The 65,846-nt window shown below is 39.5% G+C and overlaps 1 protein-coding gene across 2 annotated transcripts; it reads left to right on the top strand.

The window, feature by feature from the left end:
* Nucleotides 1-9,184: 9,184 nt before the first annotated feature.
* Nucleotides 9,185-62,570, top strand: CENPF (centromere protein F). 2 transcript variants are annotated; one of them, XM_054452045.2, is made up of 20 exons: nucleotides 9,185-9,403; nucleotides 12,040-12,242; nucleotides 13,155-13,351; nucleotides 16,774-16,895; nucleotides 17,330-17,421; nucleotides 18,818-19,109; nucleotides 20,243-20,445; nucleotides 27,002-27,127; nucleotides 28,496-28,624; nucleotides 30,427-30,549; nucleotides 35,826-35,961; nucleotides 37,882-41,282; nucleotides 42,504-45,347; nucleotides 46,627-46,779; nucleotides 49,666-49,842; nucleotides 50,815-50,976; nucleotides 53,226-53,388; nucleotides 54,915-55,391; nucleotides 56,836-57,014; nucleotides 61,584-62,570. In XM_054452045.2, the coding sequence occupies exons 2-20, from the start codon at nucleotides 12,081-12,083 to the stop codon at nucleotides 61,785-61,787; spliced, it is 9,342 nt and encodes a 3,113-aa protein (XP_054308020.1). In that variant the 5' UTR covers nucleotides 9,185-9,403; nucleotides 12,040-12,080; the 3' UTR covers nucleotides 61,788-62,570. The 2 variants fall into 2 exon arrangements, with proteins under 2 accessions (XP_054308020.1, XP_054308071.1); XM_054452096.2 differs by lacking the exon at nucleotides 9,185-9,403 and adding an exon at nucleotides 9,410-9,726.
* Nucleotides 62,571-65,846: the final 3,276 nt, after the last annotated feature.

The following is a 65,846-nucleotide window of genomic DNA, read 5'->3' as shown; positions in this document are numbered from 1 at the left end:
TCCCTGGACTCTATTTCTATTCCAGCTGTGCTGTCCATTGCAGCAATTACTTTCACCTTGCCATTGACAAGGTTATTAAGCACTGGCCCTGGCCTAGGCCATTCTAGATTTCTATTGATGCCATTCTATAGCAGCATCTTCTACTGTCAACCCTGGCCTATAGAGCTCAGCCACCACTGGACAGCTTAAAGATGTTGGTGTCCCCCTTTCTAGACATTCTTTGTTGTCTTAGTGGAGATAATATCCTTTGGTCCCTTCTAGAAATAGTAATCAGGTGGTGATCTTAGGTCGTAAATCCAGTCTAACTTTCCCACCTCCTAAAGATTGCTTTTTTTTTTTTAATGGAATTTTGCTCTTGTTGCACAGGCTAGAGTGCAGTGGTGGGATCTCGGCTCACTGCAACATCCGCCTCCCAGGTTCAAGTGATTCTTCTGCCTCAGCCTCCTAAGTAGCTGGGATTACAGGCATGTGCCATCATGCCTGGCTAATTTTGTATTTTTAGTAGAGATGGAGTTTCACCATGTTGGTCAGGCTGGTCTCAAACTCCTGACCTCAGGTGATCCGCCTGCCTTGGCTTCCAAAAGTGCTGGGATTACAGGAATAAGCCATCATGCCCGGCCCCTAAAGACTGCTATTCCTACCCTTAGTACTGGTAAGTATGGTTTTAGCATGTCAACCCTACTTGCTAAAGGTCATCATCACGTTCAGACTTCAAGAAGCCATCCAGAATGGCACATTCAGAATTTAACATTCTTGCCATAGCCTGTCCAACCTTATATTCTGTACTTCCTCTCTTCCCAGCCTCCTCAAGATCTACTTTCAAGTATGTCCTGATTCCTGCTTGTACTTATTACCTAGGTCCTGCAACTCTTTCGGTGAGGAAACTATTCCCTCCCAGAGTAGGAAGAGGTGTGGAGACAACTGAGGGAGGTGGAAGTGGGGGCAGTAGAGAAGTTAGGAAAGTGATCATGCAAGGATATGCCTTAGGTGGACCCATTGACATATCCTCACCTCAGATCTCACGATTCTATCCCATCCATATCAAGGCCCATAGCAAGGAAAACTCTGCCATGAGACCACCCAGAAGGCTGTTGAGTAATAAAGGCAAGAATTGACAGTAGTCAGGACAAGGTACTGGGCAGTGAGAATGGAGAGCATGGGACAGACACGGAATATTCGTGGGAGATATAATTGATAGGAGTAGGCGGTGATTCTAAAGTTTCAAACTTAGTTAACTAAGTGAATGGGGATATTATTTACGGAGATGGGGAAGTAGTAAAAAGAGCAGGTGTCGAGGAATTTCTTTTTTTTTTTTTTTGAAGACAGTCTTACTCTGTCGCCCAGGCTGGAGTGCAGTGGTGTGATCCCAGCTTACTGCATGAGCCACTGTTCCTAGCAAAAAGTTTAATTTCCAATTAAGACCCCCCACAGAGAAAATTCTAGGCTCAAGCACTAAAGAATAAATGATACCAATTCTATACAAACTCTTTCAGAAAAGGCATGAGGAGGAAACACTTCTCAACTAATTTTATGAGATCAGATTATACACGAGGCTGGGTGTGGTGGCTCATGCCTGTAATCCCAGTACTTTGGGAGGTCAAGGCAGGTGGACCATTTGAGGTCAGGAGTTTGAGACCAGCCTGGCCAAAATAGTGAAACCCTGTCTCTACTAAAAATACAAAAATTAGCCAGGTGCACACCTGTAATCCTGGCTACTCGGGAGGCTGAGGCAGGAGAATCGCTTGATCCTGGGAGGCAGAGGTTGCAGTGAGCCAAGATGGTGCCACTGCACTCCAGCCTGGGTGACAGAGCCAGACTCCATCTCAAAAAAAAAAAAAAAAAATATATATATATATATCTGATACCTAAACCAGAGCAGTTTGTAATTATGCTTGATGACATAATTAGAAGGAAAAATATGAACCAATATCTTACCTGTACATAGTTACAAAAATCATCAGCAAATATTACCAAATCAAATCCGTCAATACATAAGAAGGATAATATACTATGACCAAGTCAGACATATGACAGAAATACAAGGTTATTTTAACGTTTGAAAATCAAACAATGAAATCTTCATATTAATCAAATAAAAAAGAACTTCTCTATGATTATCTAAATAGATGCAGAAAAGTCATTTGATAAAATCCAACATCTAATCATGATAAGAATTCAACAAACTGGAATAGAAGGAAACTTCCACAGTCTGATAAAGGGCATCTACAAAAACCTACAGCTATTAGTGCTGAAAGACCAAAAGCTTTTCTTTAATATCAGGAGGACAAAAAAGATGGGGACTCTCATGACATTTATTCAACATTGTGCTTGAGGTCCTACCCTGTGAAAATAGGGAAGAAAAATAAATAGGAAGCACACAGGTTGGAAAGAAAGAAGTAAAACTGTGTTGATTCACAGATAACATGTAGAAAATACTAATCAATCTACAAAAAAGCTACTAGAACTATAAAGAGATGTTACAGGTTCAGTTGTGCTCCCTCCATTCCCCTAATGTATATATTGAACTCCTAGTCCCTAGTATTTCAGAATGTGACTTTATTTGGGGATAGGGTCTTTACAGAGTTAAAATGAGGTCACTAGGTTGGGCCCTAATCCACTATTTCTGGAGTCCTTATAAAAAGGGGACATTATGAAATAGACATGCATACAGGGAGAATGCCATGTGAATGTGAAGATGGCCATCTGCAAGTCAGGGAGAGAGGCCTAGAGCAGATCTTTCCCTCATAGCCCTGATAGGGAACCAGTCCTCCCAAAACCTAGATTCTTCCCCTCCCCCCGCCCCGGAGATGAAGTCTCACTGTTAGCCAGGCTGGAGTGCGACGGCATGATCTCGGCTCACTGCAACCTCCACCTCCTGGGTTCAAGTGATTCTCATGCCTCAGCCTCCTGAGTAGCTGGGATTACAGGTGCCTGCCACCACACCTGGCTGATTTTTGTATTTTTAATATAGATGGGGTTTCACCATGTTGGCCAGGCTGGTCTCGAACTCCTGACCTCAGGTGATCTGCCTGCCTTGGCCTCCCAAAGTGCTGGGATTACAGGAGTGAGCCATTGTGCCCAGCCTCAGAACCTAGATTCTGCACTTTTAGTCTCCAGAACTGTGAGACAAGACATTTCTGTTGTTTATACAACAACCCTATCAATGAATACAAGAGAGTTTGGCAAGCTTAAAAGATACAAGGTCATTTTACAAAAATAGATTTCTATTTAAAAGCCACAAAATGCTGAAAAGTGAAATTAGAAAACCCACTTACAATGGCAAGCAAAAACATGAAATACTTAGGGATAAATATAACAAAATATATACGTACACTGAAAATTACAAAACAATGCTAAGAGAAGTGTTATTCAGAAGACTTAAATAATGGAAGAGATGTATGATGTCTGGGTCAGAAGGCACAATATTCTCAGGTTCTCCAAATTGATCCATAGATTCAAAGTAATCCCTGTCAAAATCCCAGGAGGCTTTTGGGAAAATTAATATTCTCATTTTATTCCGAATTTTTATGAAAAGTAAGGGCTCTAGAATAGACAATACAATTTTGAAAAAGATCATCATTGGAAAGACTTACATTACCCAATTTCTTGACTTATCATTAAGCTACAGTGATGAACACAGTGTGATACAGATGTAAAGATATGACATATAGATCAGTGGAACAGAATACAAAGGCAAAGTAGATCTATATTTATGTGGTCAATTAATTTTCAACAAAGATGCTAAGGTAATTCAGTGGGGAAAGGATAATTTTTGTAATAAATGGTGTCAGAACAACTAGATCTCTGTATGGGAAAATATATAAACTTTACCTCTTATTTCACACCATACACAACAATTTACTCAAATAGATCATAGACTTAAATGTAAAAGTTCAAGTTATAAAACTTCTGGGAGAAAATACGAGAGACAGTCTTTCCAAACTAGGTAAAAGTGAAGATTCGTTTCTTAGATAAGACACACAAAAAGCATGACGCATGACAGAGAAAAGTGAATCATTAGAGTCCATCAGAATTAAGTTTGTGTTTTATGAAAGACATCACTGAGAAATTGAAAAGACAAGCAATAGACTGGGAGAAAATTTTTATAAAACATATATGTGATATAGGCCTTGTATCCAGATATATGAGAAATCATAGAAGATAACAACTCAGTAAAAATATAGGAAAAGATTTTAAGACACTTTACAAAAGAAAATCTATAACCAGCCAATAAGCACATCAGAAGATGTTCAACATCATTAGTCATCAGACAAATAAAACTAAGTTCACTGTGAGATAACATTCACATCAATTAGATTGGCATAAATTGAAAAGACAGACACACCATGTGTTGGCGGGGATGTGGATCAGCTAGAACACTCATACATCATGGGAATGTAAGATATTGAAAAGGATTTTGGACATTTCTTAAAAAGTTAAATATCCACTTACTATTTGTTTTTTTTTTTGTTTTGTTTTGTTTTTGAGATGGAGTCTCATTCTTTTTTGCACAGGCTGGGGTGCAGTGGCACAATCTTGGCTCACTGCAACCTCCGCCTACCAGGTTCAAGCGATTCTCCTGCCTCAGACTACGGAGTAGCTGGGATTACAGGTGTGCCCTACCATGCAGGGCTAATATTTGTATTTTTAGTAGAGACGGGGTTTCACCATGTTGGCCAGGCTGGTCTTGAACTCCTGACCTCAAGTGATCTGCCCGCCTCGGCCTCCCAAAGTGTTGGGATTACATGTGTGAGCCACCACACCTGGCCCCCACTTACTTATTTGACTCAGCAATTTCACTTTATGTGTTTCCCAGGATAAATGAAACCTATGTCAATGCAAAGACTTGTACATAGAAGTCCATAGAAGCTTTATTCATAAAAGCTTCAAGCTGGAAACAACATGAATACAAATCAACAGGTAAACGGATAAACCAATTGTATATCCATGCAAAGAAATACTACTAAGAAATTAAAAAAACATAGTTATGTGCAACAACAAGGATGTGTCTCTAAAACATTATGCTGAATAAAAGAAACAGACATAAGGCCAGGCGTGGTGGCTCACGCCTGTAATTCCAGCACTTTGGGAGGCCGAGGCGGGTGGATCACGAGGTCAGGAGATGGAGACCATCCTGGCTAACACGGTGAAACCCCGTCTCTACTAAAAATACAAAAAAATTAGCCAGGCGTGGTGGCGGGCGCCTGTAGTCCCAGCTACTAGGGAGGCCGAGGCAGGAGAATGGCGTGAACCCAGGAGGCGGAGCTTGCAGGGAGCCTAGATCGCACCACTGCACTCCAGCCTGGGCACCAGAGCAAGACTCTGTCTCAAAAAAAAAGAAAAAAAGAAACAGACACAAAAGAGTACACACTGTAATTCCACTTCTATGAAACTCTAGGAAAATATGAATTTAATGTATTAGTGACAGAAAATAGATCAATGGTTGCTTGTGTCTGGGAGTTTTTGGGGTGCATAACTGGGAAGGGGTATAAAGATACTTGCAATGTCAAGAAATGTTTATATTCTTACTTTGGTGGTATTAATAGAGGTGAATATATTTGTCAAAATGTATTGCACTGTACACTTAAAATGAGTGTATTTTATTTTATGTAACATCTATCTTTTTAAAGTTTTTTTTTTTTTTTGAGACTAGTCTCGCTCTGTTGCCCAAGCTGGAGTGCAGTGGTGCTATCTTGGCTCACTGCAACCTCCGCCTCCCAGGTTCAAGCGATTCTCCTATCTCGCCCTCCCGAGCAGCTGGGACTACAGGCGCGTGCCACCACACCAGGCTGATTTTTTTTATTTTTAGTAGAGACGGGGTTTCACCATGTTAGCCAGGATGGTCTCGATCTCCTGACCTCGTGATCCGCCCGCCTCGGCCTCCCAAAGTGCTGGGATTACAGGCGTGAGCCACCGCGCCCGGCCCTAAAGTTTTTTGTTTTTTTTTTTTTTAAAAAGATACAGATTTTCGACCAGGTGCGGTGGCTCACATCTGTAATCTCAGCACTTTGAGAGGCCGAGGCCGGCAGATCATGAAGTCAAGAGATCGAGACGATCCTGGCCAACACGGTGAAACCCTGTCTCTACTAAAAATACAAAAATTAGCTGGGCGTGGTGGTGTGCGCCTGAAGTCCCGGCTACTCAGGAGGCTGAGGCAGGAGAATCGCTTGAACCCGGGAGGTGGAGGTTGCAGTGAGCCGAGATTTGCCACTGCACTCCAGCCTGGCGACAGAGCAAGACTCTGTCTCAAAAAAAAAAAAAAAAAAAAGGATACAGATTTTCAGGCCAGGCACAGTGGCTCACACCTGTAATCCCAGCACTTTGGGGGCTGAGGCAGGTGGATCACTTGAGGTGAGGAGTTCCAGACCAGCCTGACCAACATGGTGAAACCTCGTTTCTACCAAAAATACAAAAATTAGCTGGGCGTGGTGGTGCGTGCCTGTAATCTCAGCTACTGGGGTGGCTGAGGCAGGAGAATCGCTTGAACCGGGGAGACAGAGGTTGCAGTGAGCCGAGATTGCACACCAGCCTGGCTGACAGAGCCAGACTCCATCTCAAGAAAAAAAAAGAAAATTTCAGAATAGATAAAAAAAAAATCATGTAATTATAAAATATTTACAGTTCTAATAAGATGAAAAATAATATGAAATGAAAAGTAAACTGCTGCTTAAAATAATAGATTATGTTGTCTTCATGATGTAGCTCTCATTTATTGAAAGTACTCGCGGGGTTTTTTTGGAGAAAAATAATTGATGAAAAGTAGTATCGCAACTTATTTAATCAAATCTGAAAAGGAAATGGAATGTGAGGAGAGATACGATAATTCCTTCAGGGGATCATGAGATTGAGAAAATATTTTTTTAAAGAGAAATATTTGAGCAGTTTAAATGCTACTAGGAAGACTTAGGAAGGTAGAAGCAGTTAAAGATTCTTGTTTACAAGTGCATAACTGGGAGAGTGAAGTTCCTGAGAAGCAAGTTGCCTCAAAACACAGTACGATTGTTCAGTTTTAGGAGTAGTCAGAAAGACATTTCCCACGGTTGTAACAGGAAGAAAGGAGGTAAGAATGGGTGTAGATTTTAGCACATTTGTAGATTTGGGTCTCAGAAAGTTGAAGGTGTTCCTGTCAGAAATCTTACGTTTTCTGTGAACTAGAAAATAAAGTCATCTTCTGAGAGTAAGAATGGAGATGGTTGTTGCAGGAGATTAGAGAAATCCTGAAACTGGGAGAAAGGGCTATGGAGCAGCATTGAGGTCCAGTTAGACGTCCTACATTTGAAGTATTTGCACAGCGCTGGGATTTTTTTCCAGCCCCATTCTGCAGCAATAGTACACCAAGGGATGATATGGACATTTGCACACATACAAGTTTGGGAGACAGAACAAGAGGCAAGGGAGTTGAGGACACTGGGAAAAGAGTGATTTCAGTGATGAACCTGCAGTCTAATCTGTAGAAAAGATGGGAAGACTCAAAGACACTGGTCCACAGGCAGAATATCGAGGTAGTGGATGAACAGTCCAGAGAGAGTAGACTGGCTAACTGAGGGAAGGGACTTAAAAAGAGAAGAGCAGAGAGCCAAAAATGGACTCTTAGAGAGCATCTGTGTTTGGCTGGACGGGATCCTCCCCCTACAAAACAAAAAGCGAACCGGGGGAAAAATAAAGGGAGGGGACGGGAAGCATAAAATTAAAGTCAGAGAAATATCACAGGAGTTACTAGAATGGTATCCATCCTACTTCCCTTGTTCAAGAAGTGAATGTATTTCTTTATTGTTCATTGTAGAAAAACGAAGCACAAGGCTTGACTATACAGTGGCCACTCAATAGGTATCTGCTGAAGAATGAATGAATGAATAGTAAATGCAAATTTCTTATTAAAACCTTAAAAAATCCTCTATTATCTGTCTTTCTAGCTGTTTATTTTTCCTTAAGCAGCCTATACATAGTTGAATAATTACTCTGGGAAGCAATGGAATTGTAATTTGTGTTGAAGCCAGACACAATTTGGTTCAAATTCTAAAACTACCAGACACTAGACTGATCATGGCAATGTCTGACAAAAGTTTTCCTCCCCTACCTGCTCTCTCCCCTCCCTTTGGGGATTCGAAGGTAGAAGGTAGTAAGAACAAGGCCTTTCCCCAAATAGCAGTTTTATCTCCCAAGATGATCTGGATTTTAAATTACTATGTGCAAAGTTACTAGGGATGCAAAAATGAATTAAAACAGATTTTACCATAAAGGAATTTTTGAGTCTGATGGGGGAGTCAGACGTAGACATAAATACAAGACAAGACATGGCGAAAATCCTAAACATGAAGTTGGCAAGTTCTAGGAAAGGTCTAGGAAATAATTATCTGTAAGGAGTGGGTGGGATTAGGGAGGTTTTATTAAAAAAGTGACACTTGAATTGGGTACTGCAGGAACAGTCTAATGAAAGGTAAAGGCAGGGGGCTGGAAAGTTTGGTACCTATTGCGGAAGACAACAGCATTAGAGATCTATTCCTTTAACAATTAATTGTTTTGCTTCTGCCTTTAGAAGCTTATTTATAGTTTAATAGGGAAATAAAACGAGTATATAACATACATAGAAAACTAGTTGGCTTCACGAAAAGCATTACACCCCATTTTGAAGATTCTTCTGAATTTTAAATTCTGATGCAGTGCCCTCCCCCCACACCTTAATCCCGGAAAATAAGTGTTCAGAATCACCTCTTAGAAATATGATCCATAGAGGACAGCATTTAAGAGCGACATCCTGCATTGCCTAGATTCAATTTCAAATTACTATACTTAGCTTCTATAAGCCTGTTAACTTTTTAATAAAATGAGGATAATACTTTCCTCAAAGAATTGTTAAGAACGACACCGGATAAAGAATGCATGACAAACACAGCACCTAGTATCTATGTCCTAAATTTACGTTTAATAAATAAATAGATTGGTACGTGCAGCTTAAAAGAGGTTTCACCAGGCAGCACAGTTCCCCTGGCTGTAGGCGACAGACCACGCCTTCCTAATCGGCGGGCGCATTCCCTGACTTTTGGGGAAATAGCGGTCCAAAACCGCGTCTGGCATTAGCAAAAGCACGTGGTCTCCGTCTCCCCGCCACAACAAAAAAGAACAGTAACTCCGGCGCAGGCACCTCCAGTAGAGGGTTTGTTTTTAAAATCCATCCGAAAGGGCCAATCAGAGGCGGCAGTCTGAGTGCGCAGGCGCGGATTGGTCCGCAGCTACTTACAGTGACCAATAGGCGTGGAGGTAAGTTTGGTTGAGACCAGAAGCGGGCGAATTGGGCACCGGTGGCGGCTGCGGGCAGTTTGAAATAGACTCTGGGCTCCAGCCCGCGGAAGCCGCGCCAGAACTGTACTCTCGGAGAGGTTGTTTTCCCGTCCCCGATAGCAAGGTGAGCGTCCTGACTGGGTCCGGATCCTGGCCCTGGCGGCGGGCGGTAGGCGGCGGGCGGCGTGAGGGTGCCGCTGGCTTTTTGCCGGCGGGTACTGGGCGGGGAGGCCTCTGGGATCACTCTCCGGGCCCTGTAGGTGCCGGGGACCGCCCCCTCCCACCCGACGGAACTGGAGAATCGGCCCCGGGATATGGTTCGTAGGGGTGTCGGCGCCCCTCTGCTCGGGTTCAAACTGGTCTCGGATTAGTGTCCCAGACCCTACTCTGTCACGGACTCACACTTTAGGGGATCATTTTCTTCCTCCGTAAAAGAATTGGAGATGAGTAGGTATTTCCAAGCCGCCTTCCCAGTCCCGTAACCAACCTTATTGAAATTCGGGCCCTGGTCCTTTGTTTTATTGAGTAGATGTAAGCTTGGGTTTTGATCTGGTTGGCGACGTGGGGTGCCTATGGTTAGTTACGCGAGCATTTCTCTTTCCCCTCTTCTTCCTCCCGTCCACATTTTTTTTTTTTTTTAAATAGAGATAGGCCTCCCTATGTTGCCTAGGCTGGTCTGGAACCCCTGGGCTCAAGGGATCCTCCCGCCTTGGCCTCTGTAAGTGCCAGGATTACAAGCGTGAGCCACTACTCCCGGCCCTCCCTTCCACATTTATTTGGACGCGCTTGTGTGACCAGCTCTGCTGTGTAATGAGGACCCAGAAATAAAAGGCATAGGTCGTGTCCTTGAGGAGCCTGATCTAGAGGAGAAGGCAGGGTTATCATTCTCAGACCCAGCCTTGATACAGTGCACGGGGACTCTGGCTTTTTCGAGGAGGTTGGGAATTCTGACAACGGGAAAGCGGTGGTGGAGGTGGGGCAGGAGGAGGTCATACAAGAGCTTCCTTGGGGACTAAGGGACTGGGTAGTTTGGGCATGAAGAGTGCCCTCCACGTATTTAAGATAGAAAGATACAGCATTTTCTGGAAAGGACAATAGTCCTGCAAGTCCTCCACGCAGGAACCTTCATCCAGGGCTTTTCTTCACTCCCCACCTCGATTCCCTGTTCCTCAAAAGTAAACTTCTGAGGTTTATTTTTTTGTTGTTCTTTTGCCCCAATGGCCCAATACAGGTGGCTGATAGCTGATGCCTTAATGGGCCAAAATCTGCTCTAATCACAGTTAGCTTGGTCTACCTCTATATTGTTCTCTATCTTAGACTTTGGAATGGAAAAGCATTCAGCTTGCCAGTCTTCTTTTTGTTTATTCCCCTCATTTTCTAATCATCTTTCTGAATTGCTCCTTTTTATATTCTGTTGGCTATAGCATCTTTATGTAATGATTTCAGTGGCTGACTGAATTGTTTAGGGCAATTACAGTTGTGTGTCTCTGGGTACAGTTCTCTGACTCCTGACAAACTAGATTGGAATGGAGGATATTGAGACAGGGTCAGTTGTCCTTTGTTGGCTGAGAGGCATGTGACTCCTTTCAGTAGTTTTGGGATAAATGGGAGTGGAATACAAGATGCTGTGTTCCAAGAACTGAGAGCTAGAAAAAAAAAACAAAACTGGTAGCAAAACACAGCTTTCCAAGGCTTTGATATCCAACTTATATGTTGTCCAAGACCTTTGCTTCTCCCTCTTAATTTTTTTGATCTTAGTATTTTCATCAACTGCTTATTGTTTTGAAAAAAGTTTCATTGATAAAATCGTTTGGAAAAAAACCATTAAAATGGCCGTTAACTTTATTTAGTAAAAAAACAAATTCTCAAATTCTTGCCTAGGTAACTGGAAAATGAATGATTTTTCTTTTATTTATGTTCTGAAGGCTAAAATAAAGGACAGTTGCCGTACTTTTCTTCCAGCTGATTTCTATTTTCTAAGATGTGGCTGGGAAGGAGGTAGGCCACTTCACCCTTTGTACCATAGGCTGAAATATACAAGTGAAAAAGTGTTTTTAAAAAGTACGTAATAGCTAACATATATGGAAAGCTTACCAGGAGATACTGTTTCTAAGGCCTTAGGAAGTCACCATCATTATCCTTATTTTGGAAACAAGGCATAGAGCAGCTAGATAACTTGCCCAAGGTCATACATCTTGTAAGTGGCTAAGCTGGAATTGAATCCGCTTTGAATCACTAAGGTTGTACTGTATATGTCTTTCCTGGTCAGTGTCTGTCTGGAGCATGACTTTACCACCTTTTGCAATGATTCTAGTACTAATATGGCATTCACTCTTCATTCATGCATGCATTCATTATTAAAAAATGATAACTGCTTGGAAGGAGATGGGCTACCTGTGCTGTGAGTAACTATGATGGGAAACTATGGTCGGGTCAGGAATCTCAGAAAAGTTTCCCAGAGGAAGAGGAACAAAGTGTGAGTGGTAATTAACGATGTGAAGAGGGAAAGAGGAGCATTTGCAGAATATCTTGTCATGCATTTTCTTTGTTTATAGGACCTATTTCACCTGAAAACCTTATGGCAAAATATTATTTTTTTCTTAGCTTTTATTTTTGGTTCAGGGGTACACATGCAGGTTTGTTATCTTTTGAAATGTGGTCTTGAAACTTGATTCTTAGGGGTGGTTAGATAGATTCATTAATTTGAGACTTTGTTTCCTTTTACTATGGTAAGACCAACAGTCTGGTTATTCTTTTCAGTTTATTTACAAATGTTGGAGTAATAAAGAAGGCAGAACAAAATGAGCTGGGCTTTGGAAGAATGGAAAGAAGGCCTGCCTACAAGAGCTCTTCAGAAAATTCAAGAGCTTGAAGGACAGCTTGACAAACTGAAGAAGGAAAAGCAGCAAAGGCAGTTTCAGCTTGACAGTCTCGAGGCTGCACTGCAGAAGCAAAAACAGAAGGTACCCCTGAAGCTGTGGTATTTGTAGCTGTTCACTCATTATTGCCACAGAAATGCTGGTATTTAAAACTGTGCACTCATTTTTGGATTAATTATTTCATCTTCTTTACATTTAGAGAAAAATGATTTTGCTATCTTAAGGAGTAATTCCTTTCCCCTCCCCCACCCCCACCCCAGGCCCCAATCCCCTTCTTTTTTTTTTGAGTCATTTTTATTTTAATTGCTTTTAATTTTCTCCATTTCTCTCCTCATTTCTGCTTACCTGCTAATATTTAGGGCTACTGAGTTCCATTTCAGCTTCCGTGTGGGACCATGAATTGGGGATTGCTTTTGCACTGCATAGCAACAAGGCAAAAGGTGTCTGCTCCTAATCTGGGGACAGTATTAGAGCATTTTGCGGTTAAATGGATGTGGCTTTCTTAGACTGGGCTTTTAAACTTGGTATTCCTCAACCTTTTCAGGTCTAGTAAATGAAAACTAAACAGTACTTTTTAAAAATTACCTCTCTAATTAGCCAACTAAATAGTGATACAGTCATTGCTTCTAAAAGGATTTTGCTTGTGGGAGAATTTTCTGGTTTCTAACACTAACTGGTTTTAGCAGCCAAACTTGAAAATGAATTGTTAAGGGAGATTTATAGGATTTATTTCCTTTTTTTTAATTTTTGAAAGGAGAGTAAAGACTCCCTTTCTAGGATGGGTATGTCTGGCCAAAGATGATATACTACATGGCTTCAAAGAAGTTTCCTATCTATTGGCTTTGAAGTGTGATCATCTAAAATTTCTGTGTTCATATGGCTTATTGCAGCTGTATCTCAGGAATTTAGTAGTCAATGTTAGACTCAGGTTTACCAATAATACTTGGTAAATTCACGAAATAAGGGAGTTATTGTCTTCTGAACAATTCTCATTAGGTTGAAAATGAAAAAACTGAGGGTACAAACCTGAAAAGGGAGAATCAAAGATTGATGGAAATATGTGAAAGTCTGGAGAAAACTAAGCAGAAGATTTCTCACGAACTTCAAGTCAAGGAGTCACAAGTGAATTTCCAGGAAGGACAACTGAATTCAGGCAAAAAACAAATAGAAAAACTGGAACAGGAACTTAAAAGGTAATATTTTGGGATGGTATTTATAGGGATGATGTTTGTATGTATTAATCAGATGCATTTGTCTTTTCCTTTAACAATATAATTATTATACTTTGCAATTTTTTTTCCCGGTGGAATAAGTAATGATTCGGTCTCTGTACCGTAACTTGAAAGAGTGGAAGATTAAAAACAAACAAACAGTGATTTGGTTTTATCATTGCATAGCTCAGTACGATATAAATTTATCAAATATTTGCTCTATTACTCATGTTTTCATTCAGTATATGTTTATTAAGCTGTACCATGATTCAGACACTGTTGGTCACTGGGTAATACAATAATAAATAGTACTATCATACTATCAAATTATTTGATAGTATGATAATACTAGTTACATAGCATTATTTGATAGTATGATAGTACTTGTTAAAATAAAACTATCGACAGTTGTTACTGAAAAGATGAAAATTAATTGAAGCATACTGATGGCTCGTGTTTTCTCTGGGTGGAAAAGCTGCTGTAGAGAATGAGAGGGAGAATAGGGAATTATAAAAGGATGGAATAGCATGGAGGGCTCAGTTGAGATTGGAGACAGAATATAAGCAGGCCCAATCTGCAAGGTTGTGTGATAATTTAAAAAATGTTTCCTTTTGGCTGGGCGAGGTGGCTCATATCTGTAATCCCAGCACTTTAGGAGGCCGAGGCAAGTGGATTACCTGAGGTCAGGAGTTTGAGACCAGCATGGCCAACATGGTGAAACCCCCTCTCTACTAAAAATACAAAAATTAGCCAGGTGTAGTGGCGGGCGCCTCTAATCTCAGCTACTCAGGAGGTTGAGGCAGGAGAATCGCTTGAACCTGGGAGGTGGAAGTTGCAGTGAGCCAAGTTCGTGCCATATCCTCATAGCACATTTGGTTTTAAAATATTCTTATTATCTAATAGACTACAAAAACTATTGAATATGTTTTTAAAATGTTCACTGCTAACTTTCAAATGCATTGCAGAAACTTATTTTTTCCATTAGTTGCCACTGATTAGGTTTCTGGAAGGTCTCCAACAAGTGAGGTTGAACCATTTGGAATGTTTGTTAAAACTGTAGAGATTTGCAGTCTCATATAGTTCAACCTAGTAGAAAATGCTTTTAGCTTTGTAGTGCTTTTTTGGTGATGGTGTTTGTGTTTTTCTTCTTAGGGGGAAGGAGAAAAAATGGTTTATGAAAATAATAGCAGGGTATACTTTTGTTTAAGTAATAAATAACTTTGTTTAAAATGAAAGGATAGGGAAAAGAGAATAAGATACGAATTTAAAGTGGAAAAGAAACACTGGTTTTGCAAGATTCTTCAAAATTCATCTCGAATCAGCAGATTTGTGACACCTTTGCTAATCTGTAGACCTGCAATGTCCAATATGGTACTCACTGGCTACATGTGGCAATTATGACGTACTTGAAATGTGTCTGGTGCAGATTGAGATGAGCTGTAAGAATACGATGGATGCCAAATTCTGAAAATTTAGTATGAAAAAATGTAAAATATTTTATTAGTAACTTTACTATTAATTACAAGTTGAAATGAGGGTATCTTGAATATAGCAAGTTAAATTAAATATTAATTTTACTTATTTCTTGGTGCTTTTTAAATACTAATGGCACATTTCCATTGGACCTTGCTGTTTCCTACTGTAAGCTCAGATGTGGTGGTTTGATTTGCTGAGAAGTCATTTTTAGCTCATACATTCATTGCCTTTTCTCAGATTGAATTTGGAGCTAGATGGAGCTAAGGGCTGGCTGGCTGGCTGGCTGGCTGGCTGGCTTGCTTGCTTGCTTCCTTCCTTCCTTCCTTCCTTCCTTTCTTCCTTCCTTCCTTCCTTTCTCTGTCTGCCTTCCTTCCTTCCTTCCTTTCTTTCTTTCTTTTCTTTCCTTTTTCTTTTTCTTTTTTTCTTTTTGACAAAGTCTTGCTCTGTTGCCCAGGCTGGAGTGCAGTGCTGTGGTACAATTTCAGCTCACTGCGACTTCCGCCTCCTGGGTTCAAGCGATTCTCCTGCCTCAGACTCCCAAGTAGCTGGGACTACAGGTGCACACCACCATGCCTGGCTAATTTTTGTATTTTTAGTAGAGAGGGGTTTTCGCCAAGTTGGCCAGGCTGATCTCGAATTCCTGACCTCAGGTTATCTGCCCGCCTTGGTCTCCCAAAGTGCTGGGATTACAGGCATGAGCCACTGGGCCTGGCATTACTTTCTTTACTTCCTTTTTTAAGTAATATGTCATGGCAAAGAGACTGGTGCACACCATTAGCCATTCTAAAAGAGTGTTCATTTTATTTTTTATGTTAAACTAAAGTCAGAGGCATTTGAGAGTTGGAAGAATTGAGCCTTCTTTTAATGTGGGTTTTTTGGTTTTGAAAGGTGTTCAGAGCTTACTTGCATGATAGTTCTGAATACCTTTATACAGAGCATACATATATACAATATATAACTTATGTTTCCCATTTCTTCTAACTATTTCCAGCCATATCTTTTCTAGACGCATTATATTGATTTAATTTTTATATCTGTGTTTTAAAAATGTCATATATAATATGTGATCTGTGTTTTTGAAATAACTGACTATCCTAAGTAATGTCATCTGTTCTCATGATTTGAGCCCATGCTTCAATGACACCACTTTCTTCCCGTGTTTCTGAAGTTCTAGATTCTTTTATGTCCCTGTCTTTGGCTTAGAATATGAAATTTGCTTGGAATATATTCCAATCCTCCAACTCTTTTTTGCTGTCTGTATTAGTCTGTTCTCACACTGCTATAAAGAACTGCCTGAGACTGGGTAAATTATAAAGGAAAGAGGTTTAATTGACTCACAGTTCCACAGGGCTTTTCTTTTCCGCTGGGAAACTTACAATCATAGCGGAAGGGGAAGCAAACACACCCTTCTTCACATGGTGGCAGGAAGGAGAAGAATGAGAACCAAGCACAGGAGGAAGCCCCTTATAAAACCATCAGATCTTGTGAGAACTCGCTATCACGAGAATAGCATGGGAAAACTGCCCCCATGATTCAATCACCTCTCACCGGGTCCCCGCCGCCCCACCACACATGGGGATTATGGGAACTACAATTCAAGATGAGATTTCGGTGGAAACACAGCCAAACCATATCACTATCATAGTGTTTATTATAGATCTTCCTTATAGCCTTTATAAAGTTGTACTTATTGGTTTATATTTCTGTTTCTTTTACTAGACTGAGTTCCTTTGAAGACACAGGACTGTGTTTATGTCTGGCACATAAGTTAGACCTTATTAAATGCCTGTTGGATAAATGAAATGGTTAAGAATTCTTAGTGGATGGGTTTCTTTGTAAGTTTATTACTCTCTGGGAATGTAAGGCATTGGTATTCTGTAGCCTTTGCTCTAACTGATTTGTCTGCCTCTTGGGTCCTTTTCAAACAGGTGTAAATCTGAGCTTGAAAGAAGCCAACAAGCTGCACAGTCTGCAGATGTCTCTCTGAATCCATGCAATACACCACAAAAAATTTTTACAACTCCACTAACACCAAGTCAATATTATAGTGGTAATGCATTTTTTTCCTTGGTATAGACAGCTTTTTGTTTAGCTCGAGATTTTAATTCTGCAAAATAAATGAATGAATTCAACTTTGAATTAAACTTTTAATGTATATATTTAAAAACTGCAGCCACTTGTTACATACCCATTTACATATCTGTTGAATTATGTTGAGCTACTGGATTGAGCTTTTAAGCTTTTTACTTTATCCTTCTGTGGTATATTTTCAAAGAAATTCAATTTCAGAATATTTAAAGCACTTATGTTTTTATGTGTTTTGATATTTGAGTAATTTGATCAATAGTTTGATGTATTTCCCTAACCAAAATGTTGTTTCTACTAAGATACTCATTTCTAGACTATCAAAATCATTGTTGATCTGTGAATTCCTTCATGGAATCAATGATTGAAAGAAAACTGTATTTGATTGTCTGTTTCTAGGTTCCAAGTATGAAGATCTAAAAGAAAAATATAATAAAGAGGTTGAAGAACGAAAAAGATTAGAGGCAGAGGTTAAAGCCTTGCAGGCTAAAGTAAGTTAATTATGGGCCCTATAATAGAACAAGGTTAGAGAAAAATCTGTTTTACATAGAGTTGGTCTTTTTTTTTTTTTTGTGCTGAGAAAAGGTTTTGGGCTCAGTGGAGGTGATTATTTTTTAGTTTTAAAAATAGGGTGGAGTGAGTAAAATATAGTGGGGAGATTAGTTTATCCCTAAATATTAAATGTTCATGTAATGTCCACTTAATTATTTCCCTATTAAGACCTAGTGATCAGGGCTATTCTTGGAGACAGTGGGGCCCGAGAATTAGTCGTGATGCTCCCTGCCTGGCTTTATCATCTAGAGGCAATTGCTTCCTATATAGTCCTTTTGATCTATTGAATTTTACCTCTACCATTTTTGTTCACATGTTATTTGCTGAAAACAATTTCCAGTTTGGCACTTACTGGTGGCTTTCCACTAAACATAAGGACTTGACGAGATGGCACAATTCAGCAAGCCCTTTAAGGCTGAATTTATAAGTAGGTACCTTAAATACTGAGAATGCAGAAGTACCTCTGGCTTAGAGCTTTAACAGTTTTTATTCTTTTCATGACTTTAACCCTCATTTTGATGTCATTAGGATTCTAATATGTAGCAAAGGCATTGCTTATCAAGATGAATAAAAATTAAGTACTCATTCTCTAGTTTGTCCTAGAAATATCATGTGCTTTGTCATCCAGTTCAGTCATTTGTAGCAATTCTTCCCTTGACATTGATTCCTAGAGATATTTTATGGAAAAATTGAGTCTCTAGTAAACATTAACCCTCTTCCTATGGCAAAAAAAGTGCTTGCTGTATTAAAAATCTAATGCTGCATTCACCTCCATGTCTTGATATTTGTCAGAATGGAGGCAGAGAGAAGCATAGAAAGAACAATGCAAAGCGGTAGATCATCCACAAATGTATATTATATAACATTAAACACTCGATGTGACTTTTTTGGGATAGTGATATGGTGGAATGTGAGATTTTTGAAAGAGTTCTTTAGTCTGATGTTTAACTTTCATTCTCTTGGGCAAAGCTATAGGGGGAGGTAACCAAGGACAGGCAAAGAAAAGCCAGTTTTGGAATTCAGAATGAAAGTGAATACTCACATATGTTTAATGGGTTCTAAGAAGGATGCGGAATAAATACTAAGACTTAGCCTAGTTTGAATAGGTTGGGCATAAGATGGTAGTAGCTTATTCCTTCAATGCTAAGAAGTCGAGCATTAGAACATTCCATCACTGGGTATTAGACTTATGGTTTACTTGACTTGAATGTTCTTTCTTGGTATGCAGTGCAACTGTTAACTTCTTGGGATTATGGCTTTATATTCTATCTGAAAATAAATAGCCTTGAGTATATAAGATCTTTAAAGGGCTCTAAAGAGATTCTGTTTCTACAGAAAGCAAGCCAGACTCTTCCACAAACCACCATGAATCACCGCGACATTGCCCGGCATCAGGCTTCATCATCTGTGTTCTCATGGCAGCAAGAGAAGACCCCAAGTCATCTTTCATCTAATTCTCAAAAAACTCCAATTAGGAGAGATTTCTCTGCATCTTACTTTTCTGGGGAACAAGAGGTGACTCCAAGTCGATCAACTTTGCAAATAGGGAAAAGAGATGCTAATAGCAGTTTCTTTGACAATTCTAGCAGTCCTCATCTTTTGGATCAATTAAAAGCGCAGAATCAAGGTAACGTTGAGCTAAATTAAGTTTAAATTCACTTTGCTTGAGGTAATTTCACAGGTGATTCCAGATATTTTCAATCCCATAAAGTGCTTATGTGTTTTGTTAGGCACGTCGGTGTTCAGCATCCTAGACTGTTTTTGTGAAATATACTGTCTTTTCAATAATGATAAAAGGCATCATAGTGTTGGAATGTACTTTTATTTGTATTGAAACGCTGGTGCCTGGAAGCCTCTAAAGTAGGTTGAGAGGCTTTGACTTATCTTTCCAGAAGCAGGGCGAGTGGGTTGGTTACAGTTTATACTCCCCACGCTTCTCATCTGGCTCCTTTTGTGACCCACAGAACCAGGCTGTGGTCTGACCAGCTTTGGCCAGAGGTTGTGTGTGTGTCTGCAGAACAGCTTTGCTGTGCCCTGCCAGGTTGTCCATATGGGAGCAAACCTGTAACCTTGGCTGCTGTGCCACGCTGCAGCTGACAGCCAAGGGTACCAGGTGGTGTTTTGGAATCTACTCTGTAGAAGGTGATAATTTCCAGTGCTGTGATATATTGAAAATCACTGTCAGTGTTCACTGGTGACAGCTGTCACCTAGCCAATGCCATTGGAACCAATGTTGTGCGTATGTGGGAAAAAAGTGGAAAAAAAAATCATTGTTAATTTTGGCAGTATGGGAGGTTCATACTGTCTTGATGTTTACTGGAGGTAGAACTACCAGAGAATATAGGAGGGTGAACTTTTCACTGCTTAGCACTGATTTGCATTGATACGGGCACAAAACAAATATAGTTTGCTGTTGTGTAAAACCAAATGGTAGTTTTAACAAAGGGTGTCATATGTGATGTACTTTTCACAGTCTCAGTAAGAAGATGGCGTTCCTGATTTTAGAAAAGCATTCTCCCCACCAAGTGTCTTTGTTAAAATGTAAGAAAATCTGTTTCTCCTGCCTTCTATAGAGTATTTGAATGCAAATGACAATAGAAACTAACTATTGAAATTAAATCCAATTAAAGTAGCTTCTATGTTTAGTGTAAATGTTTGTTTCGTCAAAGATTTTAGAAAAGAATAAAACAAATGATAAGTTATGAACATTTTGGGAAAGATATATATGAATTGGAGTGTGATTTTTGTTTGTGGTTTAAGAGCTAAGAAACAAGATTAATGAGTTGGAACTACGCCTGCAAGGACAAGAAAAAGAAATGAAAGGCCAAGTGAATAAGTTTCAAGAACTCCAACTCCAACTGGAGAAAGCAAAAGTGGAGTTAATTGAAAAAGAGAAAGTTTTGAACAAATGTAGGGATGAACTAGTGAGAACAACAGCACAATACGACCAGGCATCAACCAAGGTACTTGACTTTTCGTGAATTACTGGAGAAATCTTCATCTTTTCATATAATTATTTAGAAAGAGTATTTTATACATAAGTTTATGAAATGTCATTAATGTTCTTTGTTAATATATATTAGGTACTCTTGATGCAATTGAACTAGAAAGCTGTTTTAAGTTGGGCAGATCCGGGATCAAGCCTGGTGCTGCACTTTCCCAGCTGAGTGACGTTGGGCTAGTCACTGATCTCTTTTATGTTGCAGGGGGTAATAGAGAATAAAGAAAATGTATATACAGCATCTAGCATGATGTGTGCCACGTTAGAATAGGCACTTAATGGCACTTTAAAGGAGTTTTAGGACATTTGATAGGATTTAATCTGCTCTTGGGATCATATATATAGTTGGTCCATTGTACCCGTGAGTTCTGCATTCATGGATTCAACCAACTATGGATCGTAAGTATTTAGGGGGAAAAAAAAAAGGCCAGGCACCCATGGTTTATACCCAAATCCCCGCACTTTGGGAGGTTGAGACGCGGATTACTTGAGGCTAGGAAATCAAGACCAGCTAGCCCACATGACAAAACCTTGTCTCTACTACAAATACAAAAATTAGCCAGATGTGGTGGTGCGCACCTGTAATCCCAGCTACTCGGGAGTCTGAGGCACAAGAATTGTTTGAACCTGGGAGGCAAAGGTTGCAGTGAGCAGAGATTGTGCCACTGCACTCCAGCCTGGGCGACAGGGTGAGATTCTTTCTCAAAGAATGGCTTTGTCCGTACTGATCATATACAGACCTTCTTTTCCTTGTCATTATTTCCTAAACAAATACATTATTACAAATATTTTACATAGCATATACATAGTATTAGGTATTATAAGTAATCTAGAGATGATTGAAAGTGTGTGGGAGGATGTGCATAGATTATATGCAAACACTATACCATTTTATATCAGGGACTTGAGCATCCTCAGATTTTGGTATCTGCAGGGAGTCCTGGAACCAGTCCTTCATGGATACTGAGGGATGACTGTACACCCACCATTGAATCTTAAGACTCCAACGGAGGCCAAGCTACTTAGCCTGTTATTTTGTTGTTGTTGTTGTTCTTGTTGTTGCTTTGGTCCCAGCCTACCTCTCTAGCCAGTCTTTTCTTCTCTTTTTTCTATTACTCATTCATTTACTGACTCATTTCACAAGCATGTATTGATATTTGTGCCTGCTATATATTAGGCACTGTTCCAGACCTGGGGCTGGAACAGTGATAAATAGACAAAGTCTCCAGACCTGGGGCTGGAACAGTGATAAATCAACAAAAATCTTTGCCTTGTGGAGCTTCATCTTAATAGAGGGAGGCAGAAAATAACAAAAATAAAGTAACATAGACAGTATGGTATGTGGTAATAAGTATTGTAGAGAAAAATGAATTATTTGACTTTTAATAAACTCTTTAGATATTTCTGAGGCTTTAGGTAAAAACCATTGTAGTAGACATACTTCTATTATTTGCTTTCTTGGGGCAGGTTCTTTCATTTGTTTACTTAAAACTTTTATTTTGAGATAATTGTAGATTCATATGCAGTTGTACAAAATAATAGCTTGTTAATGTGGTGGGTTGCACTGATTTTCACACATTTGAATGAGCCTTGCATATTTGGAATAAACCCTAATTTCTTACTGTGTATAATTTAAAAACTATATTTCTGAATTTTTTTTTGCTAATAACTTATTAAGGATTTTTTGTGTCTGTATTCATAAAGGATATTGGTTGGCTTTCTTTTTTTCCCCTGCCATCTTTGTTTGATATTTGTATCAGGGTATCCTAGTTCCAGAAATTAGAGAGTGTTCCTTCCTCTTCAGTTGTCTGAAAGAGATTGTGTAGGATTTTTTTTTCTTTCTTTATATATTCAGTAGAATTCTCTAGTGAAATCATTTGAATCTGGAGATTTCTTTTCTGGGAGTTTTAAAATTACAAATTCAGTTTTTAAAATAGTTATAGAACTATTAAAATTATCCATTTCATATTGGGGGAATTAGAATAGTTTGTATTTTCATCTAAGTTGTCAACTTTATGTATATAGAGTTATTCACTGTATTCTCTTATTTTGATATTTGTAGTGATATTCCTTGTTCATTTCTGATGTTGGTAATTTGTGCCTTCTCTCTATCTCTGTGTCAGTCTTGCTAGAGATTTGTCAGTTTCGTTGACCTTTACTGATCTTTCCAAATAATCAGCCCATTGGTTCATTGATTTTTTTTTTTTCTCTGTTTTCAGTTTCATTGATTGCTGCTTGCTTTAGGTTTATATTGCTTAAAAAATGTCATTAGAACCTGTTGGTTGATGATGTTGAGTTTGTTAATATACTTGCTGATTTTCTGTTTAGTTGTTAAATTCATTGTTGAGAGAAGATGTTGAAGTCCCCACCCATAACTGTGATTTGTCTGTTTCTCCTTTGATTTCTTCCAGTTTTTGCTTCACATATTTTGCAGCTCTGTTGGTGAATGCATATACATTTGGGATTGCTATGTCTTGATGGATTGACCCTTTATCACTATTTAGTGTCCCTGGTAATTTTCTTTATTCTGAAGTTTACTTTGTCTGTTATTAATATAGCCACTCCAGCTTTCCTTTGATTGTTAGCATGATGTATTTCTTCCTCTTTATTTTCAACCTATTTTGTTATATTGAAGTGACTTTCATGTAGACAACACATAATTGGGCCATGTTTTTCAATATACTCTTTCACTGTCTGTCTTTTTTTTTTTTTGAGACGGTGTCTGGCTCTGTCACCCAGGCTGGGGTGCAGAGGCGTGATCTCAGCTCACTGCAATCTCTGCCTCCCAGGTTCAAGTGATTCTCCTGCCTCAGCCTCCTGAGTAGGAGTAGCTGGGACTACAGGCACCCACCACCACGCCCGGCTAATTTTTGTATTTTTACTAGAGACGGAGTTTCACCGTGTTGGCCAGGCTGGTCTTGAACTCCTGACCTCAGGTGATCCACCAGCCTTGGCATCCCAAAGTGTTGGGATTACAGGCGTGAGCCACTGCACCCGTCCTCCACTGTCTATCTTTTAATGGGTATATTTAGGCCATTTATACTTAATGTGATTATTCATATATTATGACCCAAGTCTGCCATTTTATTTTTTGTTTTCCATTTCTTTCTGCTTTTTCATTTGTTTTCCTTTTTTTCCCCTGCCTTTGTGGGTTGCTTGAACATTTTTTAAAAATCCATTTTGATTTGTCTATATATTTTGCAGTGAATCTCTTTGTAGAGCTTATAGTGATTGTTCTAGATATTACATTATTTATACACATTTTATCACAGTCTGTTGGTATCTTCATTTCACTAGTTCTAGTGAATTTTACAGACTGTTTTCTCCCTTTTCGTCCTTTTACCCTCCCTCATTTATGATAGAATTGTCTTAAATGTTTTCTGTACATACATTTAGAACTACATTTTGCTTCAACTCTTTAACATATTTTAAAAAGCTGAGGAAGAGAAGGAAAGCCTATTATATTTGTGTGTGTGTGTGTGTGTGTGTATATATATATGTGTGTGTATATATATATAAAATCATTGCTAAGCTTGTTCTTCCTTCCCTGCTAGATTTCCTTCCAGTTTCCTTTATTTCCTTTCTGTTTAGAGAACTTCCTTTAGCCCTTCTTTTAGGGTAAGTCTGTTGGCCACAAATCCTTAGTTTTCCTTTATTTGAGAATGTCTTGATTTTCTTTTCATTCCTGAAGGATATTCTGTTGGGTATAGGATTCTGTGTTGACAGTCCTTTTTTCCCAGTGCCATAGTGTTTTTCTTCAGGTCCTGAGCTCCTTAGTCAGTCTGCCTTCTTCTCTCCACCTTTCAAACTTGTTTGTTTTACTGTAATGTCCGGGTTTTTTATTTGTTCTAGTTAGGAGGAATAGGGAAAAGTGTGATTATTCCATCTTCCTGGAAGTAAAAATCAGGTTCATTTTTATATATTCTCCTAGTGCAGTGCCTTATACAGAGAAATTCTGGAAAAAGATTGATTAGATATATAAAGGAACAATGGCGCTTCAGTGGAACTATGACCTCCTTTGATCCATATCTTTAATACCTTCCTACAGTCTCACTATGTAATAGTAATTTGGTCTTTTAAGTTAGGACTTGGATTTGAACCTGGCTCTGCCACATCTCAGTTTTATTGCTTTTTGAGTTATTTAATGAACTTCTGAGCCCCAGTTGTCTAATCAATAAAATTGTATTAATAATTCCTGTGTCATAGGGTTGTTGTAAAGATTGAGATAATTTTTGTAAAGGCTTTAGCATAGTACCTGGCACATGGTGAACTTATAATAATATTAGCTGTTATTATCATGGCTTATTTTCAAGTTCCTAGTTAATGAAGCCAATTTTCAGTTTCATTTCTGCCAAGCTAGGCCTTCCTGTGTGTAAGAATTACATTTCTCCTTTTACACTTTACTTCTTTGGTTTTGGAGTGACAAGTTCACCAAATTCTTGTTCTGTCTGACACATATAATGAAGTTTCTTTGCATAAAATCATGAATTAATATTTTTGACTAGGATAGTGCTGAGAATACAGCTCTGGCTTTCTATTAGAATCTTCCCTCCAGGTTCTTGTTTTTGTTTTGAGACAGGGTCTCACTCGGTCATCCAGGCTGGAGTGCAGTGGTGTGATCCTGGCTCACTGCAACCTCCACTTCTGGGCTCCTTCCACCTCAGCCTCCCTAGTAGCTGGGGCTATAGGCGCCTGCCACCACACCTGGCTAATTTTTGTATTTTTAGTAGAGACGGGCTTCACCATGTTGCCCAAGTTGGTATTGAACTCCTGGGCTCGAGCAGTTTGCCCCCTTCAGCCTCCCAAAATGCTGGGATTACAGGTGTGAGACATCGCACCCAACCCCCTCAGGCTCTTTTTTTTTTTTTTTTTTTGAGATGGAGTTTCGCTCATGTTGCCCAGGCTGGAGTGCAATGGTGGGATCTCGGCTCACTGCAACCTCTGCCTCCTGGGTTCAAGTGATTCTCCTGTCTCAGCCTCCTGGGTAGCTGGGATTACAGGCACATGCCACCACGCCCAGCTAATTTTTTTGTATTTTTAGTAGAAACAGGGTTTCACCATGTTGGCCAGGCTGGTCTCAAACACCTGACTTCAGGTTATCCGCCCGACTTGGCCTCCCAAAGTGCTGGGATTACAGGTGTGAGCCACTGCGCCCGGCCCCTCCAGGTTCTTAATACTTGTTTGTTCTGTGTTTTTGGGTTCCTTTTTTCCATTGAGCTAGAAATCCATTTAACTGAAAATTCAGTCTTACTCTTTTCTGTCTTGTCCCTAAGGATAGTATGTCCTTGTCAAATGTGTAACTGAAATAAAATTATGCTATGTTTATGCTGGTTCCAGATCTAACATTAGACTTATCTATTAAATAAAATGGAATTACTGTAACAAAAATCAATACCGTGTTCTTAAGTGAACATATGCTGTTTGTAGAGTGTCTTTTCCAAGTATTTACAAATTGTGAGATACAAGGCTTGAATTCATGGAGAAACAGAGTGTTGAGCTGGCAGCAGACCTGGAGTTCAGCACCCACAGTTCACAGATAAAAAGGTCCGGAGTGCCCAGGGTCATGTGCTACATATTTTCAAGGACTTGAGCTCTGGACACTGTTTTAGAGTATTATGGAGCATTCATGACACCTAGTGGTCAGATACTCTTATACGAATTCGGTATCACTGATAATAGAATGTTGTTTAAAAATTTTTAAATACAATGTAAGTACCTTCTAAAGACTCTTTTAACCTGCTGTGTTTAGTAGAAAAGGATTCTTGATTCCAGGACCCTTTTAGTGGACTGTATTGCAGTTTGAAGGAGTGCCAGTAGAGGGCGCCACGGGTTCATTTCATTTACTCTGTGGTACAAGGTTGTTTTTTTTTTTCCTGAGATTTGTTAAACTTTGAACCATCATTTGAGCAGTGACTTTTTGTTTTGTTTTGTTTTGAGACAGAATCTTGCTCTAATTGCCCAGGCTGGAGTGCAGTGGCACGATCTTGGCTCACTGCAACCCCCACCTCCTGGGTTTAAGCAATTCTCCTGCCTCAGTCTCCTGAGTAACTGGGATTACAGGCATGCGCCACCACACCCGGCTAATTTTTGTATTTTAGTAGAGACGGGGTTTCACTATGTTGCCTCGGCATTTGGAACATTGTGGAAAGAAGCATTTTAATATTTAAAATTTCCCACAAAATCCATTATGCTTGAAACAGACTATCATGTGAGGGTAATGGGCACTCTCTGATGATTTTACAGCTTTTAAATTACATAGGCTAACACCATTGCATTTTAACATCTCATTTCCATGCAACAAAATGTTAGATGAATCGTTAGACATGCTGATCTTTTTTTTCATGGCACAAATTAGGAAGTATTTATTTAAGTGGGCTAATGCTTTACATCCTTGCTAATAGTTCCTAAACATAAATTGTGTGCTAAAATAATTATAGCAGTTTTTCTAAAACACAAAATATTTGTTCATTTACGTGAGTAATATTTATTTTGTCTTGAACATTTTTATTCATTATTAGTATACTGCATTGGAACAAAAACTGAAAAAATTGACGGAAGATTTGAGTTGTCAGCGACAAAATGCAGAAAGTGCCAGATATTCTCTGGAACAGAAAATCAAGGAAAAAGAAAAGGAGTTTCAAGAGGTAAGGTAAATGGATTCATGAGGTGTTTGTCTGAAAGTCTTTTTATGGGCTTTTCATAGTTTGATCACTTGGAAAGGGGAGTTGTTATCACAATTTGGGAAATTCTTTTAGAGGGGAAATGCTTTGTGAGCTAAAGGTCACCTTATTTTCTTTCACATCTTCACTTTTGTGCTTCTTTTTAATCTTTCAGTTTTTGATTAGAGAAGGGAATTAGTATTCAGAATTCATCCATGTTTTCTGATTTGTTTGAGATTTGATATTCAGTAGGGAAGGATCACTTTCTTCTTTTGGACATTTTCTCTGATGTGAAGGAAATTGTATTATATTTTCCAGTAGGCTTAAAAAATTTTTTTTTCTTTTACTCTATTTCCTTTGTAACTCCAGTTTTTTTTTTTTTTTTTTTTTGTTTGAGACGGAGTCTCACAGTGTTACCCACGATGGAGTGCAATGGCACAATCTTGGCTCCCTGCAACCTCCGCCTCCCGAGTTCCAGCAATTCTCCTGCCTCAGCCTCCCGAGGAGCTGGGATTACAGGCATGCACCATCACACCTGGCTAATTTTTGTATTTTTAGAGACGGGGTTTCGCCATGTTGGCTAGGCTGGTCTTGAACTCTTGACCTCAGGTGATCCACCCACCTCGGCCTCCCAAAGTGCTGGGATTACAGGCGTGAGCCACCATGCCTGGCCAACTCCAGTTGTTTTTAAACCTCCGGGTTGGCAAATAAATTAGGAGGGTAGTTGATGTGGTGGGGAAAGTGGTTGGCAGAAGAGTGAGGGTGGAAGGTGCCCTTCCATAAGTATCTGCCAATTTGGTTCTTTCAGGTGATTTAGCCTGAAAAAGTACCATACGGATTAAGAGTCTATAGATTTTAAATAAGAATGCCTGGAAATGTTAGCTGGTATCTTTCTGTGGTTATTAAAGTTAATGGGTAGCATGTATTTCCTGTCCTTCTACATTTAAGCCCATTTAAAGTGGTATACAGTTTTTTGTGTTTTAAACTCCGTTTTTGAGTATGTTTGGCTTCTTAGTTGAGCTTTGACTGTTGTAGCTCAGTTCTTCTCTCTTGCCCCGATCCTTCAAAGTAGAGGTAATTAATTTAAGACTGAAGATGAGGTGGAAACAGGCTAGTTTCCACGTGGTCAACCGATAGAGTCCTTCCCCTTTCCCTCAGAGACCTGGATTTGATGCCTGGGCCCAGCATGGAGCACCGAGGCTGACTATGTTCATCGTTAAGCAGACAGTTGGCTCAGCTCCCTGCTGTCTCCTGTGCTCTTTGTGCAGTCGCCTGTTAGGATGCTCGTGCCTCACCCTGGAGTCTCCCTAGCGAACCATCATCAGGCTGATGCACCTGCCCTTTGTTTTTCAGGAGCTCTCCCGTCAACAGCGTTCTTTCCAAACACTGGACCAGGAGTGCATCCAGATGAAGGCCAGACTCACCCAGGAGTTACAGCAAGCCAAGAATATGCACAATGTCCTGCAGGCTGAACTGGATAAAGTAGGGGCCGTGTCTTTCTCTCTCTCCTCAATCATCCCCTCTTGTTCCTTGTACCTGTTACTTCTCTACCATAACTGACATATGATACTTTCAAAGAAAAAGCGCTCCGCCTTCACTTTCTCTATCAAAGTGGAGAATGTACAGAACCATTCTGGCTCTAGGTTTCCTCATCTAGAGAAACAGTGGGGGTGAGTTAGGATTTCAGATCTGAAAGTCTGTGGAGGTCTCTTATAATCTGTTGGTTCTTGGTTCCATGACCAGGTGGGAGCTGTCCCAAGTCATATAGGCCCCCAAGTAGTTAAAGCACTGAAAGTTATAATCACTTTACTTAAGACTCACTCCCAAAGTGGTCTCATCCAGTTTTGTGGCTTTACATATCATCTATGTGATGATGACTCTGCCCAGCCTGGATGTCTATTCTAGACTCAGATGTGTGGGTGTGTGCTTGACAGTCCACTCGCATGTCTAAAGGCACTTCATAGTAACATGCTAAGAATTGAACTCTAGGTATTTTTCTTTTTCAAAACTGCTCCTCCCTTAGTCTTCTTTACCCTGCTAACTTGCACTTCCATTCCCCACATTGCTGGGACCAAAACCTCCATGTCACTTCTATTCTTCTTTTTCTCTTACACTTGAAACTGCTGACTCTACTGATGGATACTTAGGTTATCAACATTTTCTTGTTCCCTGTGGCACTGTTTGTAATATCACGGGGCAGGTATCTTTGTGTATGTGTGCTGATGTTTCTGTAGGGCAGATTTCTGCATGTGAAATTGATAGCCTAAAGAACATATGCATCCCAATATTTGTGTGTTTTTTTGTTTGTTTGTTTTGTTTTTTGAGACGGAGTCTCCATCTGTCACCCAGGCTGGAGTGCAGTGGCACGATCTCAGCTCACTGCAACCTCATCCTCCTGGGTTTGAGTGATTCTCCTGCCTCAGCCTCCCGAGTGGCTGGGATTACAGGTGCCTGCCACCATGCCTGGCTGATTTTAGTATTTTTAGTAGAGACGAGGTTTCACCAGGTTGGCCAGGCTGGCCCCAAACTCCTAACCTCAGGTGATCTGCCCACCTTGACCTCCCAAAGTGCTGGGGTTACAGGCGTGAGCCGCCCTGCCTGGCCAGCATCCTAACATTTGACAGTTACTGCCAAATTGCCCTCCATAAAAGCTGTAGCAGTTACTCTCCTACCAGGTACAAGAGAAGGCCTGTTTCCTCTCATCCTCGCTAATTGGAGGTAGTCTCGGTTTTTAAAATTTTTGGCAATCAAGGAGTGAAAAATACTGTCATATCATTGTTTTAGTTCATACTTCCTTGATTACCATTGAAGCTATCTGTTCCAATAGCCATTTGTATTTTTTGTATAAAGTTTTCTGTTTCTACCCGTTGCCCTTTTGTTCAATCATAGAGCGCTGTATATGTTGTATGACAGATATACTGTCTTTTATTGTGTTATATATATTGAAAGTATGTTCTCTTAGCCTGTTTCTTATCTCAACTTTTTTTCCTTTTGGTTGTTTATTAATACCTAGCTGTTTTATTTTTTGTGGTTAAATCTTTTTCCTTTGTGGTCTCCTTGCCACACCCAGCCTCTTTCATCTCCTATATGCTGGTGCTGAGTGACGTTGCAAGGTCACATGATGGTATTTTAAGACATATTTAGCTGTGACGTATACTGTATCTCAGCCAAAATAGATGGCATCCATTTTTATATTCCATGACCATTTTATTGTTTAAGAATACATGATTAATGAAAAAGTAAAGAATATAAAAATGAAACTTGGTCTCTTTTTCTTTTTGTAGGTCACATCAGTAAAGCAACAGCTAGAAAAAAATTTGGAAGAGTTTAAGCAGAAGTTGTGCAGAGCTGAACAGGCGTTCCAGGCGAGTCAGATCAAGGAGAATGAGCTGAGGAGAAGCATGGAGGTAAGGGAGGAGGATGCCGAATTTTCTCCACTTGTGTACAGGACCAAGTGCAAGGAGAAAAGAATATTCCTATTCCGTTTGTCAGTTGCTTGTCATGACTATGTGCCTTTTTCTTTTCAATTCACCAGAAGTAAGTATTACAGAATGTTCTGTATATAACCCATGACAGAATATGATTGCTTATTTTTCTACTCTCTCTTCTGTATATAATTACTAAAATGCATCTAGCAATTATAGCATATCCAGCAATATGTGTCTACAACATGACTTGTATTAAGAATATGTACTCGTTCCTTAAAGATTGTTTTAGACCCCCGGGGAGGTGGAAAGATGGGAAAGGAAGGAAGGGATTTTTTAAATGGAAAGAAACAAAATTGGAAGTATCATCTAAATCCCTTTTCTAAGTGTTGGCATTTGTGTCTTTCAATATTAAAAACACCTGGAAAATCATAGATTTAAATAAACAAAAGTGGTGACAGATAAAGAGTTTCTAGATTAAAAATTCTTACAAAAACATCAAGCAAATTGTCAATTATATGACTGGCTTCAAAAGTGGACACTGACCTTAATGTTGAGCCTGTGCATGGCCTGGTTGATGGTGTCTTTGGAGACTTTGTTTCGTCCACAAAGTGGTGGATGAGGGTTCCTGAATGGCATGGATACCCTGATGGGATTTTATGCATACGTACTTCAATTTGGCTTCTCTCTGAATTCATTTAGTGGCCTGGATTTTATTTTAAAGGGCTTAATTAAGAACCATTCAGTAACAGTTCATAGACTGAAACAGTTCGAAGACGGCCATAAATCAACATTGTAATTTTAAGAAGAGGAACAACACAAGAATCGTAGAAATTTCTTCTCCATCAAACCCCACAGGAAAGAATGTTTTTCTGTTTATTCTTTAAATGTTCTATGATCACTTTTCAGTCTGTAAAGATTAACAAAACTTTCTCCATAAAGAACAGGTATTTGTTCAGGTGAGGAAAGTCTAAATGTATTTATCACCACCACTTTGCAGAGTGTATCATGACGGTAAAATCAGAACATCTGTCAGTAGCAGACAGGCGATTGTTAAATCAGCTAACCCCAAAGGGGCAATACTGCTGGAGATAGGGGGCTGCAGCTCCAGCCACCAAAGTGGAAGAAAACTTCAAATCAGATGATAGTTTCATCAGCAAACATTTTCAAATGGAAGTGTTTGTTTCAGCAAAACAAATGTTTGCCTTTTGGCCAGTGGGGACCAACCAACAGATGCTTCTGCTAACATTTCCACAGGCAGACTGGCATCGAACTCTTCCCTCTGTGAGCTTCCCTTTCAGCCAGGAACTCTCCCGCGACTCCACTGGCTGCCTGGTGGAAACATTTTGTAAAAGCAATCATCTGGTTAAGAGAGTCCAAACACTTTAAAAACTGCTTGCTTGGCCAAGTCACAGTAGTGGGCTGGACATTGTCTTGCAGGTGTTTCTGAAGACTCGTTCATCCCCACAAGGTCTGGTCTGGTCTGTGAGCTGTAGCGCTGTCCTCAGTTAACCCTAGCCTGTATTGAGGTGCGTGCATCATATTTCACTGGTATTTCATTGATGTCTGTGTCAAATGAGGGCATCTATGTGCAAGTGTCTAGCACAGGGCCTGGGGATGAAGTTAATATTTGTCTTAATTTATGGTTATGTTTACGTATGTGTCATCTTTTGAGGGTGATAGCAAGATTTCAAAGAGTTTGGCTGGCTCTTGTGTTTTGCATTGGGATTGGGACCAGATAACTGATGAACCCAGTTAGAGTGGTGGTGTAACTTACTGGGAAAATGGTAGTGGCTTTAGAGTGAGCGAGATCTGAAATTGCGTTGCTTTTCTGCGACCTACCGCGATGTGACCTTGAGACAATGGCTTACCCTTTCTCAGTCTGACTTTCCTCATCTGCATATAGGGACAAATCATTCTCCTCCCTTTTCAAGGCTGTATTCTTGGTTAAGTTAAATACTATATGTAAAGTGCTTAGCCCAGTGCCCAGCACATAAGTGCTCAGTCAGTTATTGCAGTCCACCACCTGCCCATTGCCTTGGTCTTCATCACTGCCATGACCTTTTGATGTTAGCATTGTTTGCTGTCACCTACAGGCACAGAAAGTGTGATCAGAGGACAGTGCACTTGAGATTTCTCATATTTATAATTTTGCCTGTTCTATTATTGTGTCACTCTGGGTATCTTTCTGTGTCTAATTATAAGTAAGCACTAACAAATTTAGGATGCTTATAGGTTTTGGATGCCGAAATAATGTGACAGTTGTACTGAAAGTTTCCTTGTCCATGTTTCGTAAACATGCTGCTCACAATGAGAAATTATCAGTACTGGAAATGTGATTTAATGGCCCAATCAAGGGTAAAGTTAGCATTTAGTATCAAAGTGAATGGAGGGTTTAGATAAGCTGCTCATCCACTATCCAGTGCCAGCCCCATAGCATTGGGGTTAGGCAATAAAATACCATCGTTTGACAGTCAAGATGAGGGAACACTTGCCTGGGGACCTTTCCAAGCATAGGGATCTGTATTACACTAGGTCCTCTAAGGAGCTGGCTCTGGCAAGCAAGAGAGATGAGGAGGAAAGGGAAAAACACATTCTTTGCATCCATCCCTTATCCAAGTATATAGGCTTCGCCCAGCAGGGGACGTATTAAGCTATATTCATGGATGGGATCATGAAATGCCACACAGTAGCTGAAATTTGTTTTGTCTGGCCCTAGGAAATGATGCCTCCCTTGCTGCTCCTAAAGCGAAGTTGATCTGGGTGGAATTGCTTGCTAAGCTCTAATGCTGGCTTGTGGTTATAGGGATTTTCGTTGTGTTTTCCAGCATAGTACCCAATTTTGCAAATCATGTGAGGATGCAAGAGATGCCTAGGAAAATATATCTTTGTATGCTTAACTCATTGTTGATAATGAGATACCCAATCAAGTCTTAAGTGGCTGTAGCCTCGTGGAAAACTAATTGCTGATGGATGGCAGTTTGCACATCCATTTTCAGATGTTCATTTTTTAAATTCTGGCCTTTTAAAATTCTTGGGTTGGTCATACCCATAGCATTATAAGCCTGCTGGGTCCCAGGATTGGCTGAACATTTCTTCGTTAGAAACAAATATTTACGGAGCTAGTGCCAGAATAGAGAAAGTCATGTTAATCTTTCCATTGAGCTTACTATTCATTTAAATGTCTCCAGTTATGGACAGACATGGATCGAGACCAACAAACACATAAACATAAAATTCCCCCTCTTTCCCTGGTGCCCTCTCTCTCTTCTTTTTTCCTTCCTTCCTATTGGGACGCACCTAGTTTTGCACAGTGTCTTTCCAGCTTTCTTGTCAAGCCTCCAGATGCAGGTGTCATTTGATTTGATTAAAAAATTTTTTTTTAGAGTAAGAAAATATTTTTTCATTTGCAAAATAAAAATGCTAAGTCGACCCAGGTAATTACATTCTAGTTCCTCTTCTATGTTGACTTTATTCAGCTGATCCTAGCATTGATTACAGAGATCTGGCTACTGTTAAATTTTGGGAAGAAATACTACTAATAATGCTACATTGCCCCTGTCAAAGTGCTTTAAGATGTTTGTCCTTTCACATCTGTGAGCTCATTTGAGGGGTGATTATTCTGAGTCTGAAGAACAAACCAGTCATTATAGGTTCCACAGTTTAATGATGCTAATTTAAATCAATAACATTGTTGCACCTTAATGATCGTGCTTTGCAAAATTTAACACTGACTAGTGTGAATGTTAGCCTGTCAATCTTGAGATCGGTTGGAGCTGCCCTTTAGTTCTGATTGATATCTTAATTCGATAGAGTGTCAGTTTAGCGGCAGGGAAGCAGGATCAGGACACGGTAGATGGGAGTATAATAACTACAACAGGTTCTGTCTTATTTTAATGATGAAATGAACGCAAATACATGAACAGAGCAGCTGCCAGCAAGTTTTCAAGTACTTTCTACTAGCCAGATTCTCCCTCTTCTTGAATTTGGCTTTGCTACGTCGGTACCCATCTGCTGGTAGTAACCAGAATGATAATTGAAGGCAGCCTTCCAACACAGTATTGCCACGGCCATCTGTTTTCTAACAGTGCAGTAGGGTTTTGGAGGATGGGTCTTAATTGTTTCTTTAAGATTCAGAATTTTTCCTCTACTTCACAAAGGGGTAATTTTAGTAGGTTTGAAATGCAGTTTAGAAAAAAGTTAGCTTTATATGACTTTTCCCTGCGTAAGGATGTGAGGTGCTTGGTTCTCTCAGTTTGTAATGATGTATACCAATTCCCTGTGGTCCAAAGGGTGTCGTACAGTATAGGTTGAGATACTTGTTTGTTATGTGAGTCTTACGTGGTTAATAAGCAATAAAGTTTTTCTTTGGCACGTAAATACTGCTTGCTTTTAAGATTCAGAACATATAGGCCTCCCTAGGTAGTAGAATGGAACTACACATGTACCTATGTTACTTTATTGCATGCTGTTGCGTGGATATATCTTCAATCAGATGCCCAAAGAACCTGTTTTCACTGTGAAAGCTCAGAAGCTAGAATTAATTCTTCCTGTGTGTTCCAGCCCTCTGATTTCCCATAGCACACTCAATGTCTCTTTAGTATTTAGCACATCCTATTGTGTATTAAATGATTAGTATCACATCTTCCCCCACTGGAGGATGTCTGCCCCAAGGGCAGAGACTCTGTCTTATTTATATTTGCATTTTTTGTAATTCACATTCCAGCATCTTGAATATTGTTGGTTTTCTTGATAAGCATTTATTGAAGGTAATTTTTCCCACAAAATCATTCCTGTAACAGCAAACCTTAAGATGGTTTTGCAATGAAAAGTAAACATATGTGCTGAGATTTTTTTTTTTTTTTTTTTTTTTTGGTTTATTAACAAATCAAATGTTTGCAAAGGTATATTTGGCCATTCAGGTGTGATAGGAACTTGGAGGTTTTGTCTTGAGGATCTTGTAGATAGGATTTTCCTTTTGAGCTTACTCTTTAATAGGCATATGAACAATGAGAAAGTTCAATGAAACTTCTTGAAAGAAAAAATTGTCTTCAGATTTGGGTTTGATGCTGTCGTCTTCTGTTCATAACATTATTTAAGTAAGAATGTCTGACTTCATTAGATACTCAAACGGGGAAATTGTGATTCTTTCCCTAGTGAGATACACAAACAATTCTGTTAGGGACCTTTATTAAGGCAGAAGTCATAACTTACTTGAGCATTCGTTTTGGCTATAACCAATTAAATGTGTGTTTTAGGAAATGAAGAAGGAAAACAACCTCCTTAAGAGTCAGTCTGAGCAAAAGGCCAGAGAAGTCTGCCACCTGGAGGCAGAACTCAAGAACATCAAACAGTGTTTAAATCAGAGCCAGAATTTTGCAGAAGAAATGAAAGGTAAGTAAACTTAGTGTTTGAGTTAACTTTCTAAGCTACTATTCCCGTGAGAGGGGATGGATGGCATTAACATATTAGAGAAACTCTTTGGATTTTTTTTTCATATAGTCCCTCAAAAAGATGTGTGCGGTTGATGTGGAAGAGTTTTCCCTCTTCTAGTTTTTAGTTTCCAGAGTGAGAGTGGGACTTTTTTTAATTGGAACATATTGAGTCCCAAATGCCTGATGCTCAGCACTTTGAAACCAGAAGGGTAAATATTTTCCACACAAAGCTAAATTGTCAGTGCTGTCTCTCACCCCCGAGTGCTATTCTCTGTGTCTCAAGTGTGCTTGTTAGTTACATCCAGACAGCTCATCTCCTGACTCATTACCATTTCCCTTATAATGGAGAAACCCTATATTAAATGCGTGTTTTCCAAGCTCCTAATGACCATTGTTTTTTGATGACTTACTTGACTGAATGATTTTATTTTCTTATTTTAAAGCCAAAGAATTCTGCTCTACATATCAAATGAATCCACTCTTGGTTTCATATTTGTATGTTTGTGCCGGATGTCTTCTACATACCCTTATTTTCTCACCTGGGGTGTTTGCATATCTAGGATTTCTTTGAACTCTGTCCTGTGGAATGTGTGTCACACTTCTCTATGACTATTTTCTTTTTAAAACCCCAATCTTGGTGTGGTGGCGGGCGCCTGTAGTCCCAGCTACTCGGGAGGCCGAGGCAGGAGAATGGCATGAACCCAGGAGGCGGAGATTGTGCCACTGCACTCCAGCTGGGGCGACAGAGCGAGACTCCGTCTCAAAAAAACAAAACGAAACAAAAACCCAATCTCCCCAAGACAGCTTTTAGTTTTTCCAAAGCAGCAGGTAGAAATTTCAGTCTTCAGCTTTCTTGAAGGGAAACTGTAAGAAAAGGAACAGTTGGGGCATTTTTCAATGTTGATCACCCAGGTGATTGTTTGAGTTGCTCACAGCAAAGTGGGATGAAGCCCTTGTGGTGCTGTCTACCTAATCCCTCAACTATAAGTAGGTAGATTGAGATTGGCAGCTTAGAAGTTCTTACTGCTTTCCACTTGATATGATGTCTGAGATTGTAATACATGTTACCTTTATCATCTACTGTGGAGGTTCTCAACTTTCAATCTCCCCCAACATACTTGAGCAACATGAAGCCTTCTCATCACTGTTTAATGAAAACATCGTGGTTATTCCCAACCAGGAGGGGCCAGTATGTATAGATGAGTCATTGGGCAGAAGACAGGGGGGTAACAGAGTTTGAAGAAGCTTCCAAATGACTGTCACATTCATAGACACTGCCACCCTTACTCTGAGGGGCTGGGATGGGGGTGATAATGTTCCTCAGGAATATTCACATATAGGCCTTGAGAATTACTGATATATGGCATCATTTACTCTTTTCTACTTAAGTCTAATCCTGTGGATGTTTTAGCTAAAATGGTGGAGTACTTATTTACTTTTCTGAGTCATCAGAATTACTCTACAATAAAGTGAGATGTTCCCATTTCAGTGCTGTTCTTGTCCCAGTTTTCTCTCTTGGAATAAATATTCGAAAAGATGGTAAAAATATACACATATATAAACACATACAAAGAAAAGAAACAGTGCTTAGGAAAATCATCCCTTGGTATTTTATTCAATAACATGTTCTTAAGCTGCTAGAAAGAAGATGAACAAATGTGTTACTCTCCTTAAGATGACCATTTTTCTCGTTTTTATATAAGATAATTACCAAGTGATCCACTTTCTAAGAGGTACCCAGGCAATAATGCCAGTTTTTCCAGGGCTTGAGTAGTTGTTAGTTTGTTTGGATTTTGCCGGGGGCGGGGGGAGGGGTTAGCATTTCTGTAGAATAAACATTTATTACAAAAATTGACAACTTTTATTTATTTTTAAATAGCGAAGAATACCTCTCAGGAAACCACGTTAAGAGATCTTCAAGAAAAAATAAATCAGCAAGAAAACTCCTTGACTTTAGAGAAACTGAAGCTTGCTGTGGCTGATCTGGAAAAGCAGCGAGATTGTTCTCAAGACCTTTTGAAGAAAAGAGAACATCACATTGAACAACTTAATGATAAGTTAAGCAAGACAGAGAAAGAGTCCAAAGCCTTGCTGAGTGCTTTGGAGTTAAAAAAGAAAGAATATGAAGAATTGAAAGAGGAGAAAACTCTGTTTTCTTGTTGGAAAAGTGAAAACGAAAAACTTTTAACTCAGATGGAATCAGAAAAGGAAAACTTGCAGAGTAAAATTAATCACTTGGAAACTTGTCTGAAGACACAGCAAATAAAAAGTCATGAATACAACGAGAGAGTAAGAACGCTGGAGATGGACAGAGAAAACCTAAGTGTTGAGATCAGAAACCTTCACAACGTGTTAGACAGTAAGTCAGTGGAGGTAGAGACCCAGAAACTAGCTTATGTGGAGCTACAGCAGAAAGCTGAGTTCTCAGATCAGAAACATCAGAAGGAAATAGAAAATATGTGTTTGAAGACTTCTAAGCTTACTGGGCAAGTTGAAGATCTAGAACACAAGCTTCAGTTACTGTCAAATGAAATAGTGGACAAAGACCGGTGTTACCAAGACTTGCATGCCGAATATGAGAGCCTCAGGGATCTGCTAAAATCCAAAGATGCTTCTCTGGTGACAAATGAAGATCATCAGAGAAGTCTTTTGGCTTTTGATCAGCAGCCTGCCATGCATAATTCCTTTGCAAATATAATTGGAGAACAAGGAAGCATGCCTCCAGAGAGGAGTGAATGTCATTTAGAAGCAGACCAAAGTCCAAAAAATTCTGCCATCCTACAAAATAGAGTTGATTCACTTGAATTTTCATTAGAGTCTCAAAAACAGATGAACTCAGACCTGCAAAAGCAGTGTGAAGAGTTGGTGCAAATCAAAGGAGAAATAGAAGTAAATCTCATGAAAGCAGAACAGATGCATCAAAGTTTTGTGGCTGAAACAAGTCAGCGCATTAGTAAGTTACAGGAAGACACTTCTGCTCACCAGAATGTTGTTGCTGAAACCTTAAGTGCCCTTGAGAACAAGGAAAAAGAGCTGCAACTTTTAAATGATAAGTTAGAAACTGAGCAGGCAGAGATTCAAGAATTAAAAAAGAGCAACCATCTACTTGAAGACTCTCTAAAGGAGCTACAACTTTTATCTGAAACCCTAAGCTTGGAGAAGAAAGAAATGAGTTCCATCATTTCTCTAAATAAAAAAGAAATTGAAGAGCTGACCCAAGAGAATGGGACTCTTAAGGAAATTAATGCATCCTTAAATCAAGAGAAGATGAGCTTAATCCAGAAAAGTGAGAGTTTTGCAAACTATATAGATGAAAGGGAGAAAAGCATTTCAGAGTTATCTGATCAGTACAAGCAAGAAAAACTTATTTTACTACAAAGATGTGAAGAAACCGGAAATGCATATGAGGATCTTAGTCAAAAATACAAAGCAGCACAAGAAAAGAATTCTAAATTAGAATGCTTGCTAAATGAATGCACTAGTCTTTGTGAAAATAGAAAAAATGAGTTGGAACAGCTAAAGGAAGCATTTGCAAAGGAACACCAAGAATTCTTAACAAAATTAGCATTTGCTGAAGAAAGAAATCAGAATCTGCTGCTAGAGTTGGAGACAGTGCAGCAAGCTCTGAGATCTGAGATGACAGATAACCAAAACAATTCTAAGAGTGAGGCTGATGGTTTAAAGCAAGAAATCATGACTTTAAAGGAAGAACAAAACAAAATGCAAAAGGAAGTTAATGACTTATTACAAGAGAATGAACAGCTGATGAAGTTAATGAAGACGAAACATGAATGTCAAAATCTAGAATCGGAACCAATTAGGAACTCTGTGAAAGAAAGAGAGAGTGAGAGAAATCAATGTAATTTTAAACCTCAGATGGATCTTGAAGTTAAAGAAATTTCTCTAGATAGTTATAATGCGCAGTTGGTGCAATTAGAAGCTATGCTAAGAAATAAGGAATTAAAACTTCAGGAAAGTGAGAAGGAGAAGGAGTGCCTGCAGCATGAATTACAGACAATTAGAGGAGATCTTGAAACCAGCAATTTGCAAGACATGCAGTCACAAGAAATTAGTGGCCTTAAAGACTGTGAAATAGATGCAGAAGAAAAGTATATTTCAGTGCTTCATGAGTTGTCAACAAGTCAAAACGACAATGCACCCCTTCAGTGCTCTCTGCAAACAGCGATGAACAAGCTGAATGAGCTAGAGAAAATATGTGAAATACTGCAGGCTGAAAAGTATGAACTAGTAACTGAGCTGAATGATTCAAGGTCAGAATGTATCACAGCAACTAGGAAAATGGCGGAAGAGGTAGGGAAACTAGTAAATGAAGTTAAAATATTAAATGATGACAGTGGTCTTCTCCATGGTGAGTTAGTGGAAGACATACCAGGAGGTGAATTTGAACAACCAAATGAACAGCACCCTGTGTCTTTGGCTCCATTGGACGAGAGTAATTCCTACGAGCGCTTGACATTGTCAAACAAAGAAGTTCAAATGCACTTTGCCGAATTGCAAGAGAAATTCTCATCTTTACAAAGTGAACACAAAATTTTACATGATCAGCATTGTCAGATGAACTCTAAAATGTCAGAGCTGCAGACCTACGTTGACTCATTAAAGGCCGAAAATTTGGTCTTGTCAACAAATCTGAGAAACTTTCAAGGTGACTTGGTGAAGGAGATGCAGCTGGGCTTGGAGGAGGGGCTCGTTCCATCCCTGTCATCCTCTTGTGTGCCTGACAGCTCTAGTCTTAGCAGTTTGGGAGACTCCTCCTTTTACAGAGCTCTTTTAGAACAGACAGGAGATATGTCTCTTTTGAGTAATTTAGAAGGGACTGTTTCAGCAAACCAGTGCAGTGTAGATGAAGTATTTTGCAGCAGTCTGCAGGAGGAGAATCTGACCAGGAAAGAAACCCCTTCAGCCCCAGCGAAGGGTGTTGAAGAGCTTGAGTGCCTCTGTGAGGTGTACCGGCAGTCCCTCGAGAAGCTAGAAGAGAAAATGGAAAGTCAAGGGATTATGAAAAATAAGGAAATTCAAGAGCTCGAGCAGTTATTAAGTTCTGAAAGGCAAGAGCTTGACTGCCTTAGGAAGCAGTATTTGTCAGAAAATGAACAGTGGCAACAGAAGCTGACAAGCGTGACTCTGGAGATGGAGTCCAAGCTGGCGGCAGAAAAGAAACAGACGGAACAACTGTCACTTGAGCTGGAAGTAGCACGACTCCAGCTACAAGGTCTGGACTTAAGTTCTCGGTCTTTGCTTGGCATCGACGCAGAAGATGTAAGTACCTGGGATTTAAATGCCATTTCTCGGTTTACATGACTAGTAGACGCTCAGTAAATGTTTGTCTAATTGAAATGTACATTAAACCTAAGTTAAAATATTTTTAGGGTTCAAGGAATTAAAATACACCAAAATGTTTTCAAAACAAACCAGAACTTGAGGAAAATGAGTAAACTTTATTTGAGGAATAAATTTCTATAGGGATTAGATTTACATAGCATTATATAGAATATTACTAAAGATGTTTTTAAAGTCTGGAGAAAATTATATTATGGAGTCAGAAAGTCTTTAGAGTGTGTTTTTCCACCCTTTGTACATTAATAAAGTATACTTAAATAATTAAGAACTTACAAATGGTAATATGATGTAAATTTTTAATCTCTCGCACTTTTCAGACTATTTTTGATGTTATGGCATTATCGTCATGAAACTAAATACAGGAGATTCTTTATGTATTACTAAACAGTTTTCTCTCTAACAATTTACTGTGGTACAAAAATATGATTTGGTATAAGTCATTTAAAAGGACTTTTAAAAAATTGAATACATATTTCTTTAATTGCTTGTAACTTTGTCCTTTCTAGCCTGCTAGCTTAATTAATAATGCTATATGGTGTATACATGTCACTTGATTTCCTCTGTCTATCTCTGTGAGGTAGAGAAGGCAGGTCATGGTGAGGTGATGGCAGGTGTAGGCGCAACAGCAGATCCCCAGTTTACAGATGAGAGGAAAGTGAGGCTCAAATATGTAATTTATCCAATAATGTACAGTAAGTGCTGGATTGGGGATTAAGTCCTTGGACTGGGAATCTGGTTATGAAACTTTACTGCCTTATTAAAGAATATCATAAATGCTGAAGGTGGATGCTGAGCATTTTGTTAGCCTCTTATTTAATAATTACAAAGAGATTTCATATTTAGGCTACCTGAATATTCTTAGCAAGGAAAAAATATGAAATTTAAATACATTACAAATTGTAATTGAGCTGAAGGGTTTGTCTTCAAGATAAATGCCTAACCCCAGTGTCTTGCCCATAGGGGCCACTTACTGAATGTATAATTATGTTGAACATTTGAATGTAGTGGGAAATACACCACTTTAAGAGATGTGTTTAGCAGAGGCCACGCATCAGTTTCTAAAAAGTAATAACTAAGTCTATTCTATTTTGATTCTTTTTGAAAAATAAAATGCATGCTTGTTATGTATTATAATTACAGGCTATTCAAGGCCGAAATGGGAGCTGTGACATATCAAAAGAACATACTTCAGAAACTACAGAAAGAACACCAAAGCATGATGTTCATCAGATTTGTGATAAAGATGCTCAGCAGGACCTCAATCTAGACATTGAGAAAATAACTGAGACTGGTGTAGTGAAACTCACAGGAGAGTGCTCTGGGGAACAGTCCCCAGACACCAATTATGAGCCTCCAGGGGAAGACAAAACCCAGGGCTCTTCAGAATGCATTTCTGAATTGTCATTTTCTGGTCCTAATGCTTCGGTACCTATGGATTTCCTGGGGAATCAGGAAAATATCCAAAATCTTCAACTGCGGGTAAAAGAGACATCAAATGAGAATTTGAGATTACTTCATGTGATAGAGGACCGTGACAGAAAAGTTGAAAGTTTGCTAAATGAAATGAAAGAATTAGACTCAAAACTCCATTTACAGGAGGTACAACTAATGACCAAAATTGAAGCATGCATAGAATTGGAAAAAATAGTTGGGGAACTTAAGAAAGAAAACTCAGATTTAAGTGAAAAATTGGAATATTTTTCTTGTGATAACCAGGAGTTACTCCAGAGAGTAGAAACTTCTGAAGGCCTCAATTCTAATTTAGAAATGCATGCAGAGAAATCATCACGTGAAGATATTGAAGATAATGTAGCCAAGGTGAATGACAGCTGGAAAGAGAGATTTCTTGATGTGGAAAATGAGCTGAGTAGGATCAGATCTGAGAAAGCTAACATTGAGCATCAAGCCCTCTCCCTGGAGGCTGACTTAGAGGTAGTTCAAACAGAGAAGCTATGTTTAGAAAAAGACAGTGAAAATAAGCAGAAGGTTATTGTCTGCCTTGAAGAAGAACTCTCAGTGGTCACAAGTGAGAGAAACCAGCTTCGTGGACAATTAGATACTATGTCAAAAAAAACCATGGAACTGGATCAGTTGTCTGAAAAAATGAAGGAGAAGACACAAGAGCTTGAGTCTCATCAAAGTGAGTGTCTCCATTGCATTCAGGTGGCGGAGGCAGAGGTGAAGGAAAAGACAGAGCTCCTTCGGACTTTGTCCTCTGATGTGAGTGAGCTGTTGAAAGATAAAACTCATCTCCAGGAAAAGCTGCAGAGTTTGGAAAAGGACTCACAGGCACTGTCTTTGACAAAATGTGAGCTGGAAAACCAAATTGCACAACTGAATAAAGAGAAAGAATTGCTTGTCAAGGAATCTGAAAGCCTGCAGGCCAGACTGAGTGAATCAGATTATGAAAAGCTGAATGTCTCCAAGGCCTTGGAGGCCGCACTGGTGGAGAAAGGTGAGTTCGCATTGAGGCTGAGCTCAACACAGGAGGAAGTGCATCAGCTGAGAAGAGGCATCGAGAAACTGAGAGTTCGCATTAAGGCCGATGAAAAGAAGCAGCTGCATGTCGCAGAGAAACTGAAAGAACGCGAGCGGGAGAATGATTCACTTAAGGATAAAGTTGAGAACCTTGAAAGGGAATTGCAGATGTCAGAAGAAAACCAGGAGCTAGTGATTCTTGATGCCGAGAATTCCAAAGCAGAAGTAGAGACTCTAAAAACACAAATAGAAGAGATGGCCAGAAGCCTGAAAGTTTTCGAATTAGACCTTGTCACGTTAAGGTCTGAAAAAGAAAATCTGACAAAACAAATACAAGAAAAACAAGGTCAGGTGTCAGAACTAGACAAGTTACTCTCTTCATTTAAAAGTCTGTTAGAAGAAAAGGAGCAAGCAGAGATACAGATCAAAGAAGAATCTAAAACTGCAGTGGAGATGCTTCAGAATCAGTTAAAGGAGCTAAATGAGGCGGTAGCAGCCTTGTGTGGTGACCAAGAAATTATGAATGCCACAGAACAGAGTCTAGACCCACCAATAGAGGAAGAGCATCAGCTGAGAAATAGCATTGAAAAGCTGAGAGCCCGCTTAGAAGCTGATGAAAAGAAGCAGCTCTGTGTCTTAGAACAACTGAAGGAAAGTGAGCATCATGCAGATTTACTTAAGGGTAGAGTGGAGAACCTTGAAAGAGAGCTAGAGATAGCCAGGACAAACCAAGAGCATGCAGCTCTTGAGGCAGAGAGTTCCAAAGGAGAGGTAGACACCCTAAAAGCAAAAATAGAAGGGATGACCCAAAGTCTGAGAGATCTGGAATTAGATCTTGTTACTATAAGGTCAGAAAAAGAAAATCTGACAAATGAATTACAAAAAGAGCAAGAGCGAATATCTGAATTAGAAATAATAAATTCGTCATTTGAAAATATTTTGCAAGAAAAAGAGCAAGAGAAAGTACAGATGAAAGAAAAGTCAAGCACTGTCATGGAGATGCTTCAAACACAATTAAAAGAGCTCAATGAGAGAGTGGCAGCCCTGCATAATGACCAAGAGGCCTGTAAGGCCAAAGAGCAGAATCTTAGTAGTCAAGTAGAGTGTCTTGAACTTGAGAAGGCTCAGTTGCTACAAGGCCTTGATGAGGCCAAAAATAATTATATTGTTTTGCAATCTTCAGTGAATGGCCTCATTCAAGAAGTAGAAGATGGCAAGCAGAAACTGGAGAAGAAGGATGAAGAAATCAGTAGACTAAAAAATCAAATTCAAGACCAAGAGCACCTCGTCTCTAAACTGTCCCAGATGGAAGGAGAGCACCAACTTTGGAAGGAGCAAAACTTAGAACTGAGAAATCTGACAGTGGAATTGGAGCAGAAGATCCAAGTGCTACAATCCAAAAATGCCTCTTTGCAGGACACATTAGAAGTGCTGCAGAGTTCTTACAAGAATCTAGAGAATAAGCTTGAATTGACAAAAATGGACAAAATGTCCTTTGTTGAAAAAGTAAGTGGCTATATCTGTTTATGTTTGAGTATGTAATCATGAGGCAGGAAACCATATTTTCCTCTAGACACTGTGAATTATATTTACTTCTAGACAGTGTCTGCTATATTGGACCAAACTTTGTAAAGGCTTTATGTTTACTGGGTCTTGAATTGCAGAAACACTGAGTTGGCTCTGGCAGTAGTGACTATACTGGCTGATTCTTTGGGACATGTTCATGGATTGGACCAGGTTTTTAATGTGGCACCTACATATGGGCAAAGCTTTGGTTTATGCACAGTTCCTTGTTCTAATTATATTTCCTTTTCTTAGAGTACATCAAAATAGTGGCCTACCCATATCCAGTTGAGACTCACTGCTATAGAGAGTATAACAGACATTATCTAGGATCAGAAAGGATCTGCTTGCCTTACTGTGTCTTTTTTGCCTTTAGGACAAAGCACTTTTAAAGATACTGATAGATTTGTAACCAACAGAGCACTCATGGCTTCTAGGGTGTGTTTTGGGGATTTTGTGCTTTCAGTCCCTCTTTTATACCTTCTCTTTGTGTAGTCTTCTATTGTATTAGTTGATGATTAAAGGGAAGATCTGCCATCAAGAGGCTCAATTATTAAAGAAAAATTAAGTTTTGGCCCAGTGAGCTTACTTAGTGATCTAGGAAAGTGATTTTGTCACACTTAATTTTTGCTGAACAAATATTAAAGAAAAAAAGGAGTATCCACAAAATGCAATTCATCTCCACCCTGTATTTCCTAAGAATTTTGGGGTTTTGTATACCTTGCAAGAGATGGCAGTCAGTATAGAGATGATGAGACAAACCATACCAAGCTGTTTCACTTCAAGGGGCAAATGCAAACAATAGCTTTTAACTGTTTTTCGCTAATCATAAGCATGTTTATTGCAGATTAGTATGGCACTGGGGGATTAGTAGAGATCCAAGAACCGATAAGATACTGCCTGATATGATAATCTCTGATGTTTAAGTTTAATTCAAATTAATACCTTTGTGAAAGATTTTAAGACTTAGGGATATTATCTTTCCTTGTCATTCCTTCCCTTATTGCTATTCTTCTATTAAATCTTTTCTGGGAAGAAAAGGTAAGCTTACTGGTAGGTTTTGAGAATGTTGAGTTGAGTGGATTAGTAAAGGGGAGATTAGCCAGCTTCCATTTTATGATTGAAGACTAAAATAAATGGCATGAATATGTTGTATCAGAGTGATCAATCTGATCAAAACAGACCACCAAAAAGCAGATTCTAATGAAAGATGAAATTTCAGGTAAACACAATGACTGCAAAGGAAACTGAGCTGCAGAGGGAAATGCATGAGATGGCACAGAAAACAGCAGAGCTGCAAGAAGAACTCAGTGGAGAGAAAAATAGGCTAACTGGAGAGTTACAGTTACTGTTGGAAGAAATAAAGAGCAGCAAAGTAAGTTTCTTTGTGACAAATGTTATTATGATCTGTTAATTCATTGTGCACATTCTCCTTATTGGTTTCTGTAAGACCTTCTGTTGTTTACCTAACTTATTTTTAGCTCTTGAAAAAAATAACCCTGTGCTTATGTCATAATCAGATTTATAGTAATCTCTACCATCCAGCACTATCACGAGCCCACAAGGAGTCGTGAGAAGCCTCTGAACACATGAAAATATCTGTCTCAGAGCCCAAATATGTTTTCATAGAAGAGGACCCTTGTACCACATTAACGCACAACAGAAGTAGATCTCATGCCGCTTTCAACAAGTTTATCTGCCTTCCTAGCTTGCCATAGATTGCAGGCTGGAATGTTGCTAGAAACACATTCATTGATCTGCTAAGAACTAACAAAGTAACAGAACTAAAGTCATAGTTTTAGGCAGGGTTAATGTGGCACATCTATAGCACTTGGGCTGCCACTGCCCACTGCCATTTCCATAGTAGATATTACTAATTCACACCCTCCCTTTTTCCTGAGTCTCCTAACACTGTGTTCTGCGTAGCTGCTACCATGCAGAGAGAGCTGGCAGATGAAATGAAACCTGTTTGTCATACCTGATTAAATTATAAACATCCCTATAGCTGTTTAGTCCTCATGCAACTTCATCCCTGAGTAGTATTTAAAGAACAGCAAAATAAGATAGTCATGATTGCGACCCTGAATAATCACAGAAATTTGAAATGATACGTGTAATATTCTGTATAAAGAGTTGGAGAGATATATTCTTTTCTTTAAATATAGTATTTAATCTATGAAAATGGAAAGGTTTTGGCATTGAATCTCAGGAATGGACTTAGACCATATTCTGGCCATACTGCATGGAAGGAGTTCTCTGAATGATATTTGTGTATTGTGTCTGCTGAAATCTCTTTTGGTGTTGAGTAGCTTGGGAGTGTCCCAGGTGCATCATTATTGTATTTTATATATAGGCACTACTGAGAGGAGTAGTTTGGCCTCAGCCCCATACATATGAGTGTGTTAGTTTGCATTGGCTTTATTCATTCATTTATTCATTCTCTAAATAATAAGTGCTAGTAAGGTCAGGGGATGGACTATTGAACCATACCTATCCTGTGTTTCCTGTACTCATGCAGCTTACAGTCTAGACACATAATAAATCATGAAATAGGCAACATGTAACAAATAAGTGGATAAATACTATAAAGGAAACAAATAAGATTCTTTGCTGTGGAATAATTGGGATGTGGGGATATCAGGGTAGGAAACAACCTAATTTAGATAGGGTGGTCAGCAGATTTAGATAGGGTGGTCAGCAGATGTCACCTGCAAGATGACGAGTCAGCTATGCAACAACCAGGCAGTGCGGGGGAGCCTTCTAGGTCTAGAGAGCAGTGTGGTCAAAGCTCTGGGACTAGAAAGATCTTTGTATTTTTTTAGAAATTGAAAGGAAGCCATTGTGGCTGGAGCCAGATGGAAAATGACATGCACAAAGATTGGAGGGGTAGGAAGGCTATGGATGGGGTGGGAAAGGTTTGGGGTGGAAATATTCACTTGGCTAGTTCAACATATAGGGAGTGTTTAGAAATTATGGGAATGGTATAAAATGATGGAGAAGAGAAGGCGTCTCAGGGCCTAGCCTGGAGGAACTCTGGCATACAAGGTGAGATGGAGGAAGAAGAGCCAGCAAAGAAAACAGAGAGAAGGCTTGATGAGGCAAACACCCAGGGGGGTCTCATGTTCTGGAAATCAAGAGGAAGGAATGTCTCAAGAAGGAGGGAGTGGCTGGGTATAGTGGCTCATGCCTGTAATCCCAGCATTTTGGGAGGCCGAGGTAGGCTGATAACTTGAGTCCAGAAGTTCAAGACCAGCCTGGGCAACATGGCAAAACTCTGTTTCTACAACAAAACAATAAAATTAGCCAGACGTGGTGGCACATACTTGGGAGGCTGAGGCGGGGGATCACCTGAGCCCTGGAGATTGAGCTGCAGTGAGCCATGATTGTGCCACTGCACTCCAGCCTGGGCAACATAACGAGAACCTGTCTCAAGAAAACTAAGCCAAACCAACCAACCAACCAAACAACAACAACAACAACAATAATAACAAAAAAAAAAAAAAAAAAGAAGGAAGGAGTGGTCAGCAGCCCCAGATACTACTTAGAGGTCGATTGAGATGAGCTCGGAAGAGTATGCCTTTAATTTGCAGCATGGAGGTTGATGATGCCATGAAAAGCTTTTTTAGGAAGAGCTGGGACAAATTGATTGGAGCAGGTTAAAGAATTGAAGATGACGAAGTAGACACCACACATACAGAAACACATACAGAGACAGCTACTCAGGGTCAGGCATGGAGAAGACAAATGCTTCCAGGGTTGGAGTTTGGCCAGTTCTTCATAGTGAAGGGACGGGGCAAAAGATTGGAGGGCATTTGGAAGGAAATTCTTATAGTGACAGAACTGGATTCTAAGCTGGTCAAGGAAGAAAATGCAAGTCCGGAGGGGATTTGGTGTGAAGATGGTAGTGGTTCTGTTGATGAGGTCAGGAATTGTTGCAATGGAAGTACTTTAATAAACAAGGTTGGAAGCATAGGAAGGTGTGGTCCCAGAGTGGTTTAGTTGAATTCAAGGTTTCAGAGTTTCTGTGGTCTCTGGATATGACCTTGTGAGGTGGTTGGGCTGGAGCAGAGGAAAGTGTCATTGGAGGTGAAGTCACAATTAAAAGTGAATACATTGCTAAGGATTATAGCACTATTCTGTACAGATTTTATCTTGCCCATAAACAATTTTTTTCCACACAGTACACATTATTTCCTAAAAATATTTCCAGGTTCTTAATTATGAGGAAGTGCTATTATGATTTTATTATTTTTCTGTTTAGGATCAATTGAAGGAGCTCACACTAGAAAATAGTGAATTGAAGAAGAGCCTAGATTGCATGCACAGAGACCAGGTGGAAAAGGAAGGGAAAGTGAGAGAGGAAATAGCTGAATATCAGCTACGGCTTCATGAAGCTGAAAAGAAACACCAGGCTTTGCTTTTGGACACAAACAAACAGGTGAAATGTGGGGTTTGGTTACTGGGGGAGCTGGAGAGTGTATTTTGATCATGGTAAGGCTTTTCTTCTTTTTTCCAAAAAAAATCAATATTCTGGGTTATTACTATGCTATATAATCTTATAAAAGGTCTCACATTAACTTCACAATCTTTTCCGCAGGTCCCTCTCTTATTTTATCAGTTGATTTTTTATTTTTTATTTTTTTTTTTGAGACGGGGTCTCTCTCTGTCGCCCAGGCTGGAGTGCAGTGGCGTGATCTCAGCTCACTACAAGCTCCGTCTCCCGGGTTTGCACCATTCTCCTACCTCAGCCTCCCGAGTAGCTGGGACTACAGGTGCCCGCCACCACGCCCAGCTAATTTTTTGTATTTTTAGTAGTGATGGGGTTTCACTGTGTTAGCCAGGATGGTCTCGATCTCCTGACCTTGTGATCTGCCCACCTCGGCCTCCCAAAGTGCTGGGATTACAGGTGTGAGCCACTGCGCCTGGCCCAGCTGATTTTTTAAAAAGGTATATTTCCATTTTGGAGTAGAATAATAGGAGAGTTGCAAAGTCGAAATAGTCCTTGGAAAGGCAGAGTTTTTTTTTTTTTTTTTTTTTTTGAGACTGAGTCTCACTCTGTCACCCAGGCTAGAGTGCAGTGGCACGATCTTGGCTCACTGCAGCCTCCGCCTCCTGGGTTCAAGCAATTCTCCTGTCTCAGCCTCCCGAGTAGCTGGGATTATAGGCGCCTGCCACCACGCCCAGCTAATTTTTGTATTTTTTAGTAGAGACGGGGTTTCACCATGTTGGCCAGGATGGTCTTGAACTCCTGACCTCGTGATCTGCCCACCTCGGCCTCCCAAAGTGCTGGGATTACAGGTGTGAGCCACTGCGCCCAGCTGTTTTTTGTTTTTCTTACAATTTTTTTTTAGCTGTGCCTCCTGGCTAAAGTAACATTTTGGTTTTTTTTTGTTTGTTTGTTTTGCTCTAGTATGAAGTAGAAATCCAGACATACCGAGATAAATTGAATTCTAAAGAAGAATGTCTCAGTTCACAGAAGTTGGAGATGGACCTTTTAAAGTCTAGTAGAGAAGAGCTCAATAATTCATTGAAAGCTACTACTCAGATTTTGGAAGAATTGAAGAAAACCAAGGTATGTTCACTTTAATTTGCTTCATGATTTCGAATGGTTTATACAGGTGGTAGTGATTTTAATGGTATAGCATTAAATGTTTTCATTTTCATTTTATGAAAATTTTTGGTAGTCAAAAATGATGTCATTCATCAGTTCTCTGCTGAGTTATCTTTAAAAAAAATCAGTGGGTCATCTACAGTCTCATAGCTTGAATAAGCTATCCATTGCCTCATGCATCCTCTCAAACTAGAAGATGTTAAAGACTTCTTGAGATAGATTTGAAGATCCAGCCACACAGCAGACGAGGGCAGACCTCTTAAGCTATAGGAAACAGTCTGATGGGCAATTCCAAAATCTTGAATGAGCTGTCTCCAACTTCACTGTCACCATACTCACTCTCCTGTGGCGTATGGGGAGATCAAAGTGTGGCAGAGCACCTTGGTCAGGCAGACATGTGTGGATATTTTCCTCTCTTCCTCTTCACGCAAGGATCATAGAACTTTTTTTTTTTTTAAGGAACAATGAAGGTGAACCCTAGTGTCAGGATTGCTAGTCTCAAGATGGTACCACTGTAATTCTACTTGGAAAAGGAGGTGTTTTCATTCCTACAGACATTTTTCATAAGATAAATACCCACAGTGTATAATAATGAACCTGGATAATAAATATCTTCCAGCAAATATTTTACTTAGAAGATGATTATATTTTTTAAATTTTGAGATTAATTGAATATATACAAATAGAAAACTAGGTATAAATTTATTATGTTTATTGCTCTTACACAACTATCAAGGTAAAGGAAATTTACCAATTAAATACAAAGTAGTAAAATTCCAAATCACAATAATTAATAATGTTCTGCTGCTACAAAATGAGATGTTGGGTTTAATAATAGAAAGAAGTAGCACTGTTGAAATAGAATTAAATGGGTCTTGGATTCATTTGTGATTGGAATCAGAAGTAGCGAGTTCTGAAAGGGTAAGGTTTACTGCAACATTGCCAATAATTTCAAGATGAAATATACAATGATGAGATCCAAGCTCTAACATTTACTTGCAACATGAATATGGTACTGGGTTCTTCTCCGTCCCCCATCCTCATTCCCCCTCCTCCTCCTGCTGCTGTTTGGTCTTCCTTTGGAAATTCATGATGCCATATCAGATGGTTTTAGAATTCTGCATTTTAATAATATAATGCATATGCCATATATAATATCCCAGTGGGATCTGCTATAATATTGCATAATCAAATTCATATTTCTGCAGCAAAATGTGTGGATATTCTCACAAGACAGGATAAAGAGAGACTATACATACTGGGCCAGGTGTGGTGACTTATGCCTAGAATCCCAGCACTTTGGGAGGCCAGGGCAGGAGGATCACTTGAGGCCAGGAATTTGAGACCAGCTTGGGCAACATAGTGAGACCTCATCTCTTAAAAAAAAAGAAATAGTTGGTTGTGATGGCACATGCCTATAGTCCCAGCTATGCGGGAGGCTGAAGTGGGAGGATTGCTTGAGCCCAGGAGGTCACACAGTGAGCCATGATGGTGCCACTGCATTCCAGCCTGGGTGACAGAGGAAGATCCTGTCTTAAAAATAAATTAATTAATTAATTAATAAAGACATAAACACCTTTTTATCTATTCAGGTTGAGTTTTGCCTCTAAATCATTTTCATAGCTCTTTTTTTTTGATTTGGGAATTGTGAATAAGAATGTGAACTTGTACCACTGAGAAGCGTATGAGGACACAATTCTCCCATCATTCTATTGTCTTTCTACTCGAGCCACATTGAAATTTAAATTTGTATAGTGAGCTGTAATATCATTTGGCCTTCACTTGGTATGGCTAAAACAAATACCAAGGCAGGTATTGAAACTGTAACAGTGTGATTACAAATGGGAACACAATTCTGTCATTGGGAATTTTGGACTCACCAAGAATATGTTCCTTGTCTCCCTGTCCAGTAATCCAGTGTGATTCCCACTGGATAAATACAGACATAGTGGGCACTTAGTAGACATCTCAGGAACCATAGTTTATACTTGTGATACTAAGAAAGAGAATGGCAAAACCACATTGTCAACTGGGGGGACTTAGGAAACTGAGTAGAGAAGGTGAATGGTTTTGTGCATCTTTAGATGTTTTGTATTGAATCTAATAATTCTTAAATTTACAATATATGAATCTTATATCTCATAATTATTTTTCCATATGCTTATAAAAAGAAATTCAAGGTTTTAAATGGAATTACTTTTATTTTGTAGATGGACAATCTAAAATATGTAAATCAGTTGAAGAAGGAAAATGAACGTGCCCAGGGGAAAATGAAGTTGTTGATCAAATCCTGTAAACAGCTGGAAGAGGAAAAGGAGATACTGCAGAAAGAACTCTCTCAACTTCAAGCTGCACAGGAGCAGCAGAAAACAGGTGGGTGTTAACTGGGGCACATCAACTAGCCAGAACTCTTTTCCAGTAGTGAAATAACACATGGTGTGCGTGCATAGGAACTATTTTTAGTGCTGTGTTCTATTACTGAGTGCTGATTTTTTACCATTAGTCCATTTTCCAATTTCTGAATTTTTTGCTTATCTTGTGATCATTATAAGACTCAGAATGAAGGCTTTTTTGTTTTGTTTTTGAGACAGGGTCTTGCTGTGTCACCCAGGTTGGAGTGCAGTAGTGCCATTATGGCTCATTGCAGCCTCGACCTCCAAGCAATCCTCCCACCTCAGCCTCCTGAGTAGCTGGAACAATAGGCAGGCACCACCACAGCTGACTAATTTTTGTATTTTTTGTAGAGACAAGGTTTTGCCATGTTGCCCGGGCTGGTCTTGAATTTCTGAGCTCAAGCAATCTGCCCACCTCGGCCTCCCAAAGTGCTGGGATTATAGGCAGGAGCCACCATGCCTGGCCTGAATGAAGCCATTTTCAAATAGAATTATCGCATCTTCTGTTCTATAAAACATGGAAAAAACTGGTGGTACTTTTTGCTAATGAGCCATTCTAAGAAGAGTTTTTTATGTTGATGTCCAGTTACGTGGTTTCTTTGTCAATAGATTGGCGTCAGAATTGGCTTTGGTAGTTTATAAATAGCTGATTCTGGTTATCCTCAGTCCATTCCTATGGGTCAACTAGAGGGAACGGGTGAGGGTGGGAGGCAGAGTTTTAGTTGTGCAGGCAAAATAGAAAAGGAAAGAAATGATAACTCTCCTTGTCACTTTTATCCACTTATGCCCCTGGAGTGGCATGTGCTTACTGTGTGGATAGATGATGACAAGCATAATCTGACTGGCCTCTCTGGTCTGTGGTATAGCAGGGTGTGGGTCAACAGTCTTCCCTGTTGGAAACAGTGCTCAGGGTAGATTGGGGCTTCGGGGGATTTTTCTAATGGATTTAATACACCCATGGCAGCTACAAGTTGACAAAGATTCCCATCTTTATAGTATTCCCCCAAACCCTTGTTCATCAGACCCTCCATTGCCTTCAAATGCTTTCAGAGTGTTTTTTTTTGGATTTGCCTGGTCATCTGTTAGAATCTTGTCTCCCAAAGCCATACAACAGAAGCTTCATAATCTTTACTGACTTCTGTTCATCCACTTATGGTAGACAGAATGGACTGGGGAAAATAAGGATGTAAAAAATGAATTTATTTGATTGCATATAACTGACGCTACAAGAACGTTTAATGAGTTGGCTGAAATACGAGTTTGAGACTTTGGTGGATTTTATTTAAGCTGTCCCAGTGAATGTCACAGGACTAGAATATCTGCCTTGATATGATATACCTCCCAAACAAGAGTTGTTTGAACTATAAGAACATATACAGATATATCTCCCCAACCTCTTCAAAAAAATCAAAGAAACAACACGTCTAAGATTATCTGCTTCACGATGCCCATTGTTAACTAGAGAAGCATCAAGTTGCACATGATGTGTTGCTTTACTTTGGACAGGTACTGTTATGGATACCAAGGTCGATGAATTAACGACTGAGATCAAAGAACTGAAAGAAACTCTTGAAGAAAAAACCAAGGAGGCAGATGAATACTTGGATAAGTACTGTTCCTTGCTTATAAGCCATGAAAAGTTAGAGAAAGCTAAAGAGATGTTAGAGACACAAGTGGCCCATCTGTGTTCACAGCAATCTAAACAAGATTCTCGAGGGTCTCCTTTGCTAGATCCAGTTGTTCCAGGACCATCTCCAATCCCTTCTGTTACTGAAAAGAGGTTATCATCTGGCCAACATAAAGCTTCAGGCAAGAGGCAAAGATCCAGTGGAATATGGGAGAATGGTAGAGGACCAACACCTTCTACCCCAGAGAGCTTTTCTAAAAAAAGCAAGAAAGCAGTCATGAGTGGTATTCACCCTGCAGAAGACACGGAAGGTACTGAGTTTGAGCCAGAGGGACTTCCAGAAGTTGTAAAGAAAGGTAGGCCTAATTTAAAAACAAAATTATTTGTGTTCTTTTGAAATTCCATATAATGGTTCACATATAAAAGGACAAAAGTATTTGCTTTTTTACATTATTGTGCAATAATCTCACTGACGTTCATAAACAATAGTCTGCTTTTAAATGGATGAGGCATATATTTTCCTCTAGGATCTAATTACTTGTGTCACATTAACAAAAGAGCTGGTAGATTGGAAAAATGACTCTCTAAAATCTGTTTGGAATTTGTTATTTGAATGCTGAAAAAAATCATTAAATCAAGGATGCCCGTCACGGTTTCCTACCCTTTGTTCACGTCTGACCTAGCTAGCAGGTGAGCTGGAGGGTGCACCCTGTGATGCTGGCCCCCTGGCTGGAGCCACTGACTACACTTCGTTTTGTTTTTGTTTTGTTGTTTTAAACTTGGTTTTCCCCCAAGTCTGGCCCAAGGACTGGAGCCATTCTAGGAACTGTTTGTTATTGGTTCCTGACTGAAACAATGTATTGTAATTAAGTAGGAATTTAGAAATTTTCATAGCAACTTGATATTTTTGTAACATCCAAGCACATATCATGTTTTCTATTGATTTGTTCTCATTATATTATACAAAAATATTATTCCACAGCAGATTGGAAATTCTTCGACCCCCCTCCGCCCCCAAATATCAAAACTGATTCTTTGCCATAGATGGTTTGAAAAGCATTGTTCTGAGTAACTCTAGCCCAAAAATAGTTATCTGTCTCTCACTGGTAGTTTTTATATGTAGTTAAAGTGTGAAAAACAAAAACAAATGCTGCTTTAGTTAGCCCTGAATGCAATTCTGGAGTGTGTGTTGATATACTAACTAACTCTTAGTATCCCTGGGATTGGCTTTCTTTCCTGGGTCATCAAAAGTCATGCCACTTCCTTCTGTGGAAAGAGACAACGTGAGTGAGTGTGAAATCACCTTTAGAAAGGTCAGCTTCTCTCCTCCTACCTACACGAGAGTGCTGGCCTGAAGTAGCTGTTACCATTTTACATTTTCCCCCTTTCCCTTTCTTTTTTTTTTTTATCTTTTATTTTTCCATTATACCCTCCTTTTTTCCCCAACCCAATTTTACAATAAGGCCTGCTGGCATTCTTTAAATCTTAGAAAAATGCAAAATAAAACATCTACGTAGAAGATAGAAGCAGAAAAAATTTTTTCTGTGTAGTGTTATTTTCCCCTTCTTCTCCCATTGTTGTTTTCTATGTTTCTAATAAGAGAAAACCTGTTAGTTATTTGATTCAATTTGGTGACTCCCAGGGCAACTGTGAAGTGTAAATCCATTGACCACAGTGGCTAGGACAAAGTAGTTTTTGGAGTTTGCATTATCCTTGTTAAAACCACCTAATGAATATCTTTTCCACTGTAGATAGAATTGGACCTAGCAGTGCTGACAGTTATTTTTTTTTTGCCCTTAGGGTTTGCTGACATCCCGACAGGAAAGACTAGCCCATATATCCTGCGAAGAACAACCATGGCAACTCGGACCAGCCCCCGCCTGGCTGCACAGAAGTTGGCGCTATCCCCACTGAGTCTCGGCAAAGAAAATCTTGCAGAGTCCTCCAAACCAACAGCTGGTGGCAGCAGATCACAAAAGGTAAACTACTGTCAACATCCATCTACTGTTTGAGATCCAGAAAATTGCAGTATTACCTGGGTGAGGATCGGACACTGCACCCCCTGATTCAGGAGCCCTTTCAAAAAGTCTGACCTTCTTGGTGTGGTGTTAAGTCAGTCAGTAGTGAGCAAGTGACCGGGTGAGCATTACAGTATCACGGTACGTGATCTCATCCGTGAGTCAACAGGCCACTTACGTGTAGTTTGATGGAAAATGGCATTGTTACATCAAAACTCAGTGGATTTCTAAGAAAGTTTCAGGCGTTACTGATGAAGGATTTGAAGAGGTAATTTTCCTTTTCGCCGCTGGTATTAGTCATTGTTTGTTTCAAACTTTACTCTCACTTATCTGCCCCCAGCTGCTAATTCTTCATTGTTTTTATTGATCCTTTACTTTCTTTTTTTTTTAAAAAAAGCACATATTTTAATAGATATCTAAGGAAAGGAACTCTGTTTATGGATTTCTCTATTTTGATTGTTGAGGATACAACAGGATCTTAGTGACCTCTGTGTACCCTACAACATCCCAGAAAATGTTATGTAGAGCATAGAGAATATTTGCTTAACAGATCTTTATTCCTGTTACTATGATCCATACCAGCAGCTACCATTTAAGTATGCAAAGTATATGCATTTTATTTATCTTTCTCATTTTATTGAACTCTCACAGTAAGTGGTATTATAAAAGAGTGAAGAACGTGAGACTCATAAAGATTTAACCTCCCAGTGTGAACCTCTACTTCCTCTCAACTCCACAGTCTTGATCTTTCTACAATACCAGTGTTTCTCAGACTGGGGACTAGGGGGATATTTTTGGAAGTTGCTGGAATAGCTTCAAAGAGTTTGAACAGTCTGTGATTTTACCTTGATTGCTCACTTGTCAGAGTTTGATCAAGTATGCGAGCTGATAACCTTGAACCAGAAAACAAAGCTTTGAAAGTGTAATAACCCCTATTTGTGTAATGTGATAATTCATAAGTGAGCAAGCACGTTCTTAGGATTTGGGATACCAAATATGAACACATTGGTGGTTACATGTGGGCGATCTAAAGAGTACAATATATTTCGATTTCTTAATCTAAACATCACAACAACAGATTTGCAAATTTGGTTTTGTTGATGTATAAGAGCTATAAGCATTGAGGAGTTATACTTAGTAATAAATTCATTTATAATATACATTATAATAAAATTTTTATTCAAGTATGAAGAAGAATGCTCTGAGATTTTCTTTCACTAAAGTGGACCCATCTGTTACTCTTATTGGAAATATTCTACCGTTTTGTGCAAGTTTTTCTCCCCTCCCACCAAATTCTCTCTCTCACTCACATTTGGATTTACCTTTTGCATACTGCCAACAACAAAATACTGAGGTATATACTGGAGAATATATATCTAATATGCCGAATATACTGACTTTCCAATGAACATGAGAACAGCTTCTCTTTTAAGCAACTAGTGCCCCTAAACAGTGGAGCTACCAAGCTTGTCCAAAGCTGTCAACTACAAGATATCCACTGGATACTGAATACAGGAGGAGCCGGGTTTAGGGTCCTGATATGGGCCATACCATTTTCTTAGAAGGGTGACTGGGAGCCACCCTTTCCCAAACCTCAGTAAAAAGTAACATCCATTCCTGTTTGTCTCACGCTTATGGAGATCAAATGAAGTATTTGTCTGACTCTCTTAGAACAGAAAACCATGACATATAGCTGGTACTCTATGCCTCCACTGTCTTTAGGCAGCTCACTTTATTGTAATCTCTTGTTTAAATATCTGTCTTCTGATTTGCAATCTGAGTTCTGTGAGGTTACTGATTACATCTATAGTTTATGTCTAATGCGGTGTCTGACATTCAACAAATATTCACTGAATGAATGGAACTGTGAATGTCCTGAAGTGATTACATTAATAGATGTTTACAAAGGCATGCTAGGAAATGGCCTTATGAAATCATCACGAGTCGTTTTTTTTCTGTTGCGAAGAACTGATGGTAAAAGCAGTTTGCATGTGGCGTTCAGACTTATTATCTAGGAAAAAGAGCGTTGCACGCTAGGGGGCCTTCTCTCCTCACTGCTGTTAAATCTGCTGAGTAGGGAGTAGTAACCATGGTTTCTGCAGATTTTGTTCAGTGCATTAGCTACATGCTGTTCAGTAGGCACCAGCAGTTATGAATTGCTAAGCAATTTTGTGCACTTGCAAATGAGGAGGGGGACCTTTTGAGGGCAGTTATGGAATTCATGATTAGATTCAAACTCTTCAAAACCTAGCCCAGTAATTTTTAATTTAATTCAGCATTTTCTGAGTTGCCCTGTAAAATGCTTGCTGCCTCATCTGTTAAACGTATTACATCACTTAGTTTTAAAAATCTAGAACGAGGTATTATTTCCCAAAGCAGTTGCTTAGAAACTCAGGGTTGTGAGTTCTCCTTTGAGGTGACTGGCTAGGTTATGAGAGACAGTTTCCTAGGTCATTCATTTAGCAAGACCTTTAGTAACATCTGACAAGTTCAAAGGGGAAAAAACGGGCAAAATGCACATTAGGTAAGGATCATTCTCTATTATGTCACTGGGATGGATAAGCTCAGGAACCCCTCGTTTGTTGGGAACAAGGGAGACAGCGCTTGTAGACCTGATCTCCTGAACCTGGGCTTTGTGATCAGTTCCAGAGGACCGGCCAGTAAGCTGTAGAGCCCGTCGTGGATGGTGCTGTTAGTTTTGTGGGGGTCTTGCATTTTTTCCTACTTGTGAGGGTCATTTTCGCTGAACTATCTGCATATTTGCCCTCTCCCTATTGCTACTGCAGAATCATTTATAAGACAATTAGGGTATGCATGCACTATTTTTTTTTTCCTCCCCTGTGTTATTCTAGGAGGATGTACTATCTTAATAAATACTTGGTGAATTTGACTTTGTCTGGTTATAGACTATTCTGAAGCTAACTAACCAACAGGCGGGTCAAATCCATAGTTTAAATTCTGATCACAACTACAGTGTCCTCAATTCAGTATCAGAAATTGAGTCTAGAGGGGAGAAGCCAAAGAGTGGACGTTAGCCATTTGATTGGGATAAAGAGTCTTACAGGCTCAAACTTTCTATTTCCTATGGGCTGTCTGTCTCTTTCTTTCTTTTTAAATGGCAAACCTAAAGATTTGTTTCTTGTACATCTGGTGGGTTCCAGGGAAACCTTGTCTTTGGAATCACTATTTATCTTTAAAAAAAAAAAAAAAGTACCAGCAAAACTCTGTTTTATTTTTTTCCTTCAACTTTCCATGGATGGTAATTTTCCATTAAGTCCTGACCTTCCAAGGCTGCGTCTTTTCAGTGTCCTGGACACACTCTGAGGGAGAAGTGAGCTTTCCTGGGATTTGATCTGTTGGCCAGATTTACTGTGTTTCATGTAATGAAAAGTATTTAACTGCTGTTTTCAAACCACATGCTTCCTATGGAAAGAATATAAATGAGAAAATAATTTCCATTCCCTTTTCTTCTTGCATCAGAAGAAGATCCCTGGAAGTCAGTTGCTCAGGGAGTGTCTGTCACGTAGTTACTTCCCAGCGTCTGTGCTGGACACAGATCCTTGTGTCCATTATGCAAGAGGCCCTTCTCCTTTCTCTTTGAAAGCTCTTCCTACTTGAGTCTTCCACTCTTGCCTTTAACTTTGGTTAGGTGAAGCTTTCCTATACTTCATTTTTCTTGCTCTTTTTTCTCTTTTTTGACCGTGTATCTTTTTTCACTACTATATAAATTTCAATTTTTTTTTAAATCTTGCTCTGTTCCCCAGGCTGGAGTGCAGTGGCACTATCACGGCTCACTGCAGCCTCAAACTCCTGGGCTCAAGCGATACTCCTGCCTCAGCCTCCTGAGTAGCTGGGACTATAGATGTGAGCTGCTAAGCCTGACCCAATTTCAAAAAATCTTCACTCACCAGTTACCTCACTCCCTCATCTACTGAAAATCTCAAATTTTCTGAGATATCTCTTTCCTTTAAAAGGCAGGATGTTTGAGAGGGGATTTATTCTTTCCGGACTTTATTGTTAGATAGCTGCCCTTCTGCTCTAGTCCAGATTCAATATGGAAACAGCCAGCCATAAAGGGAGAATGATTAAAATACCCTGAACAGGTCCTCGGTCATTTTAAAATTTTCCACCCTGGGGAGGTAGTATTACTCATTTGGGTTATACTCGTTTTAAACAACAGGAATGGCTAGTTAGGACAACAGAGGCAGGTTTTCCACTTAGGAATTCACTGGATGTGTACCATGTGGTCAAGCATGTTGTGGGCACTAGGGATACATAGGTAAATAGGGCACAGTCTGCCATCAGAGGTGCCAAGGGACATCTGATGACTGGTTAGAGGTTGTACCTGGTATCCTCCTAAGTTCTCTGTTAGATGGGGCCTGTTCTCAGGGAAGAGGAAATACTACAGTTATATATAACTCCTAGAGAAGAAGAACTTAATTTAAAACTTAGTGACATAGTACTTTATTTTTCTCATGTTGTGGAAATGTGAATGTGATTGAACCTCTAACAGAGATGTTTGTGTTGCAGGTCAAAGTTGCTCAGCAGAGCCCAGTAGATTCAGGCAGCATCCTCCGAGAACCCACCAGGAAATCTCTCCCAGTCAATAATCTTCCTGAGAGAAGTCCGACTGACAGCCCCAGAGAGGGCCTGAGGGTCAAGCGAGGCCGACTTGCCCCCAGCCCCAAAGCTGGACTGGAGCCCAAGGGCAGTGAGAACTGTAAGGTCCAGTGAAGGCACTTTGTGTGTCAGTACCCCTGGGAGGTGCCAGTCATTGAATAGATAAGGCTCTGCCTACAGGACTTCTCTTTAGTCAGGGCGTGCTTTATCGGTGAGGAGAAAACAATTCCTTAGAAGTCTTAAATATATTCTACTGTTTAGATCTCCCATGTGTAAGTACTGAAAAAGTTTGGAAGCACTGATCACCTATTAGCATTGACATTCCTCTACTGTAATGTAAATAGTATAAAGCTATGTATATAAAGCTTTTTGGTAATATGTTACAATTAAAATGACAAGCACTGTATAACAATCTCTGTTTGTATGTGGATTTTACACTAAAAAAATGCAAAACGCATTTTATACTTCTAATTAGCAGCTCCTAGGAAAATGTAGACTTTTGCTTTATGATATTCTTCTATCTGTAGTATTAGGCATGGAACAGTTTTGGATCACGAATTTCTCAGAGCTGAGTAAAATGAAGGAAAAGCATGTTATGTGTTTTTAAGGAAAACATGCACACATATACATGTAGGAGTGTTTATCTTTCTCTTGCAATCTGTTTTAGACATCTTTGCTTATGTAACCTGTACATATGTGTGTGTGGGTATGTGTTTATTTCCAGTTAGGGCTGCAGGCTTCCTAGAGGTGTGCTATACCATGTGTCTGTCATTGTGCTTTTTTCTGTTTTTAGACCAATTTTTTACAGTTCTTTGGTAAGCATTGTCGTATCTGGTGATGTATTAACATGTAGCCTTTGTTTTCTAATAAAATAGTCACCTTCGTTTTCTGTAAGAATGATTCCTAAGTGTAAAAGTATTCGAATATTGGTACTATTTCTTGCTAATTACAACAGCCTCTTATACAAGTAAAAATGTTTGAACAAATGATACAGATCTTTAAACAAATGATCCTAGCATATTTAGTTGTATTAAAAGACACAATTTGGAATATGGGTCATAAGGAATATATGGGAATATAAGACGTCTAGCCCAGTGCCTCCTACATTCTGTGTCCCCATTAAACCACATCATCAAGGATACAAGTGTGTGGTATTTCCCAGCTCACTTGTTGATGATAATATAGTTTTGAAAGCATGCAGGCATTATGAGCCATGTCAGATCCAAAAACATTTGAAAAAGTTCTTACATCCTTGAATCAGGGTAAAAAAGTTTCCCAGGGCATGCGCTAGTAAAAGATCATTTGTTCTTGGCTTTCAGTCCAAATTGATGCACAAATTCCGATAAGCACCATCATTTATATTTAAAAGTTGTCCTTTGGAAGGTGGCCTCTGTTGTTGGATAATGCTTCAGTAATATTAAGCTACTTAGTATTCATCAGCTGAAAGTGATATCCTGACTTTCCTCTTGTTTCTTCAGTTGCTTGGGATTGAGGTCTGGTGCAATATCCTTACCATAAATCATCCCAGGGCCGCCATGTGCTCAAGGGCATGACCCCGAGCAGACATTGTTGGAATCAGGCCATCAGCTTTATTGGCTGTCTCCAGCGATTGGAAGATTCCACTCAGTAGGCTTTGCTGGGTAGCGTCGTGGGTCCTTGAAAGCATCTCTTTGTATTTTCCTAGGTATGCCATAGCTGCTGCTCTTATTACTTAGATACTTGGTTTTTTTGTTTTTTGTTTTTTTTTTTGAGACAGAGTCTTGCTCTGTCGTCCAGGCTGGAGTGCAGTGGCATGATCTCAGCTTACTGCAACCTCCGCTTCCCAGGTTCAAGCCATTCTCCTGCCTCAGCCTCCCAGGTAGCTGGGACTACAGGCATGTGCCACTGTGCCTGGCAATTTTTTTTGTATTTTTAGTAGAGATGGGGTTTCACCATGCTGGCCAGGCTGGTCTCGATCATTTTTATAATTGTAGAGAATTGTTCAAAATCTTGTAAGTGGACAGCCAGGACATTATTCTTTTCCTCAAGCTAACAATACTTGTTCTGCTATGAGCTGAGCTGCATATGGGATAAAAGTAAACATGCTACCGTTCCAACTTTCAACTACCTTTTAAACCAGTTGAGTCATGAGTAAGATCCCCGCTGACAAATCATATGGGAAAATGAATCAAGTTCAGAGATCTGGGAATCAGATTGTTATCTGTACAAGGAGGAGCTTGGTTGAGATGATTCTTTTACCATAAATATTGTATAAGAGCTGAAAAGGACCTTTGTGTTATTGGGAGTTGCTGGCAGTCTAAGGGGACTGCATCTTCAATAAGAAAGAAATAAGAACCAAAATTTAAATGTAGCCTGATTTCTATTTCTTGAGACACTCCTCCCCACACCCTCTCACTTGCCTCCTGAGATTTATTTGTGATTTTTCTCATTTGATCCCAGTTTATTTATTTTGTTGGAACTACTAAATTTTCACAGATGTGTTTGCACCTGGGAAGAAGTCAGGGCACTTCTTCCTGGGGGCCCCTAACTCAAGGAGGGGAGACCTCTTCTACTTTCCAACTGGTTTGAGTCTGCAAAAGTTTCTAACTTCTCTTAGCATGGCTCAACACCAATTGTTATTTTAGAATTTCCAAGTTCTTCCAAAATCCTTCAGGCTATGGGCAGTATGTCATGAAGGAAATTTAAATAGTAAATAAAGTGATGAGTTCTTGTAAGCCATAGGTTTATTGCACCACAGTCGGAAGTTGCACTGATCATTAGCATGTTTTTCATATTTCTTTTCTGTAGTTAAGGAGGGGGATACAATTATTTTTGAAGAGGACAGTAAGTACCTAAAATTAACTACCACTTGGTAGTTGAGAGTTACGTCCTCTCCTGCTTCTGTTCATGTAAGCTGACTTCTCTTTGAAGGGAAAGGGGTTGTATGCTAATTCACTGACTGAGGAGGGAACAGAGCCTTGAGTGCTTCAGAAGAGCCTGGCTATTCTCATTTGAAAATACTGGGTATATACCCAAAGGACGATAAATCATGCTGCTATAAAGACACATGCACACGTATGTTTATTGCAGCATTATTCACAATAGCAAAGACTTGGAACCAACCCAAATGTCCAACAATGATAGACTGGATTAAGAAAATGTGGCACATATACACCATGGAATACTATGCAGCCATAAAAAATGATGACTTCGTGTCCTTTGTAGGGACATGGATGAAATTGGAAATCATCATTCTCAGTAAACTATCGCAAGAACAAAAAACCAAACACCGCATATTCTCACTCATAGGTGGGAACTGAACAATGAAAACACATGGACACAGGAAGGGGAACATCAGACTTCAGGGACTGTTGTGGGGTGGGGGGAGGGGGGAGGGATAGCAGTGGGAGATATACCTAATGCTAGATGACGAGTTGGTGGGTGCAGCGCACCAGCATGGCACATGTATACATATGTAACTTACCTGCATGTTGCGCACATGTACCATAGAGCCTAAAGTATAATAATAATAATAGTAATAATAATAAAAAATAAAAAAAAAAAATAATAATAATAAAAAAAAAGAAACCAAAAAAAAAAAAAAAGAAAAGTCTGAGGACCTGAAGCTGCCATCCTACCTGCAAGCCCAGCTATATATCTAATGCTACTACTCACTTTAGCTTTGGCTGAACTACTTAAAATACTGGATGGAAAGTCTTACATTTTACAAGGTATTTTCATGTGTGCTGAAACTTTCACCTTTGTGAGGTAAGAGACAGAGGTCAAACTTCTCACTCATAGGCCTGGGGAGATCTTGCTTAATAATAATTGTGTGTCTCCCCACAACCTTGCAAAATGAAGATTATCCTTATCAAACAGAAGATAAAATAGGCTCAGTGTATTTGGCCTAGGAAGTAGCAGAGTTGAGTTTCGACCTCAGCTTTGCAAATACAAAGCCCATTCTCTTTCTTGTTTGTCCTGTAGCTTCTCTGGAAGCAGGCTTTTCCAGAATAATTCTGATAGTATAGATTTTCAGATGATATTAAGTAGCTTTTCCACTTTCTATGTGCAATGGCAATGAAGATATCTAGACTGTCTGCATCTGATTTGGGTTACCTTATATTTCAAAAATTTAAAATGGGACTAGCTATATATATTTTAACTCCTAAAAGTTGTCTACTAACTAAAAGTAGT

This window comes from Pongo pygmaeus, chromosome 1 (assembly GCF_028885625.2).
Source record: "Pongo pygmaeus isolate AG05252 chromosome 1, NHGRI_mPonPyg2-v2.0_pri, whole genome shotgun sequence".
Taxonomy (NCBI): domain Eukaryota; kingdom Metazoa; phylum Chordata; class Mammalia; order Primates; family Hominidae; genus Pongo; species Pongo pygmaeus.
This window is presented reverse-complemented; position numbering and strand designations above follow the sequence as displayed.

Coding starts and splice junctions, on each gene's coding strand:
- CENPF (XM_054452045.2), top strand. CDS start 12,081: ATGAGCTGGGCTTTGGAAGAATGGAAAGAAGGCCTGCCTACAAGAGCT. Junction 28,625..30,426: donor TGCAGGCTGAACTGGATAAA/GTAGGGGCCGTG, acceptor TTCTTTTTGTAG/GTCACATCAGTAAAGCAACA. Junction 45,348..46,626: donor AAATGTCCTTTGTTGAAAAA/GTAAGTGGCTAT, acceptor ATGAAATTTCAG/GTAAACACAATGACTGCAAA.